Source organism: Trifolium pratense, linkage group LG6 (genome assembly GCF_020283565.1).
Source record: "Trifolium pratense cultivar HEN17-A07 linkage group LG6, ARS_RC_1.1, whole genome shotgun sequence".
Taxonomy (NCBI): domain Eukaryota; kingdom Viridiplantae; phylum Streptophyta; class Magnoliopsida; order Fabales; family Fabaceae; genus Trifolium; species Trifolium pratense.
Window position 1 is genome coordinate 42,027,990 of NC_060064.1, and position 72,089 is coordinate 42,100,078.

General features: G+C 33.8%; 1 protein-coding gene and 6 long non-coding RNA genes across 16 annotated transcripts in view; 3 read left to right on the forward strand and 4 right to left on the reverse strand.

Annotated features, from left to right (window-relative positions):
* The first annotated feature begins 739 nt into the window (after positions 1-739).
* LOC123888526 lies at positions 740-6,218 on the forward strand. Of its 3 annotated transcripts, none has more exons than XR_006802145.1 (3): positions 740-1,506; positions 1,612-1,751; positions 2,726-6,218. It is a non-coding gene; the product is annotated as an uncharacterized LOC123888526 (long non-coding RNA). The 3 variants fall into 3 exon arrangements; XR_006802147.1 differs by having other exon boundaries at positions 2,734-6,218; XR_006802146.1 differs by lacking the exon at positions 2,726-6,218 and having other exon boundaries at positions 1,612-2,519.
* A 37-nt stretch (positions 6,219-6,255) lies between these two features.
* On the forward strand, positions 6,256-8,495 carry LOC123888525. Its single transcript, XR_006802144.1, has 3 exons — positions 6,256-7,022; positions 7,128-7,267; positions 8,242-8,495. It is a non-coding gene; the product is annotated as an uncharacterized LOC123888525 (long non-coding RNA).
* A 13,382-nt stretch (positions 8,496-21,877) lies between these two features.
* LOC123888527 lies at positions 21,878-25,314 on the reverse strand. The gene is made up of 3 exons (XR_006802148.1): positions 25,006-25,314; positions 23,954-24,842; positions 21,878-22,688 (listed from the first exon to the last, which is right to left on the reverse strand). It is a non-coding gene; the product is annotated as an uncharacterized LOC123888527 (long non-coding RNA).
* Positions 25,315-30,101: 4,787 nt separating this feature from the next.
* LOC123888528 lies at positions 30,102-37,819 on the reverse strand. 2 transcript variants are annotated; one of them, XR_006802150.1, is made up of 5 exons: positions 36,647-37,819; positions 32,286-35,453; positions 30,691-30,753; positions 30,535-30,613; positions 30,102-30,447 (listed from the first exon to the last, which is right to left on the reverse strand). It is a non-coding gene; the product is annotated as an uncharacterized LOC123888528 (long non-coding RNA). The 2 variants fall into 2 exon arrangements; XR_006802149.1 differs by having other exon boundaries at positions 30,102-30,613.
* Positions 37,820-40,614: 2,795 nt separating this feature from the next.
* LOC123888530 lies at positions 40,615-42,598 on the reverse strand. The gene is made up of 4 exons (XR_006802151.1): positions 42,459-42,598; positions 42,292-42,367; positions 41,033-41,075; positions 40,615-40,866 (listed from the first exon to the last, which is right to left on the reverse strand). It is a non-coding gene; the product is annotated as an uncharacterized LOC123888530 (long non-coding RNA).
* A 10,302-nt stretch (positions 42,599-52,900) lies between these two features.
* Positions 52,901-56,177, forward strand: LOC123888531. Of its 3 annotated transcripts, XR_006802153.1 has the most exons (8): positions 52,901-52,982; positions 53,244-53,340; positions 53,530-53,606; positions 54,050-54,132; positions 54,574-54,689; positions 54,836-54,859; positions 55,151-55,215; positions 55,851-56,177. It is a non-coding gene; the product is annotated as an uncharacterized LOC123888531 (long non-coding RNA). The 3 variants fall into 3 exon arrangements; XR_006802154.1 differs by having other exon boundaries at positions 54,050-54,689; positions 54,992-55,215; XR_006802152.1 differs by having other exon boundaries at positions 54,050-54,689.
* Positions 56,178-62,219: 6,042 nt separating this feature from the next.
* LOC123890134 (2-dehydro-3-deoxyphosphooctonate aldolase-like) overlaps positions 62,220-72,089 on the reverse strand; it is an 11,378-nt gene continuing 1,508 nt past the window's right edge. For 3 of the 5 annotated variants that reach the window (XM_045939690.1, XM_045939691.1, XM_045939689.1), the window contains 12 exons: positions 71,621-71,717; positions 70,942-71,007; positions 70,247-70,306; positions 70,064-70,138; positions 69,848-69,932; positions 69,551-69,609; positions 68,884-68,928; positions 68,050-68,148; positions 67,865-67,912; positions 63,321-63,368; positions 62,734-62,798; positions 62,220-62,462 (listed from right to left, as the gene is read on the reverse strand). In XM_045939690.1, the coding sequence (XP_045795646.1) occupies positions 62,742-62,798; positions 63,321-63,368; positions 67,865-67,912; positions 68,050-68,148; positions 68,884-68,928; positions 69,551-69,609; positions 69,848-69,932; positions 70,064-70,138; positions 70,247-70,306; positions 70,942-71,007; positions 71,621-71,717 (739 nt within the window). In that variant the 3' untranslated portion in view covers positions 62,220-62,462; positions 62,734-62,741. Of the gene's footprint in view, positions 62,463-62,733; positions 62,799-63,293; positions 63,369-67,864; positions 67,913-68,049; positions 68,149-68,883; positions 68,929-69,550; positions 69,610-69,847; positions 69,933-70,063; positions 70,139-70,246; positions 70,307-70,941; positions 71,008-71,620; positions 71,718-72,089 lie in introns of all 5 variants that reach the window. The other 2 variants (XM_045939688.1, XM_045939687.1) reach the window with 1 other exon arrangement.

The window sequence follows — 72,089 nt, forward strand, 5'->3', positions numbered from 1 at the left end:
CTGTGCCCGTACCCAAAATGCGAGTATTTACCCTACCCGTTGTGGGTAATTTTTGCGGGTACCCTTCGGGTATGGGTCAAATTATCATCTCTATTCAAATTGCCCCCTGACACTACCAGTCAAAGTCCACGTCAGGGGGTAATTTGGTTGACGTTTTATAATTTTACGAGGGTATTTACCTATTTCCAAATTTCGGGGGATATTTGACGAATTTTGAAATTTCAGGAAAGGTATTTGGCAGTTTACTCCAGTATCATTACGTAAACGCACGAGAGCAAGTTATTGATTTTCACCAATTAAGCATAATTAGAAATGGGTCCCATGATTAGGGACATATTATTGTAGTTAGTTATAAAATTAATGGGTGCCAAAATTAATTAAGATTTTGTTTTTTTGGTATTAAAATCATTAATGTAAGAAAAAAGTTGTGTGATGGGGTAATAAAACTGTAATATCCCGATCTTAATTAATAGGAGTATTATTAATTAAGACTATATAATGGAATTAAGTAATTGAGAATGAAAAATAGTAGAGAAGCACGATGACAAACCAGTAATAAATAGAAGGATCACACCTATACTAAGCCAAGAGAAATAGAAAATCAATTGTCAGCAAACTTTCTCTCTTCTCCCACGTCAAAAACAACAACACCAACACTAGAAATAATGGACCCACACCTTTATTGAAAGTAGACAACCACTAGTATAACAAGTTAAGTCAAGAAAGAGAATAAATCAGTTTCATCTCCTCCTCTTTTCCTTCAAAGCTCACGTGCTCTCTCTCTTCAACTACTCATCTTCATCTTTCTCTCTAGAAAAACAAACAGAACAAGCAACCCATACATACTCCATCTTTCTCACTTTGTGTAAGTTTTAAGCTTTGCATGTAGCATCAAACATTAACCCTTAATCTTAGAAATTAATAGAAGATGTTTGAAACTCCAATCTTCCCTTTTTCCTTAGCTTGGCCGAAATCCTCTCTCTCATTGGTTAAGTTCATCTAATTCTTCAATGAGACTATGCATGTGTCCATTAAAGCTTCCTTCCACCATTGTATGTTGTTGGGTAATCAAGGTATGAGAGAAATTCAACCTATTCCTTTCCCCTTTGTTTCATCAGAACCCTAAATTAAATTCCCTCACTAAAGTTCACGAGAGAAACTCATCTTAGTCTTCTATTCCCTATTCCTTTTGATTTGGTCGAAATCCAAACAACAAGCCTAAACCCCAAACTCAGTTTCTTCAAATTCATATTTGCATGTGAAAGATCCTACTCAAGTTCAAGCCTTTGGGTTACTAGGAATCTAAGGTAAGAGGAATCAAACTCATCTTCTTTTCTTTCTTGGTTATGTTAGACTCTAAGTCCTTCTTGGTGTAATTGCATGTTCCTAATTACTGAACTTGGAGCACTTGGGAGGAGTTAAGAATTGATGGGTGAAATAAGAAAACAAGAGGAATTGGAATGGCTGTGCAAAAATCGTGTTTCTGGACAGGGTCTCACTAAAACGGTGACTGTTCACTCTCTGTACATCTGTTTCGTATGGGGTTTGTTTCTACGGTTAGCTAACGAATGTACGGTCGTTTCGACGCCAATTTCATGAATTTTGGAGCAGTATTGAGTTCAGGAGACGCATCTGAAGTTCAGGGTCTGATGCAGAATTTTGGGCTACGGGTTTGAAGTGTTGTGGCTGCAATTTCTGTTTTTCAGCAAACTCCGGATGTGTCAATGGTACTGTTAAAGCATCAAATTCAGGTGGGTTCCTTTAGAAGCTTAACTTTTAGATTAGTTAGCACCTTTAGTTTCCCTAAATTCAATATATGTATGATAACATTAGTATTAGTTAGGAAATTAGTCTCCCCAAAATTATGCATGACAACAATAGGAAAAATTAGGAAATAATTGTGTGAGAAGGTTTAATCCCAAAACCATCTCCATTCTAATTATATAATAATATTTTAGTTGCTTATGACTGGACATGAATGGGATTGTAGGTGGAAACTGATAAACTCTTTTAGAAGTAAAAACTGAGAATTGAACTGGCATTCTCGCATAGCGAGCATCTTGGTTCGCTAAGCGAGCGCATCAGATTAGGACTCTGTAGAATCAACATTTTAAATAAGAATCCACTCTTTTTATATCCCTGACTATTCTGGAATATTTCGTAAGCAGCGTAATAATATTATGTGATTAGAATGTTTATCACACTCAGGAACTTAGGTTCAGGAATCAGGACAGTTAGAATTACCCCGGGAAGGTTTTCTTTCTTTTGGGTAGGATAACCATTCAAGATTAGGAATTATGTTTCAGAATTTATCAGGATGTTTGGTCATTAGTACCAATATCAGGAAGCGTGGTCATTAGTACCATGTCAGGGGATTCATTCAGAATCCAAAATCATGTAATAAGAACTGTAAGCTCATGTTGTATTCTGACGTACATTATTATCGGTAATACCAGGCCAGGCACTCCGGGACCGGCTTACCCCGGGGTGATCCTGTTATGATAAAATTGACAAGATAATTATTATGTGTGTTACACCTTTATTGCTTTATTATCATATTATGAAAACTTCAGGATTATGTCAGGATTAGACTATTAGATATTTAGGTTCAGGTTAAAGTTAGAAACTATTAGTTTCAGTTGCCCCGGTGTAGTCACCAGTAGTTGGGTAGTAGGAGCTCACTGAGGCTTAGTAGTCTCATCCCACGACTCTCAATTTTTTTTAGGTAAATAGGTTAATCGGAGCAAGGACCAGGCAGGAACTGATGATCGAGGTTGAGCTTGGATTATCGGATTAGAAGACTATCGTCTTCTTCTTTGTTTTTTGTTAATCTGTTATTAAGATTTCAGTCATCATTTCAACTGTGTTGTATTGATTATCACATTATTCTCGTGATAATTTGTAATTCGATTAATTATTCTGTAAATTTTAATGTACTCAGATTCAATTATTAATATCTCGACTAAATATTCTAGACAATTTAGTTGGGGTGTTACAATTGGTATCAGAGCAGGTCGATCTAGTATCGGACCTTGCCATGAGTCATTAGAATTCATTCCTAAGTAGTACGGACCCTTTGGAGTCTGGACTGTTTACGCTGAAATCATTGCGTGCTGAGCCTGTACAACTCAGTATCGTGCATGATAGGCAGGGTATTACGGTTGAGAACTGAAGTGGACCAAGGACGTCGAGTAGTAAGAACAGAGTAGAAGCGCAATCTCGGACGAAAGTAAGAACCAAGTTCTTTGGAAACTGATGTTGAAGCTGCAGTTGTTGACGCCACAGGAGTAAGTAGCATAGCACCAACAAGTGGCGCGTAGTATTTTGGAACAATAGTGGTTTCGTGCCAGCAGTAAGAGTCATGTCAGGATAGGTATGAATCAGACGCGCTCAAATGAAGTTGATCAGCAAAAGACTCGTAGGATTCTGGGAAAACAGACAACCTTAGTATCAACGTAAGCCTTGACCGAAGTGGAACTCAGACTGGGTATAGAAGTAAGATACCCCGATGTTAGCTGTAAATCCGGATTTGTAATGAGGCAGATAGATGGATGAGAAAATCTCTCAAAGTAGTAAATCACGAGCGGCGTATACCGAAGGTAGAATTGTCACACGGAGGAATGTAGATAAACCATTATACCGAAGTGTGTAGTACGTAATAGTATCCAACTGACACTATGTATCAGGTAAACTTTTCCGAACCTAGAAGTAACCTAACTCTCTTGTGAACCTACGTACCAGAAGCATGTTGAACCAAGTAAAACCTATCAGTCAGTAGACCGAAACTCTTCCTAAATACTTAACCGTCCATTGCAGCCAAGAAATTCATCCAATATTGTTAGAGTAATAAAAAAAAAAACCAATCACCTATACTAGAAAATTCAAATTAAGCCACATATACATATCATTATTTTTCGGATACCATCTTGTTAGATTACCCTCTAAAATGTCAACATTAACTGTCCTCAATAAAAAGAATTCAACCTCTCAGTTTGTAACTGGTAATCATACCAAACCATTATAATAAGTCTAGCCTTATCTAGTATAACAGTCAGAAACTCCCTCGTAACAATACCCGTTATCCATGTAGGTAAACTAAAAGTCATCATTCAAATGTCCTTAAACTAGTAACTCAAAATCAATATTAGTCTCAGTCAATCACCAAACCATTTCATGTATTCAAACCTATCGACTAATGACTCGACAGAAGTAGTTAACCCTTCATTTGAAATTTTGTTAGCTAAAACCTAAATGTGAACCAAGTTGTCCGAACTCGGTAGATGTCGGATCTTCAATTATCTATCTATCCATGTGGACCCTAACTCAGTATAATTCGTCGCATCGAACAATGCTTGATTCCATATCAACCAGTCTTAGAAAACCTAGAATAGGCATGTTTCCATAAATTGTCTGCTTACGCATCAGACAAATAATTACTTTTGTGTCTTAATGTATATCAGCCACGTGTGACATGCAAATTCGATATATCAGTAAGTCAAATAGATATGGTAGAGCGTCACTCTTAAGTAACCATATCAAATGTCTTCAACCTTTCAGTTATGTTTATAGTAACTAATTTGGAACCACTCAATTCCGTGAAACTAAGAAGCAGTAATAAGAATATGATCCTTTTAGTTCTGTTCTCTATAACCATGTTAGATCAGTGTAAACTCTGAGTATCTTGGCCAAAATGATTCAGCTCTCTAGTCTGTTACCGAAAATCAGTTCAAGTCAGCATAGGTTGTAGTTACTCGTGTAGAGTAATGAAATGCCATCACTCGTGTCCAACTATCCAGATTTAGAATCCGACTGTTTTGTCAAATTTCCATCACATTAGCTTACCAGTTACATTTTCAAACAAGTCTAACCCTTAGCTTAAGAGAAAATTCGAACTCAAGCTCATCTACACGTTAAATGTACAACTAGATCCTTTGTGTTGTGCTAGGATTGATTGGAATGGTAGGTGGAAAGTTTCCCAAAGAACTATGAGTCCGTTTGCAGATGAGTTTAACTTATTGGCAAAATGATATGTAGTAATTAGGCACTCTTCCACTCGTTTTATATTTCAATCGATCCTGGAGTATTTAAACGACACATGTGTCATCTAGTGGTACATATGACATATTAGACGCTTGTAGTGTTCGAAATTAAGTAATTGAGAATAACCATGAGAATGAATATTTTTGGATTTGTCAGTTTAGTACTCAAGCTTATATCCTTCAGATAACCTTATAACGTCAATCTATGCCCAATGTCTTAGTGTGTACCCAACTAGGCCAGATACCGACTTAAGGAAGTCAGTTGAGTAACAAAGTTATTGCTGGAAGCAATAAAAAGAAATTAATCGTAACGAAGATTGCTAGGGTGAGAAGCTAGGTGAAGTCTAACTCACTGACCCTCTCACTGAATGAAAGTATGTTGACGGAATCAGAGTGCGCAGCAAGTATGGGTTAAGGATGTAGGTAGTAGTTTGACTTGTATCTTGGTAACTCGTCAAGAGAGGAAATTTCATTCCAAGCAACGAGATGTAATTGACTGTGAAATGAGTAATGCGCGTCTGATGAGTAAGTATGCACACTGTCACACTCAAACCTTGAATTGTTAGTAGCGAAGTACTCTTGAGAGAAGAGACGGTGTTCGAAAAACACCGTTCAACTAAGAAGTTTAGCATGGTGAACTTGTAGCAGCAAGTGTACTCCAGTATTAACGTCAAGGGTGTAGATGAAAGGACTAATATTTCATAAGCCTGTGAACTACGAAAAGATAACGGGAATGACTGTTATGGGATAACCACACACCAAAAAGTTGTGATATTGTACCTAAGGGGGATTCAATGTCATGAATCGGACGGGAACGTAGACGGTTACCCTGGTGTTGAGTGAAGAAGAATCCGAATTTCGGGGACGAAATTCTTTTAAGGGGGGTAGATTGTAATATCCCGATCTTAATTAATAGGAGTATTATTAATTAAGACTATATAATGGAATTAAGTAATTGAGAATGAAAAATAGTAGAGAAGCACGATGACAAACTAGTAATAAATGGATGGTTGTATGGTAATTAATGACAATTGATATAGAAGGATCACACCTATAATAAGCCAAGAGAAATAGAAAATCAATTGTCAGCAAACTTTCTCTCTTCTCCCACGTCAAAAACAACAACACCAACACTAGAAATAATGGACCCACACCTTTATTGAAACTAGACAACCACTAGTATAACAAGTTAAGTCAAGAAAGAGAATAAATCAGTTTCATCTCCTCCTCTTTTCCTTCAAAGCTCACGTGCTCTCTCTCTTCAACTACTCATCTTCATCTTTCTCTCTAGAAAAACAAACAGAACAAGCAACCCATACATACTCCATCTTTCTCACTTTGTGTAAGTTTTAAGCTTTGCATGTAGCATCAAACATTAACCCTTAATCTTAGAAATTAATAGAAGATGTTTGAAACTCCAATCTTCCCTTTTTCCTTAGCTTGGCCGAAATCCTCTCTCTCATTGGTTAAGTTCATCTAATTCTTCAATGAGACTATGCATGTGTCCATTAAAGCTTCCTTCCACCATTGTATGTTGTTGGGTAATCAAGGTATGAGAGAAATTCAACCTATTCCTTTCCCCTTTGTTTCATCAGAACCCTAAATTAAATTCCCTCACTAAAGTTCACGAGAGAAACTCATCTTAGTCTTCTATTCCCTATTCCTTTTGATTTGGTCGAAATCCAAACAACAAGCCTAAACCCCAAACTCAGTTTCTTCAAATTCATATTTGCATGTGAAAGATCCTACTCAAGTTCAAGCCTTTGGGTTACTAGGAATCTAAGGTAAGAGGAATCAAACTCATCTTCTTTTCTTTCTTGGTTATGTTAGACTCTAAGTCCTTCTTGGTGTAATTGCATGTTCCTAATTACTGAACTTGGAGCACTTGGGAGGAGTTAAGAATTGATGGGTGAAATAAGAAAACAAGAGGAATTGGAATGGCTGTGCAAAAATCGTGTTTCTGGACAGGGTCTCACTAAAACGGTGACTGTTCACTCTCTGTACATCTGTTTCGTATGGGGTTTGTTTCTACGGTTAGCTAACGAATGTACGGTCGTTTTGACGCCAATTTCATGAATTTTGGAGCAGTATTGAGTTCAAGAGACGCATCTGAAGTTCAGGGTCTGATGCAGAATTTTGGGCTACGGGTTTGAAGTGTTGTGGCTGCAATTTCTGTTTTTCAGCAAACTCCGGATGTGTCAATGGTACTGTTAAAGCATCAAATTCAGGTGGGTTCCTTTAGAAGCTTAACTTTTAGATTAGTTAGCACCTTTAGTTTCCCTAAATTCAATATATGTATGATAACATTAGTATTAGTTAGGAAATTAGTCTCCCCAAAATTATGCATGACAACAATAGGAAAAATTAGGAAATAATTGTGTGAGAAGATTTAATCCCAAAACCATCTCCATTCTAATTATATAATAATATTTTAGTTGCTTATGACTGGACATGAATGAGATTGTAGGTGGAAACTGATAAACTCTTTTAAAAGTAAAAACTGAGAATTGAACTGGCATTCTCGCATAGCGAGCATCTTGGTTCGCTAAGCGAGCGCATCAGATTAGGACTCTGTAGAATCAACATTTTAAATAAGAATCCACTCTTTTTATATCCCTGACTATTCTGGAATATTTCGTAAGCAGCGTAATAATATTATGTGATTAGAATGTTTATCACGCTCAGGAACTTAGGTTCAGGAATCAGGACAGTTAGAATTACCCCGGGAAGGTTTTCTTTCTTTTGGGTAGGATAACCATTCAAGATTAGGAATTATGTTTCAGAATTTATCAGGATGTTTGGTCATTAGTACCAATATCAGGAAGCGTGGTCATTAGTACCATGTCAGGGGATTCATTCAGAATCCAAAATCATGTAATAAGAACTGTAAGCTCATGTTGTATTCCGACGTACATTATTATCGGTAATACCAGGCCAGGAACTCCGGGACCGGCTTACCCCGGGGTGATCCTGTTATGATAAAATTGACAAGATAATTATTATGTGTGTTACACCTTTATTGCTTTATTATCATATTATGAAAACTTCAGGATTATGTCAGGATTAGACTATTAGATATTCAGGTTTAGGTTAAAGTTAGAAACTATTAGTTTCAGTTGCCCCAGTGTAGTCACCAGTAGTTGGGTAGTAGGAGCTCACTGAGGCTTAATAGTCTCATCCCACGACTCTCAATTTTTTTTAGGTAAACAGGTTAATCGGAGCAAGGACCAGGCAGGAACTGATGATCGAGGTTGAGCTTGGATTATCGGATTAGAAGACTATCGTCTTCTTCTTTGTTTTTTGTTAATCTGTTATTAAGATTTCAGTCATCATTTCAACTGTGTTGTATTGATTATCACATTATTCTCGTGATATTTTGTAATTCGATTAATTATTCTGTAAATTTTAATGTACTCAGATTCAATTATTAATATCTCGACTAAATATTCTAGACAATTTAGTTGGGGTGTTACAAAAACCTAAGGCTGAACTTTTCAGACTTAACTTCCCACTCTCCTCGCATATCAAATAAACTAGCCTTTCACATTTAACACCCAAGTAGATCGAGAAGAATCAAGAATAAAATAAATCGATTATGGTGAATGCAAGAACAAGATTAAACATGAAGATTAGATGGGGCATTCTTGAGTTAAAATGCAATTTCATTCTGCCATTTCTTAATTGTATTCTGATGACATTTATTCCTAAAAAAAAAAAAACAATTGAGTTCAAATCCGTCAGTAGAAACTTGAAGTCAACTAATTAAAGGCGAATATTTAAGAGAATATTGGAAAGATAATTAAAAAATCTTAAAGGATAACTATTTACATTGTAGAAAAGATGAAGGCCTTAGATGAAGGCATATTGTTTTTTACCAACCTTTTCCTTCTAAACTATTTTTAAACTCAACTGTCTTTTTCCTTTCTGCATCTTTTTTGTCTAGCGCTTGTAATTTTGTTTTAGCTATAGCAAGAAAATCTTCCGATACAGACATCCCTGGTCCTGTTAGCTTCTCAACAATCTGCCACCAGTAAAAATGAAAAGGAAACTATTAGAAGATCTCATTTTAATGTTTCAACCTTTTAATCTAAAGATATTGGGGCATATTATTCTCAACACATACATCACATTCACAAACGAAAAGAAAATTGTAAAATAATATATATAAAAAAAAGTGAAAATTAAAGAAAAAAAATGGCCCCCTCAAACCAAGCTTTCCAGAATTCTTCATCCCCGGTGTAACACCCAAACCCCTTAACGCGTATTTATTGAATATAAATAAATAAAACACTTAAGAAAACTCAGGCGTCACATGTTATAATACAAAACCTCGGCATAATTAAAATCATGCTAGCACAGCGGAAATTAAAAACGATATTTATCATAGTGCATATCATACGATAGTCATAATTGTTCACACAATATCCCTAGGCTCTAGGCCATATCAACAAAGGATATTATGTTTACAACCCAAAAGATAGGATTAGCAAAGTTAAATATGCCATCACGGGCTTAAATACAAATCAAGCGAATATCCCATCACGGTATTACACCTAATCAGAGCAACTCTATACAACCCGTCAAAAAGATATATAAAATATATCTAAAGGAGTAGTCTAAGCTAAACTCCTCACCAAAAAGCGCACTACACGAGCACGAGCAACCTCTAACTCTGATCGGGATCCTCAACCTGAGAATCTGAACCCCCAACGGTCCAGCACATAACACAAAGCACAAGAGTTAGATCACATAATCAAAATATAAGTGTAAGCAAAACGGTACTTAAACACTTCTCAATATTCATGCATCTATCATACATTCATCCATATCCATCAACAATCTACCATTCAATTATAAGTACATAAACACATATAATCGAATACTCACACAATCAATTATCACAATTATCCAAGTATGTGTCACATATCACTTATCACATAAATGTACACATATCCTAATGCATTCTAATGCGTCAACTTCATGCAATGTCATCCTAGACATATCTAATGCATGTGGTACCGTTTCGTCTTTATTAGAGTATCTCACCTCTAATATTCGTCTTTATCGGATAAATATAATCCGATATCCGTCTTTATTGGAATATCCAATATACAACAACAAAATTCATGAATGCATGTATATGTTTTTCATGAATTCACCAACAATTATTTAGCATAAAACTCGTCATTTACTATGTGGAACACTATCCAACATACGTCATTATTAAGATTAACAAAACCTTAATATTCGTCATTTACAACATCATACATGATTAACAATCGTTATAAGCATCAACAAGCATCAACAAGCATCAACAAGCATCAACAATCATGTAAGAATAAGACACTGATTGAAAATACATGCAAAGGAAGATAGCAGATGAAAAATTGGTGAAATCTGCAGTATTTCCGCCTGGGGCGGAAATATTTACGTTTGGGGCGGAAGTTTACGTTTGAGGCGGAAATGTTTACGCCTGAGGCGTAAAAACATCTGAAAGGCTGGCTGCTCACTGCTCTGCCGTTTCAGGCGGAAATTATTGCGCCTGAGGCGGAAAAACATGCGTTTTCTACACAAAAACGCCCAAAAATCCCATTTTTCATGTTATAAATCCCAAAAGAGTTTGTATTCAAGCATAACAAACATGGATGAACACAAAAGGACAGTCCATTTCTCAGATCTACATCATAAACATCGAAAAAGTAAAGATTGAACACTTTTTCATCAAAACTCTCAAGAACACAAAGTTCTTGAGTTTAATCTTTCATAAACTCATTTTTTAATCATTAAATCCGTTCATTAATCATGTTAAAAGCATGTTAAACATATTAAGAACCTTAGGAACGATTTCCATCAAGAAAATCCGTTCTAAGCTAAAACGAAAATGGGGTGGAGGAAGTTCGGGTAAGGAGAAATCGACATTCTCCCCTTCCTCGAATCACCCACGACTATGGAGCCTACTCTCATACCTGGATTCGAAGAAAACTCGATGAATGATCTTGAATCTCTCCCTTTCTTCTTGCCCTAGCTCTTGAGCTCTCTTCTCTCTTCAACTTGTCAAGAACAAGAACAAATGAAATGTTCTCTCATGACTTGGCCATATGGCCGCCCCACTCATGCTCACAAGGCCCATTGGGCCTCAAGCCCATTGACTTGGCCCAATAACACGTTAACTAACTCTACTCGCTTAATAACTAAAGTATTCGATAAATAACTCAAGTTATTAACTTAATTAAAATTCTACGTTAATAAAATATTTTAACACATAAAAATTATTAATTTGAAAATTGGGTCGTTACAACTCTACCCTCCTTAAGAATTTTCGCCCTCGAAAATTACCTGGAAATAACTCTGGATACGAACTCATCATCTTGCTCTCCAATTCCCAAGTCGCATTCTCACCAGCGGGTCCTCCCCATACCACCTTCACCGAGGCGATATCCTTGTTTCTCAACCTCTTCACTTCTCTACCTTCGATCCTCAAAGGCACAGCCTCGACCGTTAAGTCATCCCTCACTTGAACATCATCTGACTCAATCACATGTGACGGGTCTCTTACATACTTCCTCAATTGTGACACGTGAAACACATCGTGCAAATTCGCCAATGATGGCGGCAAAGCAACCCTATACGCCACTTTCCCCACTCTTTTCAAAATTTGATAAGGACCAATAAACTTCGACGTCAACTTCCTCGACTTCAAAGCACGTCCAATTCCGGTAGTCGATGTAACTCTTAAGAAAACATGATCACCTTCTTGAAATTCAATGTCCTTCCTCCTCTTGTCATGATAACTCTTTTGACGACTCTGAGACGCTTTCATCTTCTCTCTAATCATTCTAATCTTTTCCGTAGTCTCTTGCACAATCTCCGGACCAAGAATCATACTCTCTCCGGATTCAAACCAACAAAGCGGTGTTCTACACCTCCTTCCATACAAAGCCTCAAAAGGTGCCATTCCAATACTCGAATGAAAACTATTGTTGTACGTGAACTCGATCAACGGCAAACACGAATCCCAACTTACTCCTTGCTCCAAAACACAAGCCCTCAACAAATCTTCCAAAGATTGTATTGTCCTTTCCGATTGGCCATCCGTTTGAGGATGATAAGCCGAACTCAACCTCAACTTAGTCCCTGAAGCCTCTTGTAAACTTTCCCAAAATCTCGAAGTGAACCTCGGATCTCGATCCGAAACAATACTCGACGGGATACCATGCAACTTCACAATTTGCTCCACATAGATCTCAGCCAACTTAGGCACCAAGGTACCTTTCTTAATAGCAATAAAATGCGCACACTTCGTCAAACGATCTACCACTACCCAAATCACTTCATAACCTTTCGTAGTCTTGGGTAAACCTCCCACAAAATCCATCGCAATACTATCCCATTTCCATTCCGGGATAAACAAAGGTTGCAACAAACCAGACGGTTTCTGATGCTCAATCTTCGACTTCTGACACACTAGGCAAGCATAAACAAACTCAGAAATTTGCCTCTTCATTCCTGGTCACCAAAATAACTTCTTCAAATCTTGATACATCTTGGTTACTCCCGGGTGAATACTCATTCCACTCCTATGACCTTCTTCCAAAATCATCTTCTTCATCTCGGGCACATCGGGCACGCACACTCTTCCATGAAATCTCACAACTCCATTCTCGTCAACTTTGAAATTAGCTTCTTTTCCTTCCTCAACTACTAGTGCCAACTTCTCCATTAACTTCTTATCCGTCTTTTGACATTCTTTGATATTCTCTAGAAAAGGATTCGTCAACTTCAACATTCCCAACTTCACACTCTTAGGAGTCACTTCACATACTAGACTCAAGTCTCGAAATTCTTCAATCAACTCTAACTCTTTCACCATTAGTGATGACATGTGCAACGATTTCCTACTCAACGCATCGGCCACCACATTAGCTTTTCCGGGGTGATAACTCAAATCAAAGTCATAGTCCTTCAAAAATTCGAGCCATCTTCTTTGTCTCATATTCAACTCCTTTTGATCGAATAGATACTTCAAACTCTTGTGATCACTAAAGACTTCAAACTTCGATCCGTACAAGTAATGTCTCCACACCTTCAATGAAAACACAACTGCGGCTAATTCAAGATCGTGTGTCGGATAGTTCCTCTCGTGAACCTTCAGTTGTTTCGACGCATACGCTACCACTTGACCTTTTTGCATAAGCACACCTCCTAGTCCCATCTTCGAAGCATCACAATACACGACGAAAGATTCCTTAGCATCCGGTAAAATCAACACAGGCGCGGTAGTCAACCTCTTCTTAAGCTCTTGAAAACTTTCTTCACACTTCACATCCCAAACAAACGCTTGATCCTTCCGAGTCAACTGCGTCAAAGGCAAAGCCAACTTCGAAAATCCTTCAATGAATCTCCTATAATAACCGGCCAATCCAAGAAAACTTCTTATCTCAGAAACAGATTCCGGCGTTCCCCATTGCAATACGGCATCAACTTTCGCTGGGTCAACCGCTATTCCTCCACTTGAAATCACATGACCAAGAAAACTTACTTCTTTCAACCAAAATTCACACTTCGACAATTTGGCATACAACTTCTTCTCCTTCAAAACTTGTAAAACAATCCGTAAATGCTCCTTATGTTCCTCTTCGGACTTTGAGTAAACTAAAATATCATCGATGAATACCACTACAAACTTATCCAAGAATGAATGAAAAATCCTATTCATGTACTCCATAAAAACACCAAGTGCATTGGTCACACCAAAAGGCATCACCGAATATTCATAATGACCATACCTCGTCCTAAAAGCAGTCTTTGGTATATCTTCCGTTTTCACTCTAATCTGATGGTATCCGGATCTCAAATCAATCTTACTAAACACGCAAGCTCCAACCAATTGATCCATTAAATCATCTATCCTCGGAAGTGGATACTTATTCTTGATCGTCACTTTGTTCAACTGTCGGTAGTCAATACACAACCTCATACTCCCTTCTTTCTTCTTAACCAACAACACAGGTGCACCCCACGGCGATACACTAGGTCGAATAAACTTCTTCTCAAGTAGTTCCTCTAGTTGCTTCTTCAACTCATTCAATTCTGACGCTGACATTCGATACAGTGCCATAGATATCGGACTAGTACCAGGTACCAAATCGACCGTGAACTCTACTTCTCTTTTCGGCGGTACATCTGACACGTCTTCCGGAAATACATCGGGAAATTCACAAACAACCGGTAACTCTTCCACCTTAACTTCACCTTCCGTCTTCAAGGATGCAAACAACGCATACACCTCTACAGGTTCCTTCAATGATTCTACTACTTCCTTCTTACTCATCAAATGCAAACTCTCCTCCGGTTTAGGAAATACAACGGTCTTCTCACAACAATTGATATGGACTCGATTAAATATCAACCAGTTCATACCAAAGATAACATCTATTCCACTAAGTTGGATACACACTAGGTCCATTCCAAAGTGCCTACCAAACACGGTTACGGGACAATCACGACATACTAGACGGGTGGTTACAGAACCATTAGCAGGAGTTTCTATTTCCATACGACCAGACATTTGAGACACAAGTATACTAAGACGCTTCATGCAATCAACAGATATAAAAGAATGTGTTGCTCCCGTATCAATAATCGCAATTAAAGGAGTGTTATAGATGAAACACGTACCTCTAATGAGATTATCTCCCTGATCCGCATCATCTCCACTCAAGGCAAACACCTTTCCCATAGTCTTCTTCGGCTTCTTGCACATAGGACTCTTGTAACCCTCTTCACCACAATTGAAGCAAGTCACCTTCACTAGACAAACATCGGACCTATGACCCCACTTTCCACAATTGAAACACTTGTCTCCTTTCCCTGGGCATTCATAAGACTTATGGCCCACTTCTCCACACCTATAGCACTGACCGCTACCTCTCTTCTTTCCACCACTAGCCTCAACAACTTTCTTTCCCTTGTCACCATAAGGCTTCCCACGGTCTTGACCTTTTCCCCTTTTGTCACTCATGGCCTTGTAGTAGTTAGTCTTGGCCTTTCCATCATCATCACAAATACGGCACTTATCCACCAAAGTTGCAAAGTCTCGGATTTGAGAAAATCCGATAAGATGCTTGATGTCCGGGCGCAACCCACTTTCAAACTTGACACACTTGTCATTCTCAGCTTCCACGGTGTTATAGTGTGGACTAAACGCACAAAGCTCCTCAAACTTCACGGAATACTCCGCCACAGACATGTTTCCTTGCTTGAGCTCCATGAACTCCACCACTTTCTTGTTCCTAATATCAGCCGGAAAGTACTTCCTCAAGAACTCTCCCTTGAACATCTCCCAAGTGATTACCACACCACCAATTCCCATCCTCAGCTTAGCATTCTTCCACCACTTGTTAGCTTCCTCACGAAGTACATAAGTACCCAAGGTCAACTTACTCTCCTCGGTACATCTCATAGCCTCAAAGACAATCTCAACTTCCTCTATCCACTTGACAGCAGCCTCCGGAGCATAGCCTCCAGTGAAAAGCTTCGGATTATGCTTCATGAACCTCTCTAACCTCATCTCATCTTCCCTCCCGGGTTGATGATCTCTAGCCACGATGTTGGTCAAAGTAGCTATCGCATCTGCCATCTGATTGTTAGCCCTCCCAGCCATGATCCTGAACAACCAACCAATCCAAGAACAGACTTAGAAAGGTAATATCAACAGTGTTATCTCTACACAAGTTGAATATATGGGCAACTAATCCTAATTGGTTCCACATGAACCGACCTTGCTCTGATACCACTATTGTAACACCCAAACCCCTTAACGCGTATTTATTGAATATAAATAAATAAAACACTTAAGAAAACTCAGGCGTCACATGTTATAATACAAAACCTCGGCATAATTAAAATCATGCTAGCACAGCGGAAATTAAAAACGATATTTATCATAGTGCATATCATACAATAGTCATAATTGTTCACACAATATCCCTAGGCTCTAGGCCATATCAACAAAGGATATTATGTTTACAACCCAAAAGATAGGATTAGCAAAGTTAAATATGCCATCACGGGCTTAAATACAAATCAAGCGAATATCCCATCACGGTATTACACCTAATCAGAGCAACTCTATACAACCCGTCAAAAAGATATATAAAATATATCTAAAGGAGTAGTCTAAGCTAAACTCCTCACCAAAAAGCGCACTACACGAGCACGAGCAACCTCTAACTCTGATCGGGATCCTCAACCTGAGAATCTGAACCCCCAACGGTCCAGCACATAACACAAAGCACGAGAGTTAGATCACATAATCAAAATATAAGTGTAAGCAAAACGGTACTTAAACACTTCTCAATATTCATGCATCTATCATACATTCATCCATATCCATCAACAATCTATCATTCAATTATAAGTACATAAACACATATAATCGAATACTCACACAATCAATTATCACAATTATCCAAGTATGTGTCACATATCACTTATCACATAAATGTACACATATCCTAATGCATTCTAATGCGTCAACTTCATTCAATGTCATCCTAGACATATCTAATGCATGTGGCACCGTTTCGTCTTTATTAGAGTATCTCACCTCTAATATTCGTCTTTATCGGATAAATATAATCTGATATCCGTCTTTATTGGAATATCCAATATACAACAACAAAATTCATGAATGCATGTATATGTTTTTCATGAATTCACCAACAATTATTTAGCATAAAACTCGTCATTTACTATGTGGAACACTATCCAACATACGTCATTATTAAGATTAACAAAACCTTAATATTCGTCATTTACAACATCATACATGATTAACAATCGTTATAAGCATCAACAAGCATCAACAATCATCAACAAGCATCAACAATCATGTAAGAATAAGACACTGATTGAAAATACATGCAAAGGAAGATAGCAGATGAAAAATTGGTGAAATCTGCAGTATTTCCGCCTGGGGCGGAAATATTTACGTTTGGGGCGGAAGTTTACGTTTGAGGCGGAAATGTTTACGCCTGAGGTGTAAAAACATCTGAAAGGCTGGCTGCTCACTGCTCTGCCGTTTCAGGCGGAAATTATTGCGCCTGAGGCGGAAAAACATGCGTTTTCTACACAAAAACGCACAAAAATCCCATTTTTCATGTTATAAATCCCAAAAGAGTTTGTATTCAAGCATAACAAACATGGATGAACACAAAAGGACAGTCCATTTCTCAGATCTACATCATAAACATCGAAAAAGTAAAGATTGAACACTTTTTCATCAAAACTCTCAAGAACACAAAGTTCTTGAGTTTAATCTTTCATAAACTCGTTTTTTAATCATTAAATCCGTTCATTAATCATGTTAAAAACATGTTAAACATATTAAGAACCTTAGGAACGATTTCCATCAAGAAAATCCGTTCTAAGCTAAAACGAAAATGGGGTGGAGGAAGTTCGGGTAAGGAGAAATCGACATTCTCCCCTTCCTCGAATCACCCACGACTATGGAGCCTACTCTCATACCTGGATTCGAAGAAAACTCGATGAATGATCTTGAATCTCTCCCTTTCTTCTTGCCCTAGCTCTTGAGCTCTCTTCTCTCTTCAACTTGTCAAGAACAAGAACAAATGAAATGTTCTCTCATGACTTGGCCATATGGCCGCCCCACTCATGCTCACAAGGCCCATTGGGCCTCAAGCCCATTGACTTGGCCCAATAACACGTTAACTAACTCTACTCGCTTAATAACTAAAGTACTCGATAAATAACTCAAGTTATTAACTTAATTAAAATTCTACGTTAATAAAATATTTTAACACATAAAAATTATTAATTTGAAAATTGGGTCGTTACACCCGGCGCAATGCAAAAAGATATACTTCAAACCTTTTATGCTTCAACATTCATGCTCCTAAACAACAAAAACAAAAGAATTAGCAGGTGCCAGGACGCAGCATCGAAAGTCAAATATAGCCCACTCACAATACAAAAATAGATATGTAAAAATATATACTGGTGTTTTTATCCTAAGGCTGAATGAATAGTATATTAACCTCTGCTTGCCACTGGCTAGAGCACACCACACACATTCATAGCTGTCGCCCTGTAACATAGAAAAACAGAAAATTCAAATGAACCGAGAAGAGTAGTTACTGAGTATCATAAAGACTAAAAAGTGAAATCTTTTTTACATAGATGATAAAATTAAAGTATTGTACACAGCCTGCAGAACATGATGCTTCATTGGAACAAATTTCCGTCCTTGTAGTCAATATGAAATGTCACAATTTAAGCTCCCACCTAATACCATAGGACTTACAGCAACAGCAAGTAGCTTTACACTTGGGGGTGTCCGTGTGTTGGGTTTGGCCCAATGTGCTACCCAACCTAATCAAATTCCACTGGTTCAAATAAGCAAGAAATCCATAATTTTGCTGTCGAACTCAAACCAACCCAAACAATTATGAGTAAGATAGTTTAGATGGGTCATCAAGTCATAAGACTTAAATTATATATAAAATGCTAAAAAAACTATTTATATAATTTAATAACATTCTATTCGATATAATTCCAACATTTAGACTAAATTCTATAATTTAAAATTCAGCATTTGAATTAAATTAAACACTTCATTCAAGAGTATCAAAAAGCCTTCTGAATGTCAATCTGACCCAAAACCATAAGAAGAAAGCTTCATTCAAGAGTATCAAAAGCCTTCCGAATTTCAAATCTTGAGGGCCAGATTGCCTTTAAATTGCTTCTCCGTGCAGAACATTAATCGCCAAGACTAGCAAGACAAAACACATATATGTAACTGTTGGAATATATTTAGTTTCCAAGTTTGTTATCTCTAGGAGATTCTAAACATATCATTATTTCCTTTTATTTCTCCTTTTAACTATTTCCTCCATAAATCAAGGAGATAACTAGCTGTACTTTGATTATAAAAAACAGCCTTGAGCTGATGAATAAAATATAACAGCATTCACCCTATTTTTCTACAGTAACGAATCCCGAAAGGCTGAATTGAATGGAAAGTATGTTAACCTCATCCTGCCACAGGCTCCACAGCACACTGCACATTCAACACCCACACATAAAACTCACGGAACTGCAAACAATAGATGCTGAGTATCAAACAAAGACTAAAATGATGACACAATTGTGTCAGTAGAAATGGCCAAATTTAAGCGCAATAGTGGCAAGTATTCGACACAGCCTATGTTCATGGCAATGATTTTCCACCCGCTTTGGAAGATCATGTACTCAACATGAAATTGCATAATTTAGGCAATCCTCGTAATATGGAGGAGTCCTAGGGTCACAACACAAAACACAGATTCTTAAAAATCATATAAACTTCAAAAACCAATTATAATCTCTGCCATAATCGCACATTCATATATTTATCTTTTGTAAATCAAAAAGAATAAACAGTAAGAATCAACAGAGAAATAATGAACCAAAAATAAGGCTTGATAGTTGACACTACAGAGAACTGAATCGTTACAATACAGAAAGCCATATCAAAGTAGGTACAGGTAAATAAATCACACCATCCTACAAGCTTTCCTAATCCTCAGGTTCCTGATAAACAACACAAAAAAATCCAACAATACCACATCACACCATCCTACAAGTACTCTAATCAAATCGAGTAGGTACAGGTAAATAAAATGGCCCGAGTTATCCCACATTACATTTATAGGCTTCTCTGCTGTAACAACCAAGTAGTACTTCGTGGAACTTGAAGAATCAAGAAAAGTAGATCCCCCAAAGAAAGAAATGTCAAGAATTCATATTCAGAGTAGAGATCACCAAATGATTTAGCATAACAGTGAGAATATATGAAGGTGCTCAATGTGAAATGAAAATAATTTAGTCTTCCACACTGTGACAATACCTATTTCATATATCATAAACAAAAGTAAAATTGTAAAAAAAATAAAAAAATAACATAGGAAGTGAAAATCAAATAAGGACCCCAAGCTTTCCATAATTCCTCATCCTTGGCACGATGCGAAAAGATATACTTCGAACCTTTTACACTTTAACATATATACTCCCAATACAAAAAAAATAAAAATAAAATAAAATAGCAGGCGCCAAGACGCACCATCGAAAAGCAAATATCCACACTCCCAAAACAAATATAGATATGTAAAAAAATACTGGTTTTATCCTAAGACTGAATGGATAGTATATTATTAACCTCTGCTTGCTACTGGCCAGAGCACACCACGCATTCATAGCTGTCTCCCTTGTAACACAAAATTCAAATGAACTGAGAAGAGTAGTTACTGAGTATCAAAAAAGCTGAAATGTGAAGTCTTTCTTGTACTGATAAAATTAAATCATTCTGCAGAACCAAGATATACTAACAAACCGATGTATTCCTCAAATAACATGCTCAAACCAGCTAAATCAAGAATTAACCATCTTTCCTAAAATAGGTTATTATTCCAAACCATATCTAAGTTCAGTTTGCACACATGCAACATAGTATTCTCTTCAAACAAATAAATTGCATTTCTCCAGTACATCAAAGTTTAACAAAGGAAAACATACCTTCTTGCAGAAAATTACAACTTTTTTCCTGTGATCAACTTTCATTGTTAGAAATTTATGTTTAACAGCATCTACAGAAATGTACCTGTTGTAGCAACCTCATCCTTGGGTGGTACTTTAAGTGCAAGAATCGAGGGAAGAAATGTCTGTGTAAATGTCCTGCACTTCTTATGAAGCATAGGACATTACTCCCTCTGATGACTGCAATTAATCCAAACACAAAATCATCAGACCTAGTCTAAAGCATCAGCATCAGCATTAGATAGATATATAAACATCCGCATCAGTCTACTATATAAAACGCGACGTGACTCTGATTAGATCATCAATGCACAACATACATCCACAATATAATGAGATAAAAATACAATGTTCAGGATTTGGAAAGTGTTTGAATAACAAGATTCTCATTGTATTAGGCTGCACTTGTAATTGAAATAATTGCACTACACTAATTTTTTACTGAGAAAATCAACATAATGACGAGTACATCGTCAGTAGCCAGAAACAGAAACGAAGCTATTTTTTAAAAATCTACAAGGAAAATGTCAGGTGAGGAAGCTATTATTGCAGCTGAGCCAGTGGCCGTTTCTACTGCTGGAATTCTAGGCGAGCCAATGGATACCATGACTGCCTTGCAACTTGTGCTTAGGAAATCACTGGCATACACGGTGGTCTTGCGCGTGGCTTCCACAAAGGTGAAAGCTCAATGAGACTAGGGATTCATCCAATGAGCGTGTTTCTTTCCTTTTCATTTTCTAGTTATTCATGGGACTAGGGATTTCAAATGTTTAATACGGGTTTTCGACTCCCTGTTTTTATAGTTACTCTCAACTAGTTACACAATTTATAGTTACTCTAAACTAGTTACACAATTTTGTTTTGCTATGCTATCGCAATGTATTTTAATCATTATAATAATTTTCCATCTAATACATGAAATATCGACAATCATACTAATGAAGGTAAATCGAGGTTAAAATAATTACCACACAACAAATATTCACAGCCAACATGTGAAATGCAAATATCAAAATCTGTTATAAGCTTGTGATTTGGCAATAAGTTGACGAGGAAAGAAATTCAAATCAATATGACCAACGACGCCATATATTAAAACGAACGAAAAAAACAAACTTGTACATAGTTCAACTTCTTACTTGAAAATCCACTCCATAAGAATACACTTCATAATAATATAAATTACAATGACAGTATAAAAAAATATATAGTGCTTTGTGCTTCAAATAATGAGAATATCTTACCAGTTCAGCAAGAAGTGAAGACCTTGGGAGCTGAGTAGAGACAAAACATAAACAAAAGCAGATAGTAAGATTTGGAAAACAAATATCTATATGCTACCGGGAATATAAAACGAGGGAAAGTAAAATACCATTGTTCTGCAATTAGTCTTATTTTCAAGATTAGAGCATATATGAGATTCGCCATCATAAAATTTTGCTCCTTTTCATGCTCTAGTTCTAAATTGCTTTCATAAGGAGGCACATAAATTGCAGATAGAATATGTAAAACAAACACCTTGAATATGTAAAGAAAAATGAAAATTGCCAACCTGCCAGAGTTCAAATTCAGCGGCAACTATCAGCTGGTCAAATCTTAGATACAATTGCAAGCTTTGAGGAGAAAAAAGACCAGGTCGGTCTGGTTGGTCCCGATATTTGATAAGATTAGCCAAATGATGGTTTCTTGTGATCAGGTCGGTTTTGTGATTTCACAATTTGTGAGGCATACCAATTTAGGAAAGTACAGCAGATTCTAGTTCTCCAATATGCTTCTAATTTAGGAGAAAAACTCTTATTAATATATATCACAAATGACTGGAAAGTAGAAAGAGAAAATTATAACAAAAGAAGTGGAAAATCACACATAACAAAAAAGTGCCAAACCAAGCTGTCCAGAACTCCTCGTCCTTGTGGAGGGTAAAGAGATGCCAAAATGTTCAAATCGAAGTTCAGATCATCAAATTAAGGCCATCAACAGTTGAAAATATATAACACAGCCAGCAAAACATGACGGTTCATGTGTGTACTCATTAATTTGTTCACAGGATGATGCCTGTAACACAAGAATATAGAACGAAGAGTAAAATAGTTATCCAAAGTTTGTTGAACTTTTCAGTTATATAAAAAGAGCATAGTTATACAAAAAGAGCCCCACAAAGTTGTTCCAATTTCTTGCAATGTCAGATTATAGGCCACAAAAATAAGTCTGAACTTTTCAGTTATATAACCACCAACCCTCATCGCACATCAATAGACTTTCCTAGAAGACTGGACACTAAAAGAACACATAGAACAAATGAAAGAGTGTACAAACTTGATTGCTTGATACTACACAAAACATTATTATTGTCTTATTTCACTACACTGTAGTAAACAACTCCACATTTCATTTCACAATTATCTGTCAGACAATTGGAATAACTGCAGCATGCTGCCAAAAATATTTAACGCAAAACAGTGTTAAGAAAACACCGATACGTACATGATAAAATTTAAAGTATATTTGACACAACTGAGGAATTAAAAGAACAAGATTCCAAGGTCATTAAAATAAGAGCAGAAAATTTCAAGATTGGAACTAATAACAAACCTCAGAAGCAAGAAAGCAAAATAATCAACAAGAAAAAAATTACGAATACAGAAGATGAAGATCAAGCAAGAGGTAAACAAAACCAGAAGAGATATTTTGAAAACAAAAAGAAGTTAATATTGATCACCAATTCAAAAGGCTAGACTCCATGCTATGAAGAAGGATATCATTTTTACAAACTATGTTGCAGAAAAACATGTAAAAAATTCAATTTACAATGTCTTCAAATCAAAGCCCAAATATAAATAAAAATAGCAAAGCACGACTCATATCGAAGAAATTTGAAATTTCTATATGAAAATGTTATTGTTCATTGTATCCGGTCGTTCTAGACATCAAACCTTCTCAGCTCGCTGAAAAACAGATAAACACATCTCACGATAATCAAATGAATACTTATATCAAAAAATTATATAAAACAAAATCTTGATAACCGATTTAGAGTGAAGAGTCAAGATGTGATTGTGTGAAATTCTTGAAATTCTGGGAAATGCGTATCAATACGTAAATCCCTACCAAGTGAAAAAGTAAACAAGTACAACAAACCCTGAAATCAAGCGAAAAACAGTTATTGAACACTAAAAGATTTTAAAAGAGATAAGAAAATCAAAACTCAAAGCTCGGGGAGGGAAAAGTGTTGTCTGGAATCTTAAATGCTTCATACTACAGATACACAAAAACCACAACACTATCCCAAAAGACATACATACCAGTAAGCCAAATATTACCTGTATGTAAACCTCTGCCTGCCACCGATTTCGCAGCAAACCACACATTTATAGGCTGAACGAAAAGTATGTGAACCTCTCCCCTGTAATACCCACACAAATAACTCAAAAGAACTACTGCAGAAGTAGATACTGAGTAAACTAGCTGAAATATAAAGCGTCGTAGAAGAGATGACCAAAATTAAAGCCTATAGAAGATGAGCATTCACCGGAACAAATTGTATCCACTTTGCAACGACATGTACCCACTTTGCAACGACATGTACCCATATGACACAATTTTGGATTCCTCCTAATACAGTAATGAAACGGATATCTTTTTAGAAGCACAAATCTCAAATCACATATAACGATAAAAACAACAAAACAGTACAAGATTATGTAAAACTATATAAGTCGTCACAAAATTAAGTCGTCACAAACCCTCACCGCCCATCGATAAACATTAAAACTAAACAGAGGATAATTAAATTGAAGTTAATTTACAATCCAAGTAACCTGATTTGCTTGAAACTACCCGGAACTACCCAAGAAGAGTGTACCAAAATAAACCTTATTGCTTGAAATAACCCAAAACTACTGTTTCAAAACACGATACAGTACATTCAGTATTCACAATTCAACCAGAGGCACTTATTATCATGAATCTAGTTTCGCAAAACATCACCACAATCTGATACCTAACTGAAACAGAATACCAGCGATAAAGACAAAATAAGAAATATTAAAAATATGTTCAAAATTTAATTCATAGTCTCACAATCACAGCCCAAAAATAAAAATGATAAAGAACGATTGGTATTGAAGAAGTTAAATTTATCTATCCGGAACCATTCTCCATTTTTGTCATTATATCAAATCGTTCTAGATTTCAAGACTTCTCAACTTGCTGCAAAATAGATAAATGAATCTCTCGATTATCAAATAAGAATTTTAACCAGATATTAATCAAATAGTCATCGATAACCGGTGTGTAAAAGAAGAGTCAAGAGTAGTGTGATTATGTGAATTTTTTTATATCTACATTCTTGGAAAAACATATCAATACTTACCAACTTCTTTCTCCAGTTGCAGGTTCTACGAGGGATAGCCAAACCTCTTAAACTGTTTCATAGACTTGGTACCCAAACCTATTAAGCTGTTTCGAAGACTTGGTACCCAAACCTACAACATCAAAAGGGGCGCAAACTGAATTCCAAGCAACTGTACAAACCTTCCAAGTATGAATATCAAATAAACTTACGAGTACACACATCCAATTGACGTAAGAGAGACGCAGGCCACATAAATATGAAAGGAATAAACTAACATGCCTTGAATGATAGATTTTACAAGTTGAACTCTTCACATAAATTTGGCTGTTAGATTACATTATAAAAAACATAAATGTAAGAAAACCTAAGGTGTAAAGGAGTGATTTGAAAACACAGGGACAACAGAACTCCAGAGAATAAATGATATGAAAATGATTCCCAATCAAGAAGAGTATGCCAAAACTAACCTGATTGCTTCATACTACCCAATAAGTTACTGCTTCAAAACAGAAGACATGGCAGAACATAGAACAAAGATGCAGTTTTCATTCACAATTCAACACTGGGGTTATAACCATGTATCAACTTTACCAAAACATTACCATTATCTGATACTAAATTGGAAACACCCAAGTCCCTAAAACAGAAAAATCACATGAGAACTCCAGCATTCAGCCAACAAATTAAACGTAAAAGGGATCAAGATATCAAGAGAACCACATCCTCTACAGTAACACCAAAGAGTAAATAAAAAACCAAGAAATATATGCTACAAGAATCAACCGAAAAATTGAATTAAAAAAAAAGATTGATAAGAATTATTTTTTTTTACTAGAGAGCGCAAATAAAATCTCGAGGCTCCAAACTGTGAAGAAAGTTAAAATCTTGACAACCCAAGCTGCAGAAAAACACATTCACAGTTCAATTCGTTTATAAGGAATAATAAAGAACTCACAGATGAAATTTTATTTGTCTATCTAAAGAAATTCGCTATAATATGTTGAATCAATGATCGATATCCGGACTCCGACTCGCTGCAAAACATATAAACGCATATCTCGATTATCCAATGACGAATTATATAAAATAATCTAAAAATTTACAAATAATTCTTGATAACCGATCCATAAAAGATGTAACACCAATTTCAACCAAGGCAGAACGGGAAGGTGTGTACCTCTGCCTGCCACACATTTATAGGCTACTTCCCCTGCAACGCCTACACAAAAAACTCAAAAGAGCTGACAAAAGTAGACGCTGATTATGCAAAAAAAGATTGAAATGCAAGAGTCTCAACAGTGATGACCAAATTATAGCCCAGCAACAGTAGCGACTATAGGACAGCCTCCAGAAGATGATGACTCATTGGAACAATTTGCAAGAACATCGTGTACCAATCAATATGAAGAGACAATTTCAGCTTCCTCCTAATACAAAGAAGTCCCTGGGCCCTTAACTGAAGAGGATGTCTTTTAAGAAGTATCATCTTCATCATGGTGAATTTACAATTCGATTATAGAAAACCTCCCCCGTCAAAGTTAAGTTGTTCCCAATGAACAAATTGTCAGAACAAACAGCACGTATGACATAACCAAATTGTCCAAACTTGCTCGTCTTGGGAAAGGCAAAGAGTTAAGTGAGAGTGGTACACAAGTTCCAAATACAGAAACACACAAACACTGAAAGACACACACAAACACTGAAAGAAAGAAAAAAAAAAGAGCAAGACAGTGTGATTGAGAAAGGAGACCTATGCTGCACATCAAAGCAATGTAACACATACCCTGTGAACATCACAACAGATGAAACATGTGCTGAAAATTTAACAAGATACAGTGTGATTGAGAAAGCAGACCTATGTTGCACATCAAAGCAATGTAACACATACCCTGTGAACAGATGAAACATGTGCTGAAAATAACTCCACAAATAGTTGTAGAAAAGTCAAGAGAAACATTGAAGATTTCTTGAAACCAGGCCGCTAATCAGAATATCATAGTTACAAATACAGAACCCCACAAAGTTGTCACAATTCTCCAAATTTGTGTAATTTATACTGCCAGATTACATATGGAAAACTAAAATGTGAGGAATCAGTAATATGATGGGGTAGTTTTTTTTTTTTTTAAGAAAAAAATGTATTTGAGCTTACTAGATATGATGGGGTAGTGTGATATATAGTTGTAGAAAAACCAAGAAAAAGATTATAGAATTTAGCAGAACATGTTCACACTTCAATTCAATTTTAACAAGAATCACGAAACGTTACTAAAAAGAAAAAGGAATATCTAAATACCGTCATCTCTTCGACTGGTAATAAGACTATTATTTATCTTCTGATTATTATTAATAAGACCCAAATGCAGTTTGGTTACTTGCTTTCATGCTATCATTTCTAAAGGAATCAATACATGCATATAAAAATGGTATATCACATTAATTTTTACCATTCTCTGATAAGATGATAAAAGTTACTTCCATGCTCTGCTGCAAACTTCATAACATCAATCACAGCCATATTTAACATACACAAAAAATGATTAACCATAGGTCAGATGCAAATAGCTATAAATTTCGACAAAAAGTCCCTATTGTTTTTGCCAAACAATAATGATACCATTCAAAAATATAGTGGCAAACAAATACAGCCCACTAGATCACACTATTATTGAGAAAAAGTGTGATACTAATCCATAATGAATATAAAAACAAGATGGAACATTGGGCTTAAAAAATATAGATCCACAAGTACCTGATACACTGACTTCAGTATCAGATCCTTTAAAATGGTAGGAATCTCTGTAGACAATTTACCAAGAAATTGTAGGCATCCTCAGCTAATCCTCTAAAATGGTGAGATATCTAAATATCATCATCTCTACCGCTGATAATAAGACTACTATTTATCTTCTAATTACCTCTAATATCTATACTAATGATATATATCTAATCTAGGCATTGAATATTTCAACTTTTCTAGAGTAACCAAACTAATCAAAATGCAGCAACATAGGGGGATGAACAAGGACAGGAGAAATTAAATTTAGTGCCAATGTTTCCAACTTATATTAAACTAGAGTTTAATAAAGTTCAAGATAGTTTTTATAATCACAGTTTTGATTTTACTGGCATGGTATTTTTAACAAGAGTTAGCTATAATGGTTCACTAAAACCATAAAGTTAAAGTAGCGTATAACCATGTTTCCATTAGCAATTTAGAGGGACAAAATTGGCATAATAATTGCCACTGCAAACATTAATCATGTAGAATGTGTTTGAGTATGGTTCCAACTTGAAATGTGTAGTTTTAAAATGCTTATCTTAAAAGGGGTTATTGGGGAATTATGTGAACAGACATGAGAGATTAACCCACAAAATAGTGTTGTTGTTCCAACTTGAAATGTGTATTGTTTCAATACATAAGTTTCTAACATAGGAGATCACCAAATGAAAGCACAACAACAGCAGCTAATTCCATACCAAATTCTTGCTCCAGTTGCACGTTCTACGAGGGATACCCATTTAGGAGAGAAGAACCATATCTTATTCTTAAATATATCACAAATGACAAGAAAAAACATAACAGAGGAAGTGACAAATCAACAACGCAACAAATTGCCAAACTTCTAGAATTCCTCATCCTTGAGGTATAGAGCAAAGAAATGTATCTAGAATAGGGAATGCTTCATACTCACGTTCCTATACAGATAAACAAATATCACAAGTAGTAAGAGATGTACTTTAGAATCTTAAAGGAAACTACGTGAACCTCTTCTTGCCACGGGTACCGCAGCAAACCACAAATTTATAGGATATCCTCCTGTAATACCCACACAGAAAAATCAAAGGTACATCGTCTGACAGAAATAGATATTGAGTATCAAACAACAAAGACTGAAATGTCGAGAAAAGATGACGAGATTAATGCAGAAGAATGATCATGTACACGTAAGTAATGCAAAGTCGGAGGCTCTGACGATCGATAATAGTAGCACAAACTCCAAGATAGAAATACTTCAACAAACAACAACCGAATAAAACCTCATGAGCAAGAACCCAAAATAATCAACCAGAAAATATTAAGAATATAGAACATGAAGATGAAACAAGAGTTAAATAATAAGAACATGAAAAAATAAATAATTTAATAGATATCACCAAATCAAAACGCTCACCTCCATACTATGAGGAAGGTTATTATTTCGATAAACCAAGCTGCAGAAAAACACGTTCAAAATTCAATTCTCACGTCGAAAAACCAAAGCCCAGAAATAAATAAAAATAGTATAAAACAACTAATATTGAAGAAATTTGATTGATCTATATGAGATGTTCTTGTCCAGTGTATTAAGTCGTTCTTGCCCACTTTATAACAAAAAAAGAGTCAAGAAACATGTGATTATGAAATTCCGAATGAAGTGTGTGAATACTTAAATCCCTAAAAATTTGTTTATATCTCAAATTGAATTCAGATCGCCAGATTAAGCCTAGATGTAACACTTACCCAGTGAACACCATATGATATGTAGAGAAAAATTAATACAACAAAAAGTTGTCAAAAAAAAAAAAAAGAAGAAAGGAAAGAAGATTAGCTTAACTCGCTAAACCAAGTCACCGATCAGCATGACTTTTATGAAGTTGTCCCGGTTTCTCGAGAATCGTGGAAAATTTGGCTGTCAGATTACATTGTCAAAAAATTAAATGTAAGAAAACCTAAGGTGTAAATGAGTAAATTGATAACAATGGGACAATAAAACTCTAGAGAATAATTATGATATGAAAATGATTCCTAAACAAGAAAAGTGTGCCAGAATAATTAGAATGACTACAGCATGCTGCCAAAAACATTAAATGCAAAACAGTGTTTTGAAAACACCTATATGTGATTGTGTGAAATTCATGAGATTCTGAGAAAAGCTCATCAATACAGAAATCCCTACCAAGCGAAAAAGAAACAAGTACGGAAAACCCTGATATCAAGCGGAAAAAAATTATTGAAGACTTAGATTTTAATAGAGATAAGGAAATCAAAACTTAAAGCTTGGGGAGGGAAAAGTGATGTAGTCTAGAATCTTAAATGCTTCATACTCGCGTTCATGCTACATATACACAAAAACTACAACACTCTCCCAAAACAAATACACATGTAAGCCAAAAATTACCTATTTTATCCCAAGGCTGTATGAAAAGTATGTAAACCTCTGCCTGCCACCGGTTCCGCACATTTATTGGCTGAACCGAAAGCATGTGAACCTGTACCCACACAAATAACTGCAGAAGTAGATACTGAGTAAACTAGCTGAAATGTAAAGATTCGTAGAAGATATTACCAGATTAAATGTAAGAACCTAATGTGTAAAGGAGTAATAATCAAGAAGAATGTGCCAAAACGAACTTGTTTGTTTGATGCTACACAACAAGTATTTGTTTTGGGAATGGCTGAACCGAAAGCATGTGAACCTGTACCCACACAAATAACTTAAAAGAACTGCAGAAGTAGATACTGAGTAAACTAGCTGAAATGTAAAGATTCGTAGAAGATATTACCAGATTAAATGTAAGAACCTAATGTGTAAAGGAGTAATAATCAAGAAGAATGTGCCAAAACGAACTTGTTTGTTTGATGCTACACAACAAGTTATTGCTTCAATTCACAATTCAACATTGAGTTATAACCATGTATCAAGTATCGCAAACCATTACCATTATCCGATACTAAATTGGAAACACCATAAAATAGAAAAATCACATGAGAACTCCTGCATTCTGCCAACAAATTAAAGGTAAAAATGATCAAGATATCATAAAATCAAAACCACATCCTCTACTGCTATAAGAAAACCATGAAATATATGCTATAAGAATCAACAAAAAAAATGGAATCAACAAATTCTTGATATATCTACAATTCTAAAAACGCATATGAAAATGCAATTCATAGCGAGCTCCATGACGTCAGCCTATTGAAGAAAACAAGAACGGCAAATTCTGAAATCGAGTCATCAGAAAGCAAACATATGTGAGCAACTGATCTCAAGAATAAGAAGGGAAATAAAATGATATGTTTTATTTATCAAAGGCTGAACGGAAAGTAAGAGGTATGACCAGTTTTATCCCAAGGCGAAAGTTTTATCCAAGGCAGACTGAGAAAGTGTGTACCTCTCTTCCTGCCACACATTTGTAGGTTATCTCCCCTGTGACACCCACACAAAAAACTCAAAGGAGCCGACAAAAGTAGCCGCCGATTATCCAAAAAAGATTGAAATGCAAGAGTCGCAGCAGTAATGACCAAACTATAGCCTAGCAACAGTAGCGACTATATGACAGCCTTCAGAAGATGATGACTCATTGGAACAATTTGCAAGAACATCGTGTACCAATATGAAGAGACAATTGCAGCTTCCTCTTAATACAGAGAAGTCCCTGGGCCCTTAAATGAACGGGATGTTTTTTAAGAAGTATCATCTTCATCGTTGTGAATTTAAAAGACGATTATAGAAAACCCCCCATCAAAGTTAAGTTGTTCCCAACCAAGCATTGTCGGGTTAAGAGGACTGGGAATATTGTAGTTCATTAGCTAGCTAAGTGGGCTGTGTTTGATCCCAATGGTTTTTGGCCTAACTATATTCCTCAATCTATCTTGTACCATGTCCAAAAAGTTGTTGATTTTCAAAAAAAATAAAATAAATAGCCTATGATGTAACCAAAATGTCCAAAAGTCCTCATCTTGGGTAGGTAAAGAGCAGCATGAATCACTAATAACAATATGAACAAAAAACAGTATAAGATAATTGAAAACCTCTCCCAACAAGAAGATAGTAGAAAACCTCTCCCAGCAAAGTTAAGTTTGTCTACAACGAACAGATCATCAGAACACAAACCCTATACATAAGCAAGTTGTCTAAATTTCCTATCATACGAAGTGCAAAGATTTATTCTAGAATCTCATATTCTATGCCAGAGTAGTACTCAGGTTCTGAATACTGAAACACTAAAACTTCCCCAGCTTGTACACAATCAAATAACAATTATTTGAGGATATATAATGTAAGTAAAAAAATGACCAATTATATTCCAACGATGAATGAGAAAGTCAGTGAAATCTTGCCCAAGCATGCAGAGAAGCATTGAAGCAAATATGTTTAAATCTAAGTTCAAATTACCAAATTAAGCCAAGAGGAATTGAAAAATTAAACACAACCACAATGACAACCTGCTTTCACAACATACACCAGTTTTCATGCAGAATTTTTCAGTTTAGCAAAGTAACAGAATAAAACCTGTCCCAAGTAACTTACTGAGTTTAACTTCATTCAGCCAATATGCATTCTACGGTTGTTCCTGCATTTGAACAGGTTAGATCTCATCTAGCAAATATGAACTCGAAGCATGAATTATAGAAATAATCAGCAAGCAAACACCAGAACCCCAACACTACTTAAGAATAATTTGTTTCAAGGTAGTAGGTGGCAGCAGAATAATTCAAAGTCAATGCATGAACAATTCAAACAAATGAAAGATAAGAATAGTTACATACAATAAATGAGAAGCACAAGAAGTTTCTAAGTGTAGGGAGGGACCAACAATTACACTATTCACCTATGAAGCAATACCTTTGATACACCCTCGACGACTTTAATTCCTCTAATGTGAAATCAACTGCCTATGGGACTAAACTATTTCAATAGATAGGCATCGAAATACAGATCTGATATATACATGTAGTCAAAGTTGACCAACACTAAGAAACGATTTTGGCTGCACATTTAGTTGTTTGACAAGGTTATCTATCTATGCTAGCTTCACTTGCAGCAACAAAAATGAGTATTTGGTCTCTAGCTTCATGTGATTGGATTCAATTTATCTTCATGAGTGAATACTTAAATCCCTAAAAATTTGTTTATATCTCAAATTTAATTCAGATCGCCAGATTAAGCCTAGATGTAACACTTTACCAGTGAACACCATATGATATGTAGAGAAAAAATAATAAAACAAAAAGTTGTCAAAAAAAAAAAAAAAGGAAAGAAGACTAGCTTAACTCGCTAAACCAAGTCACCGATCAGCAAGACATTTATGAAGTTGTCCCGGTTTCTCGAGAATCGTGGAAAATTTGGCTGTCAGATTACATTGTCAAAAAATTAAATGTAAGAAAACCAAAGGTGTAAAGGAGTAAATTGATAACAAAGGGACAATAAAACTCTAGAGAATAATTATGATATGAAAATGATTCCAAACAAGAAAAGTGTGCCAAAACAAACCTGATTGCTTGATACCACAAAGTAAGTAATTGCTTTAAAACAGACGACACAGCGGCAAACAGATGCAGTTTCAATTCACAATTCAACACTGAGGTTATAACCATGTATCAAGTTTCCCAAAACATTACCACTATCTACACACTAAACTGTAATCAACAGCTACACGTTTCAATTCACAATTACATATTACTCGATTAAAATGACTACAACATGCTGCCATAAAAATTAAATGCAAAACAGTGTTTTGAAAACAAATGTGATTGTGTGAAATTCTTGAGATTCTGAGAAAAGCTTATCAATACAGAAATCCCTACCAAGCGAAAAAGAAACAAGTACGGAAAACCCTGATATCAAGCGGAAAAAAATTATTGAAGACTTAGATTTTAACAGAGATAAGGAAATCAAAACTTAAAGCTTGGGGAGGGAAAAGTGATGTAGTCTAGAATCTTAAATGCTTCATACTCGCGTTCATGCTACAGATACACATAAACTACAACACTCTCCCAAAACAAATACACATGTAAGCCAAAAATTACCTGTTTTATCCCAAGGCTGTATGAAAAGTATGTAAACCTCTGCCTGCCACCGGTTCCGCACATTTATTGGCTGAACGGAAAGCATAGGACTTACAGCAGCAGCAAGTAGTTTTACACTTGGGGGGTGTACGTGTGTCGGTTTTGGCCCAATGTGCTACCTAATCAAATTCCACCGGTTCAAATAAGCAAGAAATCCATAATTTTTCTGTCAAACTCAAACCAACCCAAACAATTATGAGTAAGATAGTTTAGATGGGTCATCAAGTCATAAGAAATTATATATAAAATGCTAAAAAAACTATTTATATAATTTCATAACATTCTATTCGATATAATTCCAACATTTAGACTAAATTCTATAATTTATTCAGCATTTGAATTAAATTAAACACTTCATTCAAGAGTATCAAAAATCCTTCTGAATGTCAATCTGACCCAAAGCCATAAGAAGAAAGCTCCATTCAAGAGTATCAAAGCCTTCCAAATGTCAATCTTGAGGGCCAGATTGCCTTTAAATTGCTTCTCCGGGCAAAACATTAATCGCCAAGACTAGCAAGACAAAACACATATATGTAACAGTAACGGATCCCAAGGCTGAATTGAATGGAAAGTATGTTAACCTCATCCTGCCACAGGCTCTACAGCACACTGCACATTCAACACCCACACATAAAACTCACGGAACTGCAAACAATAGATGCTGAGTATCAAACAAAGACTATAATGATGGCACAGTTGTGTCAGTAGAAATGACCAAATTTAAGCCTTGCAATAGTGGCAAGTATTCGACACAGCCTATGTTCATCGCAATGATTTTCCACCCGGTTTGGAAGATCTTGTACTCAACATGAAATTGCATAATTGAGGCAATCCTCGTAATATGAAGGAGTCCTTGGGTCACTGCACAAAACTAAAATACACACACAGATTCTTAAAAATCATATAAACTTCAAAAACCAATTATAATCTCTGCCATAATCGCACATTCATATATTTATCTTTTGAAAATCAAAAAGAATAAACAGTAAGAATCAACAGAGAAACAATGAACCAAAAATAAGGCTTGATAGTTGACACTACAGAGAACTGAATCGTTACAATACAGAAAGCCAGATCAAAGCATTGTGCTTTGTGCTTCAAATAATGAGAATATCCTACCAGTTCAGCAAGTGAAGACCTTGAGAGCTGAGTAGAGACAAAACATAAACAAAAGCAGATAGTAAGATTTGGAAAACAAATATCTATATACTACCGGGAATGCAAACGAGGGAAAGTAAAATATTGTTGTTCTGCTATTAGTCTTATTTTCAAGATTAGAGCATATGAGATTAGCCATCATCAAATTTTGCTCCTTTTCATGCTCTAGTTCTAAAGAAAATGTAAAACAAACACCTTGAATATGTAAAGAAAAATGAAAATTGCCAACCTGCCAGAGTTCAAATTCAGCGGCAATTATCAGCTGGTCAAATCTCAGATACAATTGCAAGCTTTGAGGAGCAGAAAGATCAGGTCGGTCTGGTTGATCCCGATATTTGATAAGATTAGCCAAATGATGGTTTCTTGTCATCAGGTCGGTTTTGTGATTTCACAATTTGTGAAGCATACCAATTTAGTAAAGGACAGCAGATACTAGTTCTCCAACATGTAGTACAGACGAGTCCTTACGGCACTGTACTGAAGAGGATATTTTTATCAGCACAACCATCATAAATCACAAATAATGATTTATTTTTTTTGACAATAAATCACAAATAATAAATTATAAAAACATAAAATAAAATAGAAACTAAACAGTAAAAGACGGGCAAAGAGTTGTTCCAGAAGTCGTCTCTCTAGAAAGTTAACTTGTACACTATGAAGATAATGTAACCAAGTTGTCGAAAATTCTTCATCTTGGGAAGAGAAATGATTTATTTCTTACAAACTTCAGCAACCAAAAACTTCAACACCACCGTGTACACTATCGAAGAACAATTATTCAGCTCAAATACGTATATGTATAAGTAAAAATTGACCAATTATATCTCAACGATGTGATAATCTTCGCCATCATCAATTTAAATATATAACACAACCAACAAAACATGATGGTTCATCTGTGTACTCGTTAATTTGTTCACAGGATGATACGCTATAATAAATAGTTGATAAAAAAACACAAGAATAAAGAAAGTAGAGTAAAATAGTTATCCAAACGAAGTCAGTGATCAGAAGATCATAGTTACAAAGAGTGCCCCACAAAAGTTTTCAAATTACTTGCACTGTCAGGTTATAGGTCAGAAACTTAAGGCTGAACTTTTCAGTTATATAAACCACCAACCCTCACCGCACATCAATAGGCTTACCGAGAAGACATGACACTAAAACAACACGGAGAAGAAATGAAGTGTACAAACTTGATTGCTAGATACTACACAAAACATTATTATTGTTTTTAAACACACTACACTTTATTGTTTTAAAAAACACACTACACTGTAATCAATAGCTACACGTTTCAATTCACAATTACCTGTTACTCAATTAGAATGACTACAGCATGCTGCCAAAAAAATTAAATGCAAAACAGTGTTTTGAAAACACCTATTTGTGTGAAATTCTTGAGATTCTGAGAAAAGCGTATCAAATACGGAAATCCCTACCAAGCAAAAAATAAACAAGTACAGAAAACCCTGATATCAAGCGAAAAGGAATTATTGAAGACTTAGATTTTAACAGAGATAAGGAAATCAAAACTTAAAGCTTGGGGAGGGAAAAGTGATGTAGTCTAGAATCTTAAATGCTTCATACTCGCGTTCATGCTACAGATACACAAAAACTACAACACTCCCAAAACAAATACACATGGAAGCCAAAAATTACCTGTTTTATCCCAAGGCTGTATGAAAAGTATGTAAACCTCTGCCTGCCACCAGTTCCGCACATTTATTGGCTGAAAGGAACGCATGTGAACCTCTCCCCTGTAAAACCAACACAAATAACAGAACTGAAGAAGTAGATACTGAGTAAACTAGCTGAAATGTCAAGATTCGTAGAAGATATGACCAGATTAAAGCCTTCAGAAGATGATCATTCACTGGAACAAATTCTTTTCACATCATGTACCCATATGACCCAATTTTCGATTCCTCCTAATACAGTAAAATGAAGCGGATATCTTTTTAACAGCATAAATCACATATAACAATAAATATAACAAAATAGTACAACACTAACTAAAGCCTCGCCCAACAAAATTAAGTTATACCCAACAAAATAGATGATCATAAGAAACAACACCTAAGGTTACGGTGGAGATGAATGCTATGGGCCAAGTCACTGATCAACAGGGCTTTTACATTGTCAAAAACTTATGTAAGAAAACCTAATGTGTAAAGGAGTAATAATTTGATAACACAGGGACAATAAAACTCCAGAGAATAAATTATATGAAAATGATTCCCAATCAAGAAGAGTGTGCCAAAACGAACTTGATTGTTTGATGCTACAAAGCAAGTTATTGCTTCAAACAGACGACACGACAGAAAACAGATGCAGTTTCAATTCACAATCAAACATTTAGTTATAACCATGTATCAAGTAACGCAAAGCATTACCATTATCCGATACTAAATTGGAAACACCCTAAAACAGAAAAATCACATGAGAACTCCAGCATTCTGCCAACAAATTAATAGTAAAACTGATCAAGATATCATGAAATCAAAACCACATCCTCTACTGAAACACCAAAGAGTAAATAAAAACAACCAAGAAATATATGCTATAAGAATCAACAAAAAAAAAGATTGATACGAATTAATTTTTTTTACTAAAGATCGCAAATCAAATCTCGAGGCTGCATGCTATGAAGAAAGTTATTATTTTGACAACCCACGCTGCAGAAAAACACGTTCACAGTTCAATTCGTTTATGTTGCATCAAAGTCAAAAAAATAAGGAATAATAAAGAACAACTCATGGATGAAATTTGATTTAACTATCTGAAAAAATCCGTTATTATCCGTTGAATCAAGAATCGATATTCGGACTTCGGCTCACTGCAAAACATATATACGCATATCTCGATTATCCAATGAAGAGTTATATTCAATAATCAAAAAATTTACAAATAATTCTTGATAACGGATCCATTTCAAGAAATTGTCAAATCCTTTATATCTACAATTCTAAAAAAGCATATGAAAATGCAATTCATAGCAATATCTATGACAACAGCCTATTGAAAAGTGCTATTGTAGGTCTATTTTTAATAGCTCTTTTTAGAAAAGCGCTATTAAAGGTCTTTTTAAAAATTTAAAAAAAAATTATAACCTGTTGAGGCGCAAAACCTATTGGGGGCACGAAAGGAGATAATTTTTTTATTAATCATAAAACATGTATTTATCATAGAAGTCATAACAACCAGCCAAGTGATGTACCACATAAGTATTTATTGCAATATAATCTAACAACCAGCCTTAGAGCTAAGAAAAAACTGAACCCCAATCCAAATAATAAACAAAACTACCACAGGTTAAAGAATAAAACATGAGCAGAAACAAATCACCAGAAACAAAAGAAATAATTGATTCCCTGTGGAAAGTGCAGCTTAAAATACGATAACTCAGCTGAAAATTTGCAAAATGGATAGAACACTGATCCTCAAATGCATATAGATGGCAAACTCCACTCTTCATCAAAGGAAACCGGGAAAGAATATAGCATATATGTAATGCAAATAGTTATGAAGCCAGCCCCCAATATTGAACTCCAAATGAGATAAATGAGACAACATTGCACATGTTCAAGCAAGAGCTTAGCTGGTTTATTCTTATTGGTCACATTATAAGCACAAATGAATCTAACAACTTCAAGAAAGAGTTCAAACTATTTCACTAAAAAACAAAGTAAGAATAGAAAAATAAGAAAATGATTTTTTAAAGTTTCCAAAACACACTACCTTGGCTCCAACCTTCAGACTTCATGCTTCAAGTATCATATATATCTACAATAAAACTAGGATAGTAGCCATATACTAGCCAAAAAAAAAACCAATGCAGTGTTTGACAATCCTAACAAGAATATTAGAAACAACAGGCTAAGCTTCTGACTTAACTAGTGACAATCTACTACTGAGTTATCAGAGAGTTATTGCTTACCTTTAAATGGGACTTGATCTTTCCAATTATAATTTATTGATCTTTTTGTAATAAGGACAAGTCCATAGCTCATAAAAAAAAAACAAGGAAAAGTCCATTACTACATTAGATTATTTTTTATTTATTTAATAGTAGGATTATGAAGCTAGAGTCCCTGTAACATTTGTATCAAATATTTCTAAGCCTATTTTCCTGACATTAGATTTACAAGACTTGGATTTTGTGATATAATTCATACCTTAGAAACTGAATCAATTGAATAGTTATCTCCAAAGCCTAGGATCCACCATTTTGGGATGAAAGAGCAAACTACACATTGCATATACATCAAGAACAGAAAGCAATTCTGAAATGTTTGTCAAAGAAAAACCCTAATCATGAAGAAATAGATAGATCCTGAAATTCAAGCAATTAAAGTTACGGTGTCAAAGACAAAAGAAAAATCGTTAACTATGAAGTGAAGACTCAGTCCAGCAATTGAACTAAATGAAATATGCTTGTATACATTACCCAACCACATAATTCAGATACAGGAAAAGTTATTCAGTTTGAACTGATAAGTTTTAAATAAGTTTAATAAAATTATAGGACAAGGTAAATAAGTATGATTTGGCAGTTTAATTCATGGCATAACTACGTAAAGGTGCAAGTAGATTAGCTGAGTTAACGTGCAAATAGATTTAAGCGCTACATCCCAACATAAAGACCAGTCAATTTTTTAAAATTCAACTAACAAGAAGATGTAACCAACAAAGGACTAGCCATTGCCTCTTTCAACCAAAACTCATTTCCCCTAAGTTGTAACATATTTTTTCAAAGTAGTTTTCTACATACTTCCCCTTCCCTCCACCTTATACTGCATCTCAGCTCCTAACCCTCCTTTTTTATTACCTAGCTATTAACTCATGTTTAAAATAGTGCTAACTTCTGTTTTTGTATACAAACCCCATAAGTGAGCATTTCTAACCCCTTCCAATTGATCATACTCCTTTCCATGGTATTACTCCTTGTGTTCATTAATAATTTCTACAAAAGTATGCATAACATGGTTACATACCCGAGGAGAGAGTCCAAGGAGTATATGTTCTAGCTACTAATTCCAATTCAAAGTTCAACACTTATTCAATTCCTGAATACTCAAGCCATATCTGAACAGTCCCCAACCAGAACATATGCAACTTTTCACATCTACGAGCAAAACGGAAGGTGAAGGCAAAAAGCAGATGACAAAAGGATACGAGAACTCGCAAAGCAATGGTAGACAGCAAGACAACAACACAACCATACAAATAGAAATTAGACAACCATACAACTTGCAGGAAATTCAACCGCACCATAAATCCACCCACATAATGACTTTGTTATATAAAAATAAAAAATAAATCACTTGCTGATCTAAGCCTTGTTGTATAGTCATGTTGGTATATATATATATATATATATATATATATATATATATATATATATATATATATATATATATATATATATATATACACACATGGTATTTCAATATCACTTGCCAAATCAAAATTCAAATTTGGAAATTAGAATAAAATAACGTATAGTCAACCTCTTCTTAATTCAAGAAAATCATATGCACACACCGTTATTAAGCATAAAAAATGAATGGACTAAAATTTGCCTAATTCACCTAAAACAGTTATTATGATAATAAAAATACCTAATCTGAACATCTAACTTTTACGCATATAGAAAATAAAATGAAAATGAATAACGGAAATAGAATACGTATGGAATTGTGAGGAAGAATTACACTTGACCTAGCCAGCCATGTGAGCACATCTCGATCTTGTGGGTTCACCATGAACTACTTATGAGAGGGAATCATGAAGTCGGTTCACATAATAACGGCGATGCGGTGCGGTGGCATTTTGGGGGAATTTCCTGCATGGCAAAACCCCTGTTTTGGGGGAATTTCCTGCATGACAAAAGTGATGATTTCAGTGACATTTTTAAAACCAAGAGGAATTGAAAAATTAAACACAGCCACAATGACAACCTGCTATCACAACATACACCAGTTTTCATGCAGAATTTTTCAGTTTAGCAAAGTAACAGAATAAAACCTGTCCCAAGTAACTTACTGAGTTTAACTTCATTCAGCCAATATGCATTCTACGGTTGTTCCTGCATTTGAACAGGTTAGATCTCATCTAGCACATATGAACTCGAAGCATGAGTTATAGAAATAATCAGCAAACAAACACCAGAACCCCAACACTACTTAAGAATAATTTGTTTCAAGGTAGTAGGTGGCAGCAAAATAATTCAAAGTCAATGCATGAACAGTTCAAACAAATGAAAGATAAGAATAGTTACATACAATAAATGAGAAGCACAAGAAGTTTCTAAGTGTAGGGAGGGACCAACAATTACACTATTCACCTATGAAGCAATACCTTTGATACACCCTCGACAACTTTAATTCCTCTAATGTGAAATCAACTGCCTATGGGACTTAACTATTTCAATAGATAGGCATCGAAATACAGATCTGATATATATATATATATATATATATATATATATATATATGTAGTCAAAGTTGAGCAACACTAAGAAACAATTTTGGCTGCACATTTAGTTGTTTGACAAGGTTATCTATCTATCTATCTATGCTAGCTTCACTTGCAGCAACAAAAATGAGTATTTGGTCTCTAGCTTCATGTGATTGGATTCAATTTATCTTCGTTGTCTTTCCCATGGCCTTATAAAATCTTCCTCCTCAAACATATATCTAGAAACCAATATCTCAATCCCCAGCCTCTACAACCAGAAGTGGAATAAGAATCTATTGTGAAAAAGTAATGTGAAAACCTACATAACGAGTTGAAGATACTGCATTCAACACATGAAAGATTCAAATTACATTAACAAAAAAATAAATCACAATTTTTTTTCAAAGTTCACAGGTTAGCATTTTGAAATAATAAATTTCTAACTTAAAACAAACTATTCCGGGTTTGACCAGGTTCATTCTAGGCTATTAGAAAACGCTTCTAGTTTATTCATTGGGATGATCGGGTCGAGTTGTAACAATGTACTTATACTCTAATAGCTTACTAACTGATATAAGTATTCTATCTCAGTTAGTAAGCTAAAAGAAATGGATACAATTCATAGTCACGGTACAGATCACCAAATGAAACAAATGAAAGCACAACAACACAAATGATTGTAACAGATGGCAATTAATGAAAGGACAGCAGATTCTAATTCTCCATTATTCTTCTAATTTAGGAGAAAAATTCTTATTATTTTTATATCTCAAATGGCTGGAAAAAAGAGAGAGAAAATAATAACAAAAGAAGTGGAAAATCAACACAATAAAAAAGTGCCAAACCATTGTTGTCCAGAACTCCTCGTCCTTGGGGAGTGCCAAACCAAGCTGACAGATAGACAACAACTCCAACGCTATCCTAAATCCCAAGACAAATACACACATTAATACGTTGACTTCCCTGTAACACCCACACAGAAATGACCGGTTTAACAGAAAGTATGACAAACCTCTTCCTGCCACAAATTCCATTGCAAACCACACATTTGCAGGTTAACTTTTCCCTGGAACATCCACACAGAAAACTCAAAGGAACTGACCAAAATAGATGCTGAGTATCAAAACAAAGACTGAAATGTAAAGAGTCTTAAAAGAGATGACATGACTAAAGTCTGCAGAAGATGATGATTCATTGAAACAAATTTCCATCCTTGTAATACAGACGAGTCCTTAGAGCACTGTAATGAAGAGGGTATTTTTACAGGAGTATCAGCACAACCATCATAAATCCCAAATAATGATTTATTTTTTTTGACAATAAATCACAAATAATAAATTAAAAAAACATAAAATAAAAAAGAAACTAAACAGTAAAAGAAGGGCAAAGAGTTGTTCCAGAAGTCGTCTCTCCAGAAAGTTAACATGTACAATATGAAGATAATGTAATGTAACCAAGTTGTCGAAAATTTTCATCTTGGGAAGAGAAATGATTTATTTCATCTTGAGAAGAACCGAGAAACATGGATGCAGAAATGATCAAATACAAGTTTAGATCATCAAATTGATGCCATCAGCAGTTTAAATATATAACACAACCAGCAAAACATGATGGTTCGTGTGTGTACTCGTTAATTTGTTCACAGGATGATACGCTATAATAAATAGTTGATAATTAAACACAAGAATAAAGAAAGTAGAGTAAAATAGTTATCCAAACCAAGTCAATGATCAGAAGATCATAGTTACAAAGAGTGCCCCACAAGGTTGTTCAAATTTTTTGCACTGTAAGATTATAGGTGAAAAACTTAAGGCTAAACTTGTCAGTTATATAACCACCAACCCTCACCGCACATCAATAGGCTTACCAAGAAGACAGGACACTAAAACAACATAAGAGAATATCTTGATGCTCCATGCTATGAAGAAAGTTAATATCTTGACAACCAATGCTGCAGAAAAACACATTCACAGTTCAATTCGTTTATCTTGCATCGAAGCCAAGAAAAAAGGAATAATGAAGAAGAACTCACAGATGAAATTTGATTTTTATACTCTAATTTACTAACTGAGATAGGTATTCTGAGATAGGTATTCTATCTCAGTTAGTATGCTATTAGAGTATAGGTAAAACACAGCCAGGAAATAATTGAAGTCTATCTCAGTTAGTATGCTATTAGAACAGGAAATAATTGAAGTGTATCTCATTAGTATGCTATTAGAGTATAGGTAAAACACAGCCAGGAAATAATTGAAGAAGATAAAAGAAATGGATAGAATTCAGTCACGGTAGAGATCACCAAATGAAAGCACAACACAAATGATTGTGACAGATACCAATTTAGGAAAGGACAGCAGATTCAAATTCTCCATTATGCTTCTAATTTAGGAGAAAAATTCGTATTGTTTTTATATCTCAAATGACTGGAAAATAGAGAAAGAAAATAATAACAAAAGAAGTGGCAAATCACATAATAAAAAAGTGCCAAACCAAGTTGTCCAGAACTCATTGTCCTTGGGAATGCTAAACCAAGCTGACAGATAGACAAATACACACATTAATAGACTAACTTCCCTGTAACACCCACACAGAAATGACCGGTTTAACAGAAATTATGATGAACCTCTTCCGGCCACAAATTCCATAGCAAACCACACATTTGCAGGTTAACTTTTCCCTGTAACATCCACACATAAAACTAGATGCTGAGTATTAAAACAAAGACTAAAATGTAAAGAGTCTTAGAAGAGACTACCAAATTAAAGCCTGCAGAAGATTATGATTCATTGAAAAAACTTTCCATCCTTGTAATACGAATCCTTAGGCCACTGTAATGAAGAGGATATTTTTATAGCAGTATCAGCGCCACCATCATAACTCACAAATAATAATAATAATAATAATAATAATAATAATAATAATAATAATAATAATAATAATAATAATAATAATAATAAACTAAACAGTAAAAGAAGGGCAAAGAGTTATTAAAGAATATCGCTTTCCAGAAAATTAAGGTGTACACTATGAGGTAACCAAGTTACCGAAAATTCTACATCTTGGGAAGAGAGACGATTTATTTCTTACAAACTTCAGCACCCAAAAACTTCAGCACCAGCTTGTACACTATCAAAGAACAATTATTCAGCTCAAATACATATACATATAAGTAAAACCTGACCAATTATATCTCATTCTTGCCCAAGCTTACAGAGAAGAATCAACAAACATGGATGCAGAACATGATGGAACGTGTACTCGTTAATTTGTTCATAGCATGATACACTATAACAAATAGTTGATAAAAAAACACAAGAAAAAAGAAAGAAGAGTAAAATAGTTACCCAAAGAGTGCCCCACAAAGTTTTTCAAATTTCTTGCACTGTCAGGTTATAGGTCAGAAACTTAAGGCTCAACTTTTCAGTTATATAATCACCAACACTCACTGCACATCAATAGGCTTACCGAGAAGACCTGACACTAAAACAACACGGAGAACAAATGAAGTGTACAAACTTGATTGCGAGATACTACATAAAACATTATTATTCTTTTTAAACACACTACACTGTAATCAACAGTTACACGTTTCAATTCACAATTACCTGTTACTCAATTAGAATGACTACAGCATGTTGCCAAAAAAATTAAATGCAAAACAGTGTTTTGAAAACACCTATATGTGATTGTGTGAAATTCTTGAGATTCTGAGAAAAGCATATCAATACGGAAATCCCTAACAAGCGAAAAAGAAACAAGTACAGAAAACCCTGATATCAAGCGAAAAAGAATTAGTGAAGACATAGATTTTAACAGAGATTAGGAAATCAAAACTTAAAGCTTGGGGAGGGAAAAGTGATGTAGTCTAGAATCATAAATGCTTCATACTCGCGTTCGTGCTACAGATACACAAAAACTACAACACTCTCCCAAAACAAATACACATGTAAGCCAAAAATTACCTGTTTTATCCCAAGGCTGTATGAAAAAGTATGTAAACCTCTGCCTGCCACCGGTTCCGCACATTTATTGGCAAAAAGGAAAGCAGGTGAACTTCTCCCCTGTAAAACCTACACAAATAACATAAAAGAACTGCAGAAGTAGATACTAAGTAAACTAGCTGAAATGTAAAGATTCATAGAAGATATGATCAGATTAAAGCATTCAGAAGATGATCATTCACTGGAAAAAAATTTCATCCACTTCTCACATCATGTACCCATATGACCCAATTTTCGATTCCTCCTAAATACAGTAAAATGAAGCAGATATCTTTTTAGCAGCATAAATCACATATAACAATAAATATAACAAAATAGTACGAGATTAACTGAAGCCTCGCCCAAAAAAGTTAAGTTAGACCCAACAAATAGATGATCATAAGAAACAACATCTAAGGTTACGGTGGAGACGAATGCTATGGCCAAGTCACTGATCAACAGGGATTTTACGAAGTTGTCCTGGTTTCTCAAGAATCGTGGAAATTTGACTGTAAGATTACATTGTCAAAAACTTATGTAAGAAAACCTAATGTGTAAAGGAGTACTAGTTTGATAACACAGGGACAACAAAACTCCAGAGAATAAATTATATGAAAATGATTACCAATCAAGAAGAGTGTGATAAAACGAACTTGATTGTTTGATGCTACAAAGCAAGTTATTGCTTCAAACAGACGACATGGCAGAAAATAGATGCAGTTTCAATTCACAATCCAACATTTAGTTATAACCATGTATCAAGTATTGCAAAGCATTTACCATTATCCGATACTAAACTGGAAGCACCCTAAAACAGAAAAATCACATGAGAACTCCAGCATCCTGCCAACAAATTAATAGTAAAACTGATCAAGATATCATGAAATCAAAACCACGTCCTCTACTGCAACACCAAAGACTAAATAAAAAAACCAAGAAATATATGCTATAAGAATCAACAACAAAAAAAAAGATTGATACGAATTATTCTTTTTTTTTACTAAAGACCGCAAATCAAATCTTGAGGCTGCATGCTATGAAGAAAGTCATTATTTTGACAACCCACGCTGCAGAAAAACACGTTAACAGTTCAATTCGTTTATCTTGCATCAAAGTCAAAAAATAAGGAATAATAAAGAACAACTCATTGATGAAATTTGATTTATCTATCTGAAAAAACCGTTATTATCCGTTGAATCAAGAATCGATATCCGGACTTCGGCTCACTACAAAACATATAAACACATATCTTGAATATCCAATGAAGAGTTATATTCAATAATCTAAAAATTTACAAATAATTCTTGATAACCGATCCATTTTTAGAAAAGCGCTATTAAAAGTCTTTTTTAAAATTTTAAAAAAAAATTATAACCTGTTGAGGCGCAAAACCAATTGGGGGCACGAATGGAGATAATTTTTTTCTTAATCATAAAACATATATTTATCATAGAAGTCAAAACAACCAGCCAAGTGATGTACCACATAAGTAGTTATTGCAATATAATCTAACAACCAGCGTTAGAGCTAAGAAAAAAAACGAACCCCAATCCAAATAATAAACAAAACTACCACAGGTTAAAGAATAAAACATGAGCAGAAACAAAATTACCAGAGACAAAAGAAATAATTGATTCCCTGTGGAAAGTGCAGCTTAAAATGCGATAACTCAGCTGAAAAATTGCAAAATGGATAAAACACTGATCCTCAAATGCATATAGATGGCAAACTCCACTCTTCATCAAACAAAACCAGGAAAGAATATAGCAGACATGTAATGCAAATAGTTATGAAGCCAGTTCCCAATATTGAACTCCAAATGAGATAAATGAGACAACACTGCACATGTTCAAGCAAGAGCTTAGCTGGTTTATTCTTATTGGTCACATTATAAGCACAAATGAATCTAACAACTTCAAGAAAGAGTTGAAACTATTTCACTAAAAAACAAAGTAAGAATAGAAAAATAAGAAAATGATTTTTAAAGTTTCCAAAACACACTACCTTGGCTCCAACTTTCATACTTCATGCTTCAAGTATCATATATATATATCTACAATAAAACTAGGATAGTAGCCATATGCTGGCCAAAAAAAACCCAATGCAGTGTTTGACAATCCTAACAAGAATGTTAGAAACAACAGGATAAGCTTCCGACTTAACTAGTGATATTCTACTACGGAATTTTGTGATTTTGTGATATAATTCATACCTTAGAAACTGAATCAATTGAATAGTTATCTCCAAGCCTAGGATCCACCCTTTTTAAGACCTATAGGATTTGACCCATCAAAAAGTACATCATCAAAAAAATTAAACAATAGAAGTGAACAATATAGTTCTTAAATTTTTAATGTAAAATAACAACAAAGCCCTTTTAAATCAGCACCCATTATCACAGCTCCTTTAGCAGAAATCAGTTCATACACAACTCCTTATGATAATAAAAATACATAATCTGAACATCTAACTTTTAAGCATATAGAAAATAAAATGAAAATGAATAAAGGAAATAGAATACGTATGGAATTGTGAGGAAGAATTACACTTGACCTAGCCAGCCATGTGAGCAGATCTCGATCTTGTGGGTTCACCATGAACTCCTTATGAGAGGGAATCATGAAGTCGGTTCACATAATAACGGCGATGCGGTGCGGTGGCAAGAGCAAGGTCAAAAACCCCTGTTTTGGGGGAATTTCCTGCATGAGAAAAGTGATGATTTCAGTGACATTTTTAAAACCAAGAAAATTTATTCCCACAATCAAGAATCGTAATAGATTTTCTTGCCTACACAATCAAGAATCCTAATAGCATAGTTATATATTCAATCTATTATCAAGTATTGATTTTTCAAGAATCGTAATAGATTTTCTTGCCTACACAATCAAGAATCCTAATAGCATAGTTATATATTCAATCTATTATCAAGTATTATTTTTCTTTCAAGAAAAGATGAAACAATTACTGTCAATTGGATTAGTGAAAGCGAAACCCTGAGAATTCAAAATTACCGAGAAGAAGGTGAATACTTTCGAACGAAATCAAAGTTTGCGTCAAGTGCTTTCTCGGTTCCCAAATACGAAACTGAATCGAAATTGATGAATTACAAACAAAAATGTAATAAGCGGTGGTGATTGAAGATGTGGAAAAACGAAACGTTAGGGTTTTTTGTTGTGAGGGGGGAGAGAAGAGAAGAGAACAAAGAGAGCCGTTGGGGGAAACAATTGTATTGAACAATTGTATCAGGCTACCAAAATACTATATATATATAAGAATAAACAAAAAAAAACGTTTTTTTTTTGTGTGGGGGGAGAGAAGAGAAGAGACGATAATAAGAGAGTCGTTGGGACTTCAGGGAACACTTATATATAGCACACACTCATAAATTAAAATAATAATAATTTAAAAGAAAAGAAAAAAAAATACTCACATCACTCAATTATTTTTTTTCTTTAATTTTTTTTAGTTGTGTGAGTGTGGCTAAATATTTATTATTTAGGCTTGTGTCTACTAATTTAAGTATTCCTCTAGACTCTTGAAGGGTGTTTTAGCTTTAAAAAGGTGATTTTTCATTATATTTTTAAAAATCATTTTTATAATAATTTGATTAAAAATAGTAAAATGTTATTTTAAATTCATTTTTTTATAAATAAAAAAAGTGATTTTGACATTCAATAAATTAAATATTTATTTTAAAGATTTTAATTTTTTATGATTTTTATGAAAATATATTTAAAATAGTTTTTTTTTAGAGAATTTTTTGAAATTTTATGATGTAAAATAATTTGTAACAAAATAATGAATTACTTAAAACGACGTTTTAAGAGAAATTGTTTAAACTGATTTTTCATTTAAAGCTTTTATAAAAAAATTCTTTGATAAAAAAAATTAACAAAAAAACAAAACACTACAAAAAAAACATTTTTAAAAAAAGCCAATACAAACAGGTCTGATTCTTAGTTAGTGTGTGTCTTAGAATGCAGAATAGTTTGAGCTAAGGTAATTTTTTAGAAAATTTAAATTCTTTTATATTTTTTTTTGTTTTGATTATTAATTTAATAAATTGCCAACAATTATAAAGAGAGAAAATCGATGGCACAAAATAAATTATGTCGTTCAAAAGTTTGTTGGGTACTACAAAATAAGTTGTGCCTACCCGGAAAAGCGAAAGTTCGTCGAGATTATTTAAAGATGAAAATGAAAACTTCACATTTGAAAATGCATGAAGATTATTTAAAGATTATTTTTGGTATACTCAATTAAAGTAAAATTTAATTTTATCATAATTTATTTCAATAAAAAAATTCCAATTTTTCAAATTCAATATTCTTCTCGTTTTCACATTTATATATTATGTATATTTTATTTTATATTTTTCAAAAATATTTATTTTAACTTGGTATAAATATATCAACGTACATTTTGTTTTTATTTCTACCTTTTCTATAATGTAGTTTAATTTATTTTTAACATAATTTATTTCAATAAATTTAATATTCTCTCCGTTCCTTTTTATTCGTCATTTTGATAATTTAAGGTTACATTTTGTGAATTATACTCATTATCAATTGCTCTTATCTTTTTCAATAAAACTAATTAATGTTATATATTTGAAAAACTAAAGTTTTTTTTCAAAAATTTTTTGGTACATAACATATTAAATTTTTTTTTGTAGATAATATATTAAATTTATTGAAAAGAGAAAGTACATGTGTGCAAAAAAAATAGGATATAAGGTTAATTGAAAACCAATTTTTTTTCTCTATGGTAATTAGCTAAAATAATAATTCTTTCAAGCTTTTTAAAATTAATAAATGTGCATTTAAATAAACATAACGTATAATCATGGATTGTCACAATGATCTAGCTAATATCGTTCGTGAAAAGAAAAAATTGCTACATGTCGTTCCAATTTATTCTCATTATGGGAATCAATCAAGTTTGTTTAAAGATGAAACTAAGGTAACTCATGTGCCCTCTCGGGGTATGTTGACAACTGCATGAATAAAGTCTCATATTCTCATGTCATACTCTATCGACAAAAATTATTAAAATCAACTATCTTATATATCTCAAAAATTATAGTAACTTTTTTATTCGACTTTTACTCATATTTGAAAAACATTATTAGTATCATGTAAAACATAATAGTTTTTTTAATTCTATTAAAATTATATGATATTTTATAATTGATTAATTTATTTTTAGTAAAAATGCGGGTAACGGGTACGGGTATGGGTGTACCTAGAGTATGGGGACGGAGGCAAATGTTGTTATCCACGCGGGTATGGGGATGGGTACTATAGTACCCTACCCATACTCTACCCATTGTCATTCCTAAATTTGATTGACTTTTTATAATTTTAGGGGTGGGTATTTTCCTATTTCCAAATTTCAGAGGGGTATTTGACGAATTTTAAAATTTCAGGGGGGTATTTGACAGTTTACTCAATGATATTGATTTCTTTCAATCTTTCTACTACTCCCTCCATACCACATTATATGTCGCTTTGACTTTTTTACACATATTAAGAAAGATAATTAATGTTGTATGGAAAAGAGAGATTATGAAGACATTTTATGCTTGGGAATATAAAACGACATATATTGTGGTACAAATTTTTTTCACAAAGTGACATATCCTGTGGGAGTACTATGTAATCTTTAGAAAGATAATAACTACTGTATAAATTAATTTGGATTAGTAAATAAAGAAAGAGGTGAAATGATTTTGCAATCATTATTTGTTAATCTATAATCTATAATATGTAATAAGCCAGACATATTTCCCTTTCTCTCTCCTCTCCTCATTCAACCTCATTCCTCACATTTAATGTTTCTTTTACAAAACTTATTCTGCTCTCTCCTTGATTTAATGTTAAATGCATTAATGTCTAATAATCACAGTTTAATGTGCCACGCTCCAGTTCAAACATTTCCAACTACAACCCACCGTGCAAAATTTTTATGATATTATCACTTGCTTCAGATCGTCATTCTCAGCATCAAGTTTAAGGTTGATTTTTCAAAACTATTTCTTCTGCCGCCGTCCTCCTCCACACGCATAAAACACCATCCTCCTCGCATCTTCTCTTTCTCTCACCGTTGTCTGCCTTGCGTCGTCTTCGTCATAAAATTTTCATCCTCCTCACGCGTCTCAGCTCCATCGTCATCCTCGCATCTTCTCCCTTCTCTCGCCGTTTTCCGCCTTGCATCGTTATGGTATTGTCCTAGCTCTGATTGCTCTAATTTTGTTTTGATGAATAATGAAATTTTCGATGCAAATTCTTTGGGTTTTTTATTGCTCTGATTTCGTTTTAATGAATAATGAAATTTATCATTTTGCATTTAGTTCTTGATTTAGTTTTGATTTGATTTTCATTTAATATTATGTTCAATTGAACAAGTGAGAGAGATTTGCCACATTTGGGGAAGACCTATTTTTTCCCCTTTTTCTCTTTTCAAATTATACATAGACATGAATATACATAGACATCAATTTAGACATGAAGGTACATAGACATGAATGATACATAGACAATTAAGCATTGATTAAGCATCTTACCATGTTTTTCCAATCTCTGTGAAGGTGGATATACATGAATGGGATGCATCATGCTGCTTCAAAACACTCTTCTGAAACAGAGATTCCACCGCAGGTTCCGGGGAGTGCAGGCAAGTTTGTTTTCTCCTTCCTTCTTTTCTTTTTTTGAGGTTTATTAGAATTAGAATAAATAAGTCTTATGTTTTTTTAAAAATATATTGGTTTGTAATTTATTGATTAGAAATGAAATTTGATTTGATCATTTTGCTGATACATTTCATGGTACAGTAATGTTATTTGAGGAACATATACATTTTTAATCTATATATGTAGACTATATATTGACCGACAACCACAAATAATTGGACTTTTTCACACAATTTGAAATGATCTTTGACCATATTCACATTTAGAAGCTTACCATGCCATGATCTACAAGTTGTGATTAATAGTATATAGTTTAATATATGATTTTAATTTTGTCTAATACAATTTTCTTCTCAATGACTCCACTATACATTTAAAGATGTATTAGCATTAGAACTTGACCTTCTCTATGACATATTGAACTGAAGGAATACAAGGATTTGCCACAATCTAAATATTTGTCTAATTTGTTATGTTGACATGTTTGGTATATGTTAGTCCAATGTGTATTTGCAGGGATTGTATTTGAGGATTTTCTACATATGAAAAAGAATTCCAAAGCTTTTTTTTTTCCATCAAGTGAATTCTAAGAGCTATAGTTACAACAACATATTATAATCAACTTTATGATAACAAAACAATCTCCATCAATAACACTTTTATATAGTGCTGGTTTTGATGGACACATGAGTTCTTCTTTTGATGGATATATCCAAATTTTGATGTTTAGTTGATATTTTGATGCTTATGTTCTTCTTTGCTTATTGGTGTTTATGTTTTCATTGCAGCAAAATGAAATACTTATGATTCCTTAACATGCTCAAAGAAAATATGAAAGTTCTTCTATTTTGTTTACAAAATTGAGGTAATGCAGGTTTTTTTAGTCTTAATGAAAAAGAAGGCTGCTTTAAAAGTTTCCTTTTCTCAACCAAGAAGTTTAGTTTTTTGTTTCATGAAGAAACTCTCGAGCATGGGCCTATTGTTGAACTAATTATTTTCTTTTTATATTACTCTTTCTCATGTGGTTTGAAATGTAAATAGTTTATAACCAAAAGGTGGTATGATAGAGTCGGTAGACACTAGATTGTACCTAATCAATTTCTTCATTGTCAATAAATATAAATAGTTGGATGAACGTGCACAAAAAAGAATGGGCTGCATGCTGCTTCAAAATCCTCTTATGAAACAAAGATTTCGCCGCATGATCCAGAGAATGCAGGCATGTTTGTTTTCTCATTCCTTCTTTTCTTTATTTAAGGTTTATTATTTAAAATTAGAATAAATGAATCTTATTTTTAAATATATTGATTTGTAGATTAATGATTACAAATAAAATTTGATTTGATATTTTATTTTAATTTATGAAATTCTCTTTTGAAACATAATAGTGTGGTTTTGTTTACAAATTCCAGGTTTAATCTACATATTGTGTTTTACTATCTGATCCAATAGACAAGGGAACATAATTGCTTGATTATTGAAAGAAGAGGTATGATTATAATGATTGTTCATTCAAATTTATGTATATCTTTGTGTATCGGTGTATTTGGATTATGAATCATTGAGATTTTATAGTTCTTTTGTTGTTACTATTTTTTTTTTTAATGTAAATATCTCAGTGTCCATCTTAAAATCATGTTACTTGAGAAAGATGGACATTTTTAATAATCTATATATGTAGACTGACATTTTTAATCTATATATGTAGACTATGAGGATGTAAGTTGAGTAAATGACATAGTGAATATGATATTTTTAGCAGTTGAAATACAACATAAGAATTCAGATGTTTCTTCCATTGATTTGTTTTTTTTAATTTGCCACATGCTATATATTTGAACTTATTACCCCATTATGGTATACTTGAAAGTCATCCTTTAGAAGACTTTGAATTTCGAACATCAACATCTCTGATATTTGCATTTTACGCAGTCATCTCTCTGATTGGCATGAAGAAAACTAAGCAATATCGTGAGATGGTAAGTCGCTAAGAGAATCTGCTCAAGATGGTCATGGTGAGTGATAAATCGATGAAACTAATTACATTATGAATCGGAAAGCTATAAGATTGATAAAAGAAGGTATGATTAGAAAAATAGGAAACTAAGAATGTTATTTGCAAGTTTTTTCTTTAAATTATAGTTTGGTTTTGAAAGAACCTCCAATTACTTTCTTAATTGGCTATCATTGTTTAATTGAAAATTGATTCAAATTCCGTGAGTGGTGGTCTTAATTGGCATAACTTGATTTCTCACCCTTATAATCTTTAGCTATAGAGGGGTTTCGTTCTTCTTTTCATCTATCAATAGTTTTATTGAAACTTTGATTTTTGTTAGTTGTTCAACTTATGTAACTCACATAGATGGTGGGATAAGGTTTAATTATTGTTGAAATTGATTTATGCATTTAAAGTGGTTCAAATTGTCTTGGTGATACCTGCTGCAATTTTTGGATAGGTGAGTGGTGTGTTGGAGAAACCTTCCTCAAGCCATCAAAATCAGTGGTGTGTTGAAGAAACCTTCCTTAAGCCATCAAAATCATTTTTGAGCTTTATTATGCGGTTGAGTCTGAGGTATTCATGCTAAAAACTCATTTGGGATTGTTTTCTTTTACATTCACATGTATAGTGCTAAAAGAAGTTCTCTTTTATAATCCAAAATTTGACCATTTCATCTATTCATTTATGGTCATTGAATTTTTTTCTATTCATTTATGCAGATTTATTCAAACATAATTGAAGCGGTGCGTTCAATTTGTTTTCCTTTTAGAACTTTTGTTTATGTATGTATCCATTAAATCTTTGAGCTATAACCATTTATATGGTTATTTGCAATCTTTTCAAAATGGCTATGATTGTGCTTGATGATATTTCAGATGAAAAAGCCAAGGATATTATGGTCTTTTCTACCAACAACTATGCTGCTTTTATTTGGATGTATAATATTTTAGAGGATATGCTTGATTTGAATCATATGGCTTTATGGTTTTATTTTGTGTGTTTTGCATTCATGACTTTTGTTATTATATATTCAGATTTACCAATGACTAAGAAGTAGGAAAGCTTCACTTCATCGGTTCTTGGAGAAAAGGAAGAATAGGTAAGCCATATCTCTCTCAATCAAATGATGAAAATCTTAATGTATTTGACTGTTTGATCTTTTGTCAATAAAATTCACTTATTGAAAATAAAAAAACTCAAATCTCAAGACAGTTAGAAATAAAGTCTAGAATCTAGATGGGCTTTTTAGTAAAGATCAATGATATAAACACTAGACAAAACACTAACACGAACATGTCGATGCTGGTAATAATAATTTGAAGAAAATAATTAAATATAATTACATGGACACTTGACACATGTTAGACAACAGACACAGATTCGACTAGAAGTGTTAGTGCTACACAGATTAAGATAAGTGGTTTTGTAGGATTGAATTTGATATAGAACCTATCGTGACATAAGAGCTTATCCTATATTCATCGGGGTTTGTGAAGTTGGGTTAGTCTCAAACCTAAGTAGAGTGATAGATTATAACAGTCTCAAGCTATATATGACTGTGTTTCTACAGAATTGTTGCTAGGGCACCATATCAAACAACTTATCCAGTAATAATCATTAATAAGACAATTGATAAATCCATGGCATGGCTCTCCCTGACACCGTAATTACAACACAAATCTGAGGGTAACTCCACCTCAGTGTTATTTTAACTAATTTTGTTTTGCTGGACAGACTCCAACATTTTACAGGCTTCTCTGCTACCCTTTTGTTGTTTCTCTATGAAGTGGATCAATTAGATCAGATGTGTGTTTCTCTATTTTTGTAAGACTGAGTCCTATGCTCAAAAATATCTATACATATTTGTGAATGTTGTGGTGCGTCCTTATTAGTACCATATTTAAGAGTGTATTTCTGATTGACCCCAAAAACAATGTACTTATAGTTATTTACACTCATTATATGTGAGTGACTCTATTTAGTATTATTGTTATAGTAAATGTCCTCAATATCATTCTTCTGATATTAATTGCTTCATCAACATGAGTTTTATATTTTCGCTCTCATAACTAGGATTGTTCATGATTCGACTTAAGAAGGAAGATCAAACCGAGTTGAACCATTATAACAATTTGGTAAAACCGAGTTGAATTGGTATAAGAATTAGGTACATTGATTTTGAGTTTTTTGGTATTAACCTTCTTTTTAAATTATAGCTACCAAACAATAGTACAAGTAATATCATAATAATTATTTGAGCATTATAAATTCACTATAATATATCTTTTGTGTAGGTGAAGTTTCGGATTGAAAGTTATTATTTGAATTGTGTTAAGTTATTTTTATAATTAAACTTAATTTAAATGTATATTTGATCTCTATATTTTCATCAAAGTAAAATTTACGTTCTCCGTTCTAAAATTGATATTTTGGTCCAAAATTAAATTTTATTTGGAATTATAAGTCATTGTTTATTTATACGCATTTTAATTTGTATGCAAATTAAAAACTAACATTTTTAAAGACAAAACTATTCGGTGTGACTTATTAAGCATTTTTTTATTTGATAATTATAAAAAAAATAATATTAAAATGTTTATTTTTGTAGTTTTATTTTTACCCGTGCTTGGCACGGGTCCGGATACTAGTTGAGTAGTATAAGTTAATGGAAAATGTTAACTTATTCGTAAAAAATATTGGATAGGATAGCTGATAACCTTTCTTATAGTGGCAAAGGCTGATAATCATTATTTGCCTTAATTTAATTTATCTATTCTATACATATAATAAATAGGATACATGACTTTGGTATGGATTTTTCATTATTCCAATTTTATCTATTCTATACATCTATACATCTATACATATAATAATATAATAATATAATAAATAGGATACATGACTTTGGTATGGATTTTTCATTATTCCAATTTTACCCTTTAATAAATGTTATCTTATATACATATAATAAATAGGATACATGACTTTGGTATGGATTTTTCATTATTCCAATTTTACCCTTTAATAAATGTTATTTTTTTATTAAAAAAAAAAGAAAAGAAGGGAAAGTAACTATAATAAGCAGATTTTTTATACATCTAAACATATAATAAATAGGATACATGACTTTGGTATGAATTTTTCATTATCCCAATTTTTCCATAAGTCAATTATTCATAAAAAATTTAGAATAATCTTCAACATACATAATAGAAAATATGGATCACACATACAGGTGCGGAACGGCCCTGTCTGGCCGCTAGAAAATAATTAGGATTGGGTTAATAAACATTTATGTAAAAAAAATAAATTTATTAAGTTTAATAAACTTTATTATAAAATTATTTTTTTGTTATTATATAATGATAATTATTTAGTTTATTAACACAATCCTCTTTCACAAATTAGTTTAGATAAAAATCAAACTAATTTATTTACGTTAATAAAATAGAAAACGTGGATCACACAAACAGGCGCGGAACACACCTGTTTGGCCGCTAGTAAGGAATAAAATTGATGATTAAATTTGTAGTGTTTGATAAAATTGCCGATTTAATTATCTTATAAATATGAAATGACATAAAAAAATATGATTAATTAATATTTTTTCAAGTATGATGATAGTGGTAAAATTGAAAGAAAAATTATAAGTTATAAGTTCATAAACTAATTGAAATAGCGTTTGAAAAATAAGTTATAAGCTCCGTTTGAAAAACGTTTACAAAACATATATGATCTTATAAGCTCAAAATATGAACTTACCAAATAGAGCCTTTTAATGATTAAAATCGGGAGTTGGGTTAATTTTTTTTTTCTTTTCAGTAAAGGCATAAATATCTATTAAAATTAAATAAAAGAACTTGACAAAAGAAATATTAAATAAAAGAAAAATAAAGAGAAATTACAACTATTAGGGGATTAGACAAAAACTCAATATAAAACAATCAAGGGAAAAAATAGCATCTACCTGGTTAAAAACCTTATTGGAAAAATTTAATGGAATAAAATCACGGTGAATAAAAAAAATGGGCAGAACAAACAAAAGAAAGAGCCTGGAAATACTTTAACAAAAGCGATAATTTGGGAGCCCTAACCTATTACAAGAGGGGATAGATTATGCGATTATAGATTTAATATTTATTATTGTTGAGCATGTCTTATGTGATTAATGTTAAATTAATTCCAACAGATTTCTCTATAAACTATGAGATTTTCTTTTGTCATTCCACCAGTTTCTCGCATGTCCTACGATTGTTTTTTATTCTTCCGCTACTTAAGCAACGAACATTGTAAAAATGAAAAATTTGACAAAGAAAACACCCTACATGAAATTTAAGATTTTAAACGTCAGCTTAAGTAACGAACGTTATAAAACTGAGAATTTTGAGGAAAAAAAAAACAATGCCTTAACAAGAAATTTTCAAGATTTTAAACGTTAGCTAGGTAGCGGATATATTATGCTATTTAAGTAGTGGACTGTAGTATTTTGGTAGACTGATATACAAGGTTATCAAAACCGGACCGGCCGGTCGGACCGTGAACCGGTCATGAAAACGGATCGGTTATGAGCAAAAACCGGATAGGAAACCAACCGGCAAAAAAACGTAGGAACCGGTTTTGAATCGGGTTTAACCGGCGAACCGGTCGGCACGGTCCAAGCAGTTCTGCCATTTTTTTTTTATAAAAAAAAACAGGGCAAAATGACGTCGTTTTTACTTTTTTTTAAAAAAAAAACTGAAACAAAACAACACGTCGTAGGAATAGGAAAAACTTGTTTTTCATCGTAGGAATTGATTTTTTTGAAGGCAGTATGTTGTCAATTGATGTTATGTTGCTATTTTGTGTTATTGAATTTAGTTTATTATATAATTTCTAATTTGGTTTGAATTATAAATTTTATTTTATTTTGACTTGTGATATTTTATCTTTTTAATGTGTGAAATTGTAAAATATTGAGCAATTATTCATATATTTTTAGAAATTATATATATATTTTTAAAGGACCTGTAGTGTAATTTTGCCTAATTAAAATATATATTTAATTAAAAACGGTTCGACCCCGGTTGAACCCGGTCCGACCAATTGAACCGGTGAGCTCGCCGGTTCGATGACCGGTCCGATTCTGACAACCTTGCTGATATATGAACATTACCAATTTAAAACAAAAAACAAAAATTGATAAGCAAAACAACTTTAACTAGTTTTGGTATTTCGATTTCCAAAACTATATCAAACATTTTTTGAGTATTTTAATTTTTTGAAAACTATATAACCGTTTGCGATGTGACTCTTGACACAACAACGTATAACTGACTATGAGAAAATACTAATTGCGGAAGATAAATTCGAACATTTTTCAGTGAATGGCTCAGACTCGGGTTAATTGTCATGGCAAATGAGACAGTGATAGGAAACTGCTGAAGTTGAAATTTGAAAGGAATTCTGACATCAGATGGTGTTAAGGATAATCTGGGAATAACATTTTTTTTTAGTATTTTAAATTTTTTAAAACTATATTAAACATTATTAGTATCATGAAAAACTTTTTTATTCGACTTTTACAAATTATCTTATAAAGAAATTTTTCGAAATTTGTAGAGTTGTTTCTACTTTCAAGTTTACATAAGTTGGTGGAAATACATTAAACAATATCAATAATATAATAGCATAAGTATTTTTTGTTTCTACGAGTATGAATTACTTTGTTCATTAACTCAACGAAATATAATATAATTGATGTACAATTATTGATCCGTATGAACGCACCGGCATGGTAACTAGTTAGATTAGAAGTAGATAATGTAAAAATAGGCGAAGAAAATAGGATGAAGGGATGTGCACAGTCTGAATCTTATACTTACTATCTTAAAGTAAAAACATGAGAAAATATTGGACAAAGATATTGTCTGGATTTTTTTTTCTCAAAAAATATAGAGATATGAAAGTAATTTTAAACTCATAAAAAAATAATAAAATAAAAGTAATTTTAAACAAATATTTTATTTCTAATAAAAATTACTTTATGATTATAAATTTCATCACAAGCACTGAATTTTAATTTGTTCTAATATACTCGTCATGAAAAAATAATTTATAAACATAATTGACCACATTGCAAATATTCCCTCTCCAAGCAATTAACGAAGCCATCCACATAAGCATGTCGGAATTCCTAGCATATCCCGAGACACACGGTAAGCCCATTATGCTCGGTCATAGCCTATAGGTCTGGACATACATTGACTTATCTTTTAGGTTTTTGATCGAGCCTTATAGATAAAACATGAATAACAATAGAGAACTATAATTAAACTTGTTACTAATCTCAATCAACAAAAGCACAAGAAACAATATCGAGAGAGCATGCTATGAACTACTCTATGACCTCAAAGATGGAAGTGAGTGAACTACTCATATCTAACCATAAGTAGCTGCAAACTAAATAAAAATAGAAAACAAAGCAAGAAAATTTATCCGGATATTGTTTCTTTATTGACACAAATCTTTAATAAGTTGGAAATCAAAGAAACAATAGACAAATGTCAGATCATCATTAGATGATTTGCAAATAAAATGCACAAAGTTTTCAACTCTATGTGATAATCAAAGTATTTTAGGGATCCATTTAGCATGGACAAATTCATATATTGGTCTATGATGGACCAATTTTTTCACCATTAGATTGAGCCATCTCACTATACTTATTATGGTCAATCAACACCCAATAAAAAACCCACAAACTTTATCCCTCTCCTTCCTCTCTTTTACTGCAACACCAAATAAAAACAATTTTTTATCTCTTTCACACAACAACTTGTTTTAGGTGGTGCTTATCAACATCAAGGTTTTAAATAAAGGAACGTTACCGCGAAATCAGCCGTTACAAAACGGTAATGACAGCCACCGATACTGTTATTGGCCGTTTTAACGGTGAGAAAAAAGACCACAGTGAAACGCCGTTATATAACACCGTTACGACCGCGAAACACACCGTTACACGTGAAAACTTTAGATTTGTTCCTTCTGTCATTCTTAATTTGGGTGTTGTTCTGGAAGTGTAACAGAGATAATATGAGTTTTAGAAACAAAATTTGGACTTTGAATAGAGTGTTTTGTGTGTGTTAGTTTGAACTTTGGAGATGAGATTTTTGGTGTGTGTGAACTTGTTTCTGATCTCTGAAAAAGAAATGAGAAAGAAGAACCTAGAAAGAAAGCACAAGGTGAGGTGAGTGAGAGAAAGTGGCTGTAATTGGGTTGGGTTAGGAAAGTGAATAATTCCACTAATTTTTACTCCTATTTTGACTTTTTTGGAATGTACCAGTATTGATTGATTTATGTTTTTCGGTTTTATATGAAAACAATGTTTAATTGTACATTATATGATAATATGCATAATTTTAGGAAAGATTTGTGTGCAACATTATGGTTAATTCACACCGCGACAACCGCAATCTGTAATGTAACACCCGTAACAGCCGAAATCGCAAAAACCTTAACACGAACATTACCGTTATTTAAAACCTTGATCAACATATTTTGAATTTGTGCCATTTTTGTTTGATCAGGCGGTCTAGATTTGATGACTGCATGCAGTCAACTGCACACAATCCAAATCCCTAACAAGACTATGTAGAATTGATGAAGTTCCAGAAATTGCTGCATTGTATGCTACACATTCAATTGTTAAATAATTAATGAATACAATCGTAATATCGCTAAATGTAAAACAAAATGGAGATTTTTTTTTTTTATCTTTAGCAAAGTAAAACAAAATGAAGGTTTTAAATTAAATGTCCAACTTTTTGTCTTTGACAATGTTTAAAATCTTTATTTTATCTTTTATTATTGACTTAAAAATGCAATTTTGACTCGGCAAGTTTCACAATTTTAAAATCCTCCCCCCCCCCCCCCCCCCCCCCCCCCCCCCCACCATCAGTTTTAATTGCTCGATTTTAACCTCATGAGTTTCACAATTGTTCAATTTCGAACAATTGAAACTTGGAAGCTAAAATCAAGCAATTGTAAAACTTACGAGGTTAAAATGACGCAATTGAAACTTGAGGGGAAAATCTTAGTTCATATATAAATTAAATAAAGTATATATGTAATTTACGGTAACTATATTTTATACTTATTTGCCTCAACTTTAGTTAACTAACCAGGTTAAGCCTACAACATTATTGGTGACAAACATCAGTTGGGAGTGTTACTACATGACAAACATCAGTTTTTAGAATAAACAGTCTTTCTTATGAGGAAGAGCTTGAACTTTGCCACAAAATGAAGACAGTTTTGAATTCAAGCTTGAAAAATCTTAAAAGCACAATGCCGAGGGACATATATTACCTGCAGACACACAAAAAATAAATTAAAACTTCTTTTTTTATACAAAAAAATAATTAATTGAATGCTTAATTTTTCATTTGAAGTCTTTATCAATGGATGCATATAAATCATATGTTTTTTTTTAAGGATATTCCATGTAACTATACAAAATATTTGCTTTTAAATCCTTTTGAAGGTTTGAAGAACATCCTTCCAATGATCAAAAAGTAAAAAATAAGGATTGTCAACTAGCTGGAGAAACTAAAACACAGAAAAACAAAGCATTTCTTACCATTTTTCTTATTCACGAAATGGCGTGAGATCAATCTTAAATGGCTTCTTCCCTTTGCTTACCCTCTACAATTAATCAAGCTGGAGTTAAATCAAATATACAGACTTAAAACTAAAAGCGGAACAGAACATTCAAATTGTTTGTCTATGTGTGCACCGCGCTCTATACATTAGAATACATTCGGTCTCTGGCTTATACATGGTGGGGGGGTAAGTATATGTATACACATACATGGGGGGGTATCTTCTGGTATGGATTCTCATTCTGCAACTCTCAACTCACATATATTTTGAGTTTTTTTTTTAATTTTTAACTTACCAATTTAATTATTAAAACAGACACAACATTGACCTAGGAGGTAGAAAGAACCTATCTTTTTTGACATACCAATTTCATCGATCATTCATTGACCAACCTCCCGATCACCACAGAACATCAGTATGGATTGAAATGAAAATTTATCATAAAATGATGTTCATTAATATCTTTATTTGCAGAACACATGGTTAAAAATTCAGTATTTCTATTCTATAATATGAAAACTTAATACATTATGCAACCTTTATAAATTTCCAGCAACAACTTACAGATATAGCAATAAGCTCTTCAAGTAGTTCCTCCAAGTGGCGCAAAGGCTGTCAAATAAGGGGATTTTGTGTACACGTCATTAAACACTCTATTTGATAATAAATATTCGGTGCATTCAAAGGAAAACACGTGCTAAAGAAATTGTTGGAAAATATTTAGTTTCCTAGTTTGTTATTTCTAGGAGATTCTAAGCCTATCTATTATTTCCTTTTATGTTTGTACTCTTCCTATTTAAACCAGCCTTGAGCTGAGGAATAAAACATAACAGTATTCACTTATTATTTTCTACATGGTATCGAGAGCTCCCGATTTTGGGGGTCTCGCTTCCGCAAAACCCTAGCCGCCGTCGTGTTTACAATCTGACCACGACAACTGATTTTGTGTGCGGCACTTTTCACACCGTGGTACTGTTCATCTGAACTGTTCATTTATTGGTACTGTTCACGGCGGCACTGTTCACGCGGTTACTGTTCACGCGCACTGTTCGCACTGTTCACCGGTGTTAATTTTTCTTTGCTGCTTCCGGTACTACTTGGCTAAGATTATTAATTATGACGTTTTTTTATTCTCGACGACGATATTCCACTCTCAAATACCGTCGTGAATGCAAATATTGTCATCGTTTGGGACATACTATTTTTCAATGTTGGAAATTACATGGTCTTCCGCGACCTTCAAATCAGAAGAACAAAGGTGGAGGTGAGGGTCATACATTCCAAGCCAGTAATTCTGATCAAGAGCATCAGTCTTCTTCAATTCAGCTTTCATTCACGATGGAACAACTAGACAGACTGTACAAAATTCTTGAATCTAACACTCTTTCTGGCTCTGTTGCCCCCAAAGGTACTTCTGCCCTTTTTAGTGTCAGTCCCAGTCGTGCTTGGATAGTAGATTCGGGTGCAAGTGATCACATGACAGGTGATTCTACTCTGTTTTCTTCTTATAGTCCATGTGCAGGTAACCATAAAATAAAAATTGCGGATGGATCCTTTTCAGCCATTGCGGGTAAAGGTTCGGTTGTGTTGTCTCCAAGTCTAACCCTTAAAGATGTTCTTCATGTCCCAAATCTATCTTGTAGTCTCATGTCTGTCAGTAAATTAGCCCAAGATAGAAATTGTCAAACTAATTTTTTTCGTACTCATTGTGTTTTTCAGGATTTGAACTCGGGGAAGATGATTGGTAGTGCTAAGGAGAGTGGAGGACTCTACTACTTCGACATTGAACCTGAATCACAACTACCTTCCAAACCAATAAGTTCATGCTTTGAATCTTTTTTAGTTCTGAATAATAATAATGATGATGTTATGTTATGGCATTCACGATTAGGTCATCCTAGTTTTCCTTATTTAAAACACTTATTTCCTGAGTTATTTCGTAATAAGGATTTATCTTTGTTTAAATGTGAAGCATGTGAATTTGCAAAACATCATCGTTCTCATTTTCCATTACAGCCCTACAAACCATCAAAACCTTTTTCTGTTATTCACAGTGATGTTTGGGGCCCTAACCGAACGAGTACACTTTCTCATAAAAAATGGTTTATCACATTTATAGATGATCACTCAAGAGTTTGTTGGGTGTACTTGTTAAAGGGGAAATCTGACGTTTGTCAGGCCGTAAAAGATTTTGTTAAAATGGTGCAAAATCAATTTCAAACAAATATTCAAGTATTTAGAAGTGATAACGGCAAAGAATATTTTAACACAATGTTGAGTGATTTTTTTCGTGAAAATGGAATTGTGCATCAAAGTTCATGCCCTAACACTCCCCAACAAAATGGAGTTGCAGAAAGAAAAAATAGGCACTTGTTGGAGGTGGCTAGAGCTTTACTTTTCGCAAGTAAAGTACCAAATTATTTGTGGGGTGAAGCAGTTTTAACTGCTGCATACTTAATTAACAGAGTGCCCTCCAAAGTTCTTAATTTTAAAACTCCAATTCATATTTTCAAAGAATGTTTTCCTAATGATCGTGTTTCAAACGATTTGACCTTAAAAATCTTTGGTTGCACTGCATTTGTTCATGAACATAAGAATATTAGCAAACTTGAACCGCGTGCTATAAAATGTGTTTTTGTTGGGTATTCTCCAACCCAGAAAGGATATAAATGTTTTGATCCAAAAAATCAGAAAATGTTTGTCACCATGGATGTTACATTCTTTGAAAACAAACCTTTTTTTGACACGCATCTTCAGGGGGGAAATTTAAATGAAGATTCGTCTCAAACTGAGGACATGAGTTTTTTTAACTCGTTTCAAACTGAGGACATGAGTTTTTTTAATAATTTATCTTTGCCGGTATCACAAAGTTCTAAGACTTATACTTCTGCACCAACGAAAAATGGCCATGATTCTTTATCTAATCCTACTCCTGTTATGAGTAGTGAGCTTGGTGAATCCGAGCCTACATTTTCTCATGAAGAAAACAATGAGAATCTTGAAAACAATGATAATGATGATCTAATTGAAATGCCACAAAATAATGAGTCATATAAAGATAATAGGTTTGAAGCAGGAAACAAGACTTGGAAAGGAAAGGTTTTTGTGAGAAAGAATCACAAAGAAAGTGATGAGTCCACATCTCAACACTGTCATGAATCTGAACCGGGGGATGATCAACTTCCTAAAAAAAAGAAAAGGTAAGTCTATCTCTGTTTCTGAGAGTCGTATTTTGTATCCCGATATCGATGATCCTGTGGCTGTTAGAAAACCTGTTAGATCTTGCACTAAATACCCATTGTCCAATTTTATATCATATTCAAATTTGTCTTCGTCTTTTTCTGCCTTTACCTCAAAATTGTCTAGTGTAGAGATTCCAAAAAATGTACAGGTTGCTCTAGAAGTTCCAAAGTGGAGGGAAGTTGTACTTGAGGAGATGAAAGCTCTTGAAAAGAACAAAACCTGGAGTGTTATGACACTACCGGATGGTAAGAAGACGGTTGGATGCAAATGGGTGTTTACTGTGAAGTATAATTCAGATGGGTCAATCGAAAGGTACAAGGCTCGATTGGTGGCTAAGGGTTTTACCCAAACTTATGGTATAGACTACTCAGAGACTTTTGCTCCTGTTGCAAAATTGAACACTGTCAGAATTCTCTTGTCTCTTGCTGCTAACTTAGATTGGCCCCTACATCAGTTGGATGTTAAGAATGCTTTTCTCAATGGTGATTTAGAAGAAGAAGTATATATGGACATTCCTCCTGGCTTTGAAGACAAGTTTGGATCAAATGTATGCAAACTAAATAAGTCTTTGTATGGATTAAAGCAGTCTCCTAGAGCTTGGTTTGAAAAGTTCACTTATTCCATGAAGAAACAAGGGTACATTCAAGGACAAGCTGACCACACCTTGTTCACAAAGTTCTCCCAAGATGGAAAAATTGCTGTCCTAATTGTTTATGTTGATGATATCGTCCTTACTGGAGATGATATAGTTGAAATGGCAAGAGTAAAAGAGAAATTAGCATTAGACTTTGAAATCAAGGACTTGGGATCCATGAGATATTTTCTTGGTATGGAGGTTGCTCGATCAAAAGATGGTATTGTAGTTTCCCAGCAAAAATACATTCTAGATTTATTGAAAGAAACAGGAATGAGTGGATGTCGACCAGCAGATACTCCCATGGATCCTAATGCAAAACTTTGGGAAGAAGGTAGTGTTCCTGTTGATACTGGAAGGTACCAGAGATTGGTTGGGAAACTGATTTATTTGGCACACACTAGACCTGACATTGCTTTCTCGGTTAGTGTAGTAAGTCAGTTTATGCATTCTCCTTTTGAGGAACATCTTGAGGCAGTCTATAGGATACTGCGATATTTGAAAGCAAATCCTGGAAAGGGATTATTTTTTAAGAAGACTAATGAAAGAAATGTGTCTATCTTTACCGATGCTGATTGGGCAGGTTCGGTCACTGACAGAAGATCAACCTCCGGATATTGTACCTATGTTTGGGGTAATCTTGTGACATGGAGGAGCAAGAAACAAGGAGTTGTAGCAAGAAGTAGTGCAGAAGCTGAGTTTAGAGCTATGGCTCAAGGTATTTGTGAAGGATTATGGATCCACAAAGTCCTAGAAGAGCTTAAGATGAAAATTGAGCTTCCATTGAAATTATACTCTGACAGTAAAGCCGCTATTAGCATAGCTCATAACCCAGTTCAACATGACAGAACCAAGCATATTGAGATCGATCGGCATTTCATAAAAGAGAAGTTAGATGCCGGAATCATATGTCTACCTTTTGTAACTTCGAGTCAGCAAACTGCAGATATCTTGACCAAAAGCTTAGCAAGACCCACCTTTGAGCATTTCATCGGCAAGTTGGGCATGATAGATATCTATGCACCAACTTGAGGGGGGGTGTTGGAAAATATTTAGTTTCCTAGTTTGTTATTTCTAGGAGATTCTAAGCCTATCTATTATTTCCTTTTATGTTTGTACTCTTCCTATTTAAACCAGCCTTGAGCTGAGGAATAAAACATAACAGTATTCACTTATTATTTTCTACAGAAATGGTGTTTATAAATTAGAACAACTATAAGCAACAACTCACCCACTGTGTTGGACCATCTACTGGTGCATTCAGCGGATCGTCATGCACCTGAAAACCCAAAATATCTTTTAGCAAAACAATTTCGGACTCACAAGCATGGTCAATTTATTATAGAATTTTACCCTGAAACACTTTTGTTTAAAACAAAACTAGCAAATTATAATAGGCCTAACTATTGTTTGTACCTCCATGAAGATCCCATCCACTCCAACAGCAACTGATGTCCTTGCAATGCAAGGTATTAGTTCTCGAAGACCTCCACTTGCAACACCTCCTCCATCCAACTGTAGATGAAAGTATAATGTTAATCCAACCAAGAGTAACATTTTGAGAAACTTATTTAAAAACAGGAATCGAAGAAGTCAGATTTTGATAGTTGGATTCAATGTAAATATACTTTTAGTGGCTGTGTCTCGGCTGTTGGTTAATGAAATCATGTTTAACTTCAGAAAAAAAGGTAAATATACTTAAAGATCATGCGAGACTCCAAGGTACAGATAAAACAACATACAAAATGATATAACTAATTTATCATGTTGATGAAGCATATCATAAAAGTAGGTCTGCCAAACACACACGGAAGCGGAAAAACAAAGCATAGAAGCCACACATATGAAGTTTTAACATCATAAATCTGAAAAGAAAACTATGATCCGTAAGACTCCCAATGAAATTAAACTAGGCCATTTTGGTGCATGTTGTGTTCAGTCACAGTAACATGGACAATGCAAATATAAAAAATAAAGGGGAAAAGATTTGAAAGAGAACGGAAGAAAAAGAATTGTCAGTGGTTGATAAAGATTAATGTGATGTGTTTTAAAATATAAAATACCAACATTATTTGTAATAAAACACTAACAACCCACAAATTTCAAGTTATTGTCAACGTGAACATTTGAACAATAGAAGTTTATTTGACTCTTGTGATCTTTAGAAGCATCACAGGCTAAGATAATGAACAAAAAAAGGTTGCAAAACCATGTTCAGATAAACATGAGAGTTAACAGTATTAAACATACCTTCTTTCCAGCAGGTTGTTGTAGTGAGTGGGTTATATCAGCCACCTGAGACAAAATTCTATAATTTTGAGTTTTCCAGAAAATAAACAGCGCTTAAAGAGAATTAGTGGCAAAAGAAACTTCATTATGGGGATACTTAGACCAATGCCAAAAGGCTGCTTAAGAATAGTTCTCTATAGTCTTTAGTAAGGGCATAGTGTAGAATGGTGTTCGATCTCACTACTATCAATAGGCAGGTTGAAGTTCTAAGGTTTTTAGATAAAGAAGGAAGATAAAGAAAAAAACTCTTTAAATTATGAATATGTTTTGATATGATTGATGAATTTGACCAAATGATCAACAAAGAATCAATTCTTTTTATATCAAACTCAAAGTAAAATGTTTTTGTTATAGCCTTCTCAGGATATTATAAGAAACATAAACATGTGGGTAATATATCCAAATCGAAAAAAATAATTTCAGGGACTACACAATTAGGGAGAGATGTGATATTTTCAGATAAGATGCCTCGTAAGCAAGCAACTGAAGCAACTTCTACCATATTGAAAGGTGTTAACAGCTTGGTGCTCTTCTCAAATTTATCATTTTATTGAATAAGAAAGGATACATAGATTTTCAAACAGTTTATCTTACAGAGAAACATACTATAAAAGAAATATTTACTTACAATGGGACAATTGGCTTCTCTCATCCACTCCAGGTTACGTGGATCAACAATCAAATCATCTATATAAAAAGGAAAAGTAATTTAATCGATCAGAAAAACAAAGGGAACTTTGATTTCACTGATTGCCAATTTAAGGCAAAGTTCGACCTCAGATACATAAAAAGTAGGTGGGACATATAAATAATTAGCATTACTCGGAAAGGCATTTTTTTTAGTTAAAACACGCATGCAATACTGCAAAGAGCTTCAGAAATTGGAAACATACAGAAGACCTTAAAAAAGATGTTATCAACTCACTGTAGCCAAACATTGTCCCTCTCTCACAAACCATCACATTAGGATTTCCAGCTAACCGAACCTTTTCCGCTGAATTTGTCATCACCTGTATATATGAAAGTTAAGAATCATATAAATAAAGTTAAAACAGGGAACATTATTCTGAAGCTTAAGTCATTCTTAATTTTGTTAATAATAAGTCATAAATTTGTAAGTAATGAAATTGGAAATACTAACCGAAGGAGCACAGAACTGGCCCTTCTTGATATTGATAATCTTCCCAGTTTTGGCTGCTGCAACTAGAAGATCTGTCTGCCATTAGAAGCAAAATAAACCAAATGATGTAGCACAGTTATTAAATTTGACAGCGATCCAACCGAACTATGATGGATATTGAATTTCAATGTGATAAATATTTACTTGGCGACATAAGAATGCTGGAATCTGAATGATGTCTGCAACTTTGCCAACTGGTTCACACTGGCCAAAGAAAAGATAAATGTGTCAAAGGAAGATCAGGAGTCAGAATCTGAAATATTATTGCTCCACTCCCCAAGCAAGTTATGTTGGAAAAATCAATTCAATCATTTAATATGATCAATTCATATATTATGAAATTATCAATAAAGATAGGTATAACCACTCAGGTTTTCATATTCAAATAGGTATAAGCCAATTGTTAAGGAAAATATAAGTGATGATAAGATAACCCAGCCAACACTTGAAATAATTTTAAACCAATGGAATATTTAAGCAAAATGCCTTTCCAGTTATTGTTCCTATATAGACTGATTCCTTTTGTCATAAGTTATCAACTAACATGCATGCAAGAAAAAAGCATATAATAATATAATCTAATCTAGGTATCTATTATTTCATTATTTTAATTTTATCTGTGTAGCAATTCAACCTTGTCCAAAGTCCGAACCGACAAATATGTATATGATATCCCTTCAAACAGCATATAGTTAAGAACAAACTAGTCTTGTTGGTATGCCAAAAATACCACTGTATGGGAGTTTTGTCAAGGGCAACATGGTTATTGAATATGAGTTCTATAAAAATTAAATGTGAACGAATAAGTTTATATTTTGGAAAAGTTAAAATGATTTTACCTGGATGGCCTCATGCACATCTGTCACTATAGGGAGGTCGTAAGCTATTTTAACCTTCTCAAGTATCTGAGGGAAAACAGTAAAATTAGGGAAGGAAATTCATTTAACTAAGACAAAAGAGCTTAATCCAGTGCAAAATTCTGTCATATAGACATAGTTAAACATTTTTAAGAAATTGGAGAAGGAGAAATTATTATTAATTAGGTGGCACTACCATTTTACAACTGTCCCCGACGGGATTTGAACATTGTCCCTTGAGGCTACAAAGTCAAGCTTTTACTACTGAGCCGACACCTCGCGGACAGACATAATTAAACATGGTTATGAAGCAATTTACATGTCAAACAAACATACTAGATGGCTTGAAATTTTAATAGTGTTATTATAGTATTTTATTTTCTAGGACAATATTACGATCCAATATTGGCATGTAAATGGTGAAAGTACCCCTTGAAACTTATTAGTTACAATGACTTGGATGATCCTATCCCTTAGAGCTTGCTTTTGGGGTTGTGTCAGTATCATACAATATTCTATTGCACATGTATAACATAAGTCATGAAAACTTTCTAGAAAAACACTAGTCTGTCACATGTTATCAGATAATTATAACAACTAGAATCCTCAAGATGCAAACCACAAAGTTGAGTTATGACAAATAAGTGTTAGAAATACGAACCTTCAATCCCTCAACCATCCCCGGGCCACGAAATGATTTTGATGATGTCCGGTTAGCTTTGTCAAAGCTTGATTTGAAAACCAATGGAATTCCAAATCTGAAAGATTCATATATACTCAAGATCATGTTAGCTGTTAATAAAGATACAGCCAAATGTCAAATCTACTAACCATTTTACTTTACTAGTTAATTCACATTACCATGCAACCTTGTATATTTCATGTTTAAGATTATGAGATCTCAACTCATGAAGTTATCATATGCTTTTGAATGATGATAGTGTTGAAAACTTTTACACTGACAATGGATCAAAACTAAGTCTTTACTTCAAATCGGGAGTAAGAAATGTTCAATTTCATCCAAAAGATTACAAAGCAGTTGCCTTCAAACTTAAGAGTATTACACAACAAGAACACCTCTTTTTTTCCCAAGTACCTACTACCTAAGATGAGTTGTAAAACATTTACTT